General features: G+C 36.8%; 3 protein-coding genes and 1 pseudogene across 4 annotated transcripts; all 4 read left to right on the top strand.

Moving 5' to 3' along the window:
* Positions 1-26,255: 26,255 nt before the first annotated feature.
* Positions 26,256-39,776, top strand: LOC149253429 (putative LRR receptor-like serine/threonine-protein kinase At5g48740; annotated as a pseudogene). The gene is made up of 13 exons (XR_016265472.1): positions 26,256-26,346; positions 34,271-34,814; positions 35,011-35,480; positions 35,561-35,687; positions 35,782-35,854; positions 37,414-37,511; positions 37,997-38,065; positions 38,163-38,234; positions 38,390-38,595; positions 38,692-38,900; positions 39,009-39,135; positions 39,226-39,294; positions 39,427-39,776. The product of XR_016265472.1 is annotated as a putative LRR receptor-like serine/threonine-protein kinase At5g48740 (transcript).
* On the top strand, positions 39,668-40,442 carry LOC149253428 (protein CYTOSOLIC ABA RECEPTOR KINASE 9-like). Its single transcript, XM_089456837.1, has 2 exons — positions 39,668-39,872; positions 39,980-40,442. Exons 1-2 carry the CDS (start codon positions 39,756-39,758, stop codon positions 40,316-40,318), a joined length of 456 nt encoding a protein of 151 aa, XP_089312963.1. The 5' UTR covers positions 39,668-39,755; the 3' UTR covers positions 40,319-40,442.
* A 1,521-nt stretch (positions 40,443-41,963) lies between these two features.
* On the top strand, positions 41,964-43,289 carry LOC149253427 (uncharacterized). The gene is made up of 2 exons (XM_089456836.1): positions 41,964-42,794; positions 42,908-43,289. Exons 1-2 carry the CDS (start codon positions 42,572-42,574, stop codon positions 43,015-43,017), a joined length of 333 nt encoding a protein of 110 aa, XP_089312962.1. The 5' UTR covers positions 41,964-42,571; the 3' UTR covers positions 43,018-43,289.
* A 6,964-nt stretch (positions 43,290-50,253) lies between these two features.
* On the top strand, positions 50,254-69,820 carry LOC149253426 (putative LRR receptor-like serine/threonine-protein kinase At5g48740). The gene is made up of 9 exons (XM_089454473.1): positions 50,254-50,476; positions 50,590-50,686; positions 66,130-66,206; positions 68,201-68,409; positions 68,518-68,644; positions 68,735-68,803; positions 68,926-69,115; positions 69,242-69,374; positions 69,482-69,820. The coding sequence occupies exons 1-9, from the start codon at positions 50,254-50,256 to the stop codon at positions 69,818-69,820; spliced, it is 1,464 nt and encodes a 487-aa protein (XP_089310599.1).
* Positions 69,821-72,089: the final 2,269 nt, after the last annotated feature.

Here is a 72,089-nt window from a genome sequence, read left to right as displayed (position 1 = left end):
ATTGATTTTAATGCAGATGTGTATTTCTAATCCTATTTGATTGCTTGCACTAGATGCATGGATTTCAGTGTAGATGTGGATTTCTAATCCTATTTGATTGATTTTGTTGTAGATATTGTTTTCTAATCCTATTTAATTGTTTGCATTAGATGTTATTAATCTTGAAGCTGTAGATTATATATATATATAAAGGTATATATATATATATATATATATATATATATATATATATATATAAAGGTATATTTAGTAATATGTAGAGGGACACTATTAAGAAATAATTAGCTTTCAAAGGTTGCAATACCTAGAATTAAAATGAAAAAGTTGTGCAAAATGAATCCTCCTGCAAAGTGAAAATTAATCCTTGGCAAGATCGTTCTTCATCCCTAACTAATTACTAATAGCCAATTACATATATTCAAAATTACTAATAGAGTAATTTCTTACAACAACATATTCAAAATATTTATAAGAGGAAAATTTGTATTTATAAACATCAAAACATATCAAAATATTCTTGAAGGAGATGTGATAATTGTTTGGAGAAACAAATAATGTAAATATTCTACAAATCTGGCCACTCATTAAAAGAAATTCAAAAAAACATCAGTTCTTGACTTTGCAAAATAAACTATAGATAAAATAAATAAATAAATAAAATAAAAATAAAAAATATCAAAATATTCTTGAAGGAAATAAATTATTTCAAACATAAACAAAAAAACAAATTATTTCAAGCGCAATCTTAACACAGTAAATTATTAAAACTACTCTTCATGATATATTTTGTAATATTTTGAGGAACGTTATTTAGAATTAATTAATTGTCAAAAGTTGTGATACCTAAACTTAAATGAAATAGATGTGCAATATCAATCTTCCTGCAAACTATTGACAAAATTGTCTCCCTTCTTCATCACCAACTACTAATAAACAATTACATACACATATAAAAATATAACACAACAATTGTAACATTCACAAACATTACTATCGAAATCCAAACACATAAACACCCAAACCACTCAAAGCATCCAAACGCAGATGTATAAACCATTCAAGGAATGAAACATAAACCAAAATAAAGAAGAGAATGATATGATCATGCCAAGTAAAAAAACATAATGTGAAATTTGAATTTTTATCTCAAACATATACATAATAATGATAATATAAAAATGTGACATTGTTTCCCTCAACTGGAACCAGATTTGATCCATCTAACCCTGGATCTATCATGGGAAGAGAGGGATCAAATCCCTCAAGGTGCAAGCCTTTCCTCAAGTTCTTGTTGACGAAGATGGACCCACCAACATGCCAGGGGATCTCCCCAGTAAGAAGTCCCAACTAGACCTCAGACCGTTTGGTGTAGGAGTCCCAACAGTGGGTTGTATGATATCACCTTAACCGCAGTTGCACGCAGAGGTAAGTAGGATGTCCTTGTTTGTAGCAAGGGTGTTAGGAGACCAGCTCACAAAAAGATAGAAAAGATAGATCAATGCTTGAGAATTCAGCCTCTTCGAGGGGGCAATCTCCTTTACATTACACAAATGAAGAATTCTTGGATGATACAAATGACTAAACCTCCTTTCTATATATAGGAGTCTAAGGGGTCACAATATAATCAAGCCAACATAACATTAATAAAACAAGGCCACAAAAATAACAATATTGGGTTTCTATGGGGCATACTAATAATAATGTGGGGACAATAGGGGCACAATAATAACAATAAGGGATACAATGACAATAGTAATGGGGGAATCACTAGCATTATAGGGGCCTAACATGCCCCTCTCCTTCCGAAAAGCTTGTCCTCAACGCTTGAGTAGTTATGGATGCTTCTGTATAAAATTCTCATCCTTCCATGTGGAATCTTCAGTGGATATGTTCTTCCACTTGATGAGATACTCTAAAATTGATCAATTTCGTAGTTGTCGAGTTCTTGTTTCTGTGACTGCTTCGGGTTCCAATATGATTTTTCCTTCCTCGTCAAGTTATAGCAATATTGTTTGAATTGGGAGCTTGTCACCTATAACCTTCTTTAAACATGAAACATGGAAAACTAGGTGCACTCGGGAAGCTGCATGAAGCTCTAATTTGTATGCCATATTACCAATCTTTTGCAACACCTTGTATAGACCATAATACTTTGGTGATAATTTATTATCCTTATTAGCTTGCTTGAGGGACATTTGTTTATATGGTTGTAGCCGTAGGAATACCCAGTCACCTACATCAAAACTTCTTTTGCTATGATGTTGATCTGCCTATTGTTTCATTCTATTCTACGCCAATGTGAGGTTATCCTTTAAGAGTTGGAGAAATTGTTGTTGATGCTCGATGTGATGTTCCACTGCTTGAACCTTAGAATTTTCTCTTAAATATGATGTGATGGATGGTGGATGATATCCATAAAGTGTCATAAATGGGGTCATTTTTGCTGCAGTATGGAAGGAAGTGTTATACCACCATTCAACTAGGGGCAACCATTTGACCCATTGTGTCTGTTTATTAGATACAAAGCAACGAAGATATCCTTCCAAACATTTGTTTACTATCTCAGTTTTCCCATCAGATTGAGGATGATAAGATGAGCTATGAGCTAACTGAGTACCGAGACAAGAAAATAATTATGTCCAAAAATTTCTAGTGAAAATGGGATCTCTGTCGCTTACAATAATCTTTGGGTTTCCATGTAGCTTTTGAATTGTTTCCATAAATGCAGTAGAAACTGTACTGGCTTTAAATGGATGTGATAATCAACAAAAGTGTGCATACTTGGTAAGTCTGTCAACTACCACCATGATGACACTCTTTCCTTCGGACTTGGGTAAACCTGTGATAAAATCCATTGAAACCTCCTCCCAACATTGGCTTGGAATGGATAAAGGTTGTAATAGACCTGGGGTCTTAATTGTTTCAACTTTATTTTGTTGGCAAACCAAACATTCCGCCACAAACTTTTGAATATCCGATTTAAGGCCATCCCAAAAAAATTCCTTCTTAACCCTGTGGTAAGTTTTTAAAAATTCTGAGTGTGCTCCTAAGGGAGAAGTGTGCAATTCCATAAGAATCTTTTGTTTGAGTTGGGAATTCTTACATAGGTATAAGCGATCTTTGTACCATAACGAATCATTTTTCCAGCTAAATGTATTAGATGCACTGGGATCTTGTTGTAACTTTCGAATGAGTGTCCACACTTCTTCATCATTCTTCCATTCCTCCCTTGCTTCCTTTATCCAATCTGGTTGGATGATAGAAATGGCACACAACAATGCTTCCACATCCTCATCATTTCTTGAGAGTGCATCTGCCACAACATTTTTCTTCCCTTTTTTGTAGATGATTTCAAAGTCATAACCCAACATCTTTGTGACCCATTTTTTTTGCTCTTCAGAGGATAATCTTTGTTCTAAAAAGTATTTAAGACTATCATGATCCATTTTTACCTTGAAGTGTCTTCCCATTAGGTAGGGCCGCCATTTCTTAAGTGCATGTAGTATTGCCAACATTTCCTTCTCGTAAATAGCTATGTGTAAATACTTTCCCTTGATTGGACGACTTTCGAAAGAAATGGGTCTTTCATCTTGCATTAAAACAACGCCAATTCCATTTCCTGAAGCATCACATTCCACAATAAAGGTTTTTGTGAAGTTCGGCGTAGTTAAGACCGGTGCTTGGCACATTGCCTCTTAAGATGTTCAAAGGCCTTTGTTGCTTCTAAAGTCCATGAAAATGCATCTTTCTTCAATAATGTTGTTAGAGGTGCTGCTATTCTCCCATAATCCTTAACAAACTTGCAATAATACCCTGTCAATCCAAGAAATCCTCGCAGATGCTTTATGGATGTGGGGATTTTCCATTCCTAAATGGCTTTAATTTTGCTAGGGTCTACCTTAACACCTTCATGAGATACAATATGACCCAGAGATTCCACCTCTTGTACTCCAAAGAAACATTTGGAGCTTTTTGCATATAATTGTTTCTCCTTCAATAGTTTGAGCACCTTGTCAACATGTTCAACATGATCCTTCCAAGACCTGTTGTAGATTAGTATATCATCAAAAAATGCTAACACAAATTTTCTAAGGAAGGGTTTGAAAATGGAATTCATCAAACCTTGAAATGTAGAAGGTGCATTGGTAAGGCCAAAAGGCATAACCAAAAATTCATAATGACCCTCATGAGTTCTAAATGCTATTTGCGAAATGTCTTCAGTCTTCATTCTGATTTGATGATATCCTGAATGAAGATCCAACTTGGTGAAGTAAATCGATCCATGCAATTCATCCAATAATTCATCAATGACAGGAATGGGAAATTTATCTTTAACAGTGATCTTGTTGAGCTCCCTATAATTCGGACACATGTGCCATGATCCATCCTTCTTGTGCACCAATACTACTTAAGTAGAGAAAGAACTTTGACTAGGTTGAATTATACCAACCTCTAGCATTTTTGCAACCATATGTTCAATTTCATTTTTTTGGGCATAGGGATATTTGTATAGCCTTATGTTTGGAGGAACACTTCCTAGAATCAAATGAATAGCATGATCATGATCACGAATAGGTGGGAGACCTTTGGGAGTCTCTAATACCTTAAAATGATTGTCCAAGACTTTTTGGAGATCTTGAGAAATAGATGATTTCGATATGGGAACCTCTAGCAAACGTAATTGTACAATTACACCTCGTTGTTCCTTCTTTAGAAGCTTTTTCATACCATTAGATTTGATTATATTTCCTGGTTTCCTTGCAATACCCCTTAATTCAAATTCCTTTCCTTCCACACAAAATTTCATGAAAAGTTCTTGAAAATTAAAAGCTATTGTACCCAAGGGTTGTAGCCATTGGACTCCTAGTACAACATCAGCACCACCCATTGGAATGGAAAGCATTAAGCTATTCAATACATATTTTCCCATGGATAGCTTGATATTATGGCACTTTCTAGAGCAATTTTTGGTTCCTCCACTTGCAACCATCACTTGACACTCTGGTGTTGGATATAGGAAGCAATTCAATTCCTTTGCTATCTTACAATGAATAGAATTATGGGTACTTCTCGAATCAATCAACACTATTACCTTTTTCTTCTTGATATGTCCTTCTATCTTGATAGTTTGAGGAGTGGTAATTCCAGCCAATGCATTACAAGATATGGTCGGATTCAGTTCTTCTTTATATAAGGTTTGTTCCTGGAGTATATCCTCTTCTTTTGACATTTCTTGTTCCTTTTCTTCCTCCTCTTCACAATCTATGTAGAATAATTTCTTCTTAGCACACTTATGACCTTTAGTGTATTTGCTATCACAACTGTAACAAAGCCCTTTTGCTCTTTTTTTTTCCAATTGTTGTGGTGTCAACCTTGTAGGTTATGGAAGGCTAGGGGAAACAACACTTCCATCTTTATAGTTGTGAGTGGTAGGCTTCCTGGTTGCCATAATTTTGCTTTCCATTTTTCTTGCTAACTTGAATGCCTTCTCCAAAGAATCAGGTTCCCAAAGGCGAACCTCATGTTGGATATTATCATTTAAAGTTCCTATGAATACATCAATCCTATGCTCCTGTGGAATATCGTTTACCCTTATGTTCAATTTTTGGAAGTCCTTAATGTGCTCCATCATTGAACCCTTTTGTTTGAGATTTATCAGTTGGATAAAAAAGGTGTTGCTTTTTGTATCCTCATAATGCGCTATCATTTCTTCCATAAAAATTGCCCAAGTGACAATTTGTTTACGAGAGCAAAGCCATCAATACCATTCAAACTGATTTGGTTCCAAATATAAAGTTGCAATACATATCTTTTGTGTGTTTTGCACATTATGGAGATCAAAAAATTGCTCCATCTGTAGTATCCATGTTCCGGGATCCTTGCCATCAAACTTCCTCATATCGATTTTTGGAACATGGTGGGTCTTCAATCCAACATTAGAGTATATGAAATCATGAGTAACATTTCTTTTGTTCTCATCATGAGTTTGCTTTACTACCCTTTCACCATTAGTGACCATTTCTTGTAGCAACTTATTCAAATTTATCTTCAATTCTTTCATCTTATCATCCATGCCATTCATCTTAGCATCCATGCCATTCATCTTATCTTCCATGCTATCCATATTCGCTTCCACGCCATTCATCTTGGCTTCATTTACCTTTAGTGAGAGTGAAATTTGTTGTACTTGGTCTTGTAATTTTGATATATCATGTTGCATTTCTTCCTCTTCTTCACGAGTCATGCTAGACCTTTCAGGTTGCTTACTAGGTGTTTCCATTTTCTTTCTTCGGGGCATTAATTAATGTTAATAATTCTTCACTATTCCCTTTGAATTCCTTCAAAATAATTTTTCAAACCAATCTTATGCAAAATTTTAAAAAAACTACACACCTTTTTTTCACTTTGTAAAAGCTCAATATTGAATCTATTGTGTCTCTGTAACTGCGGATATCGAATATCTGAAATCTCATCTTGTGGTAGCCCTTTGAGTCTTATTTCTAACCCCACAATTCTGATCGAGATTGGATTCTCCAAGGAAGAGTTATGCCAAATATTCCACGGTGACCTGATTATAGACTAGTTCAGTAGAGTGAACTTGTACAACGTTCAGCGTGTCACTATTTCGATTTAGTACATGAAACTGATACACAGAAAACTACAGGCCGTCCTATTTCTGCAACTTTTTACGAAATTTCAATCTGATGCTCAAAACAAAAGTTATGACGATTTTCCCCAGGTCACCTGTTTGGAATGTAATTCGAGAGTCTGCAAAAACCCTAACTTCCTCATATCATATCTCCACAGATATAGTGAGACAAGCTCTAAAATTCGGATCCAAAGTTCAGAATGATTTCGGCTCAAATGGGTTTTTGTTGTATCTTCTAAAACGTTGCAGAAAAAAAATTATAGCGAAAATTCCACGATGACCTGTTTGGAGCAGCAAAACCTTAGAATCCAAAGCTTTGATACCAAATGTTAGGAAACCAGCTCACAAAAAGATAGAAAAGATAGATCAACGCCTTAGAATTCAGCCTCTTTGAGGGGGAAACCTCCTTTACATTACACAAATGAAAAATTGTTGGATGATAGAAATGACTAAACCTCCCTTCTATATATAGGAGCCTAAGCGGTCACAATATAATCAAGCTGACATAACAGTAATAACATAAGGGCACAAAAATAACAATAGTGGGTTTCTATGGGGCATACTAATAATAATATGTGGACAATAGGGGTACAATAATAACAATAAGGGATATAGTGACAATAGTAACAGGGGAATCATTAGTATTATAGGGGCCTACAAAAGGTATGACACATGTAGCAAGCCAAGGAAGGTGTATGAATGGTCCTAACACATGGAAGGTGGGGTGAGTGCGCCCCTTGGAAACTTGTGGAAACACGCCGCTTGGAAGGGAACACACGAGAACATATGCATCACAAATTGGAAGGCAGGTGAACCAAAAATCCAAAGTGATGGTTAAACCAACAACACATCTCAGTAAGATTCTTACATACATATACAGAAAGAGTCTATACATACATACGTAATCAAACAACTACATATATCATTAGAGTAACCAAGATAACTGAAATACAATAACAACATACGTATGAAACCTGTTGGCTCTGTTATATTAAGAAGTGAAAGTTCCAAACATACAGTACAACCATGACCAACCACTAGTCCCAATAACGAAACATTACAGTCATTGTTTCCCACTCCTCCAAAGATATGTACTAGCTCTGCGTTGTTGAGAAGTCGAGGCTCGTTACAATAGACTCGAATCTTTCTCTAAGATACTCCTATAGGAAGCTTGGCTGCCTAAAAGCCCGTACAATGAGTTATGAGGTTATATAAATAGCAAAAGGATGGGGTGACCCTTGATATTCCCCTTTGTGATTGTTCACCTACCCTCATGACTCTTCAACTACTCTATGACTATTACATTCAACTATCGACACTTGGACTTTCATTTTACAAGATGTTACATACAATCTACACATGTACCCATGTGAGACAAAATAGGCTTGATCAAGCCATGCAAGACATCACTAAGACTCAGACAACTGTGGGAAGACCAACTCTTTGACATCCTCGTGATGATCGACGATGGCGAATTGATGCCAAGCTTGGTAGTCCGTGATGGTGTCTATGTACTCTGTGGTGACATCTTCTTGGAAACGAACTCTTTCCTCAGTTGCATCCGGGTACACTAATTTGGCTCCTCTGTCCAACTCGTTTGTTAACATGCACATCATTGTCTTAAGTGCGATAGAACCAACGACATACTGATGCATGGGGTCTATGATGATCGCCAAGTCTGCGTTGGTGGCTATGCGCATCAACCCGTCAAAGTACATATCCAGCTCCAGTCAGAATTGATTATTTGTATTTGCCTCGGTGAGTGTCCTAATGGATGGGATCAAATACATGCACACAACAAAATCCATGGTTCTGAACACCCATGCATGTGAAGCCTGCAAACTGGTGATGAGCTGAGGGAGTTCGTCATAGTTGCAGATCTGAATTTGGATGCATTCCTTCAAATCTATCGCCTTGGGCTTCATCGACTTGGGCAAGTGTAACAGGGCTCCCTTGTATCTCATTGTCCATGTTTGCATGCGGTCGAAAATAGTGTGCAAATCTGACAAGATGTATGCTCTCTTAGCACAACGCTACTGCCAATTGCTGAGATGGACAACCGAATTATGCACAGTGACAAATTTGGAATAAAACATTCACATGACTATCTAGAGAGATGATACCTCATTCAATATTGCTCTCTTCAACTCTGCTCTGGCGGATGTTGTAACATTTTATGCTGTAACATGTTCTCCTCCCTGCTTGGTCGTCTGTAACTCCTTAGCCATTCACTCATTCTCTGCTATCAAGAAGCGGACACTCAAGTTGGTGGCTTCGACATATACTATGGTAGCATCGACCAATGTTGCAGGATGCTTGCGCACGTCAGATACAATCACTCATTCTTCAAACTGCGCAGGAGATGCATAGACATCTGAAGTAGTCATTTTGCGCGATTGCACAACTCTATGTCATGACTCGTCAAATGATATGTTGTTCATTTCTGCTTTTGGATTGTCTTCAAGGATCTTAGTATCTCCTGGATCGCTCAGGACTTGCTCTACTTCCCGATCTAGTGAACCCTGTGGGTTGACCTCTTGGTTGTAAGGCATGAGTTCAATATCATGTTCTGACTCTGGCTGCTTCATCTCTGTATCCATCTTCTCAAATATCTGTTCAATCTCTTGAGCAAAGTCCTTCTCTTACAATTTTCCACCTTGTCTGCTTTGTTCCATTTGCTCGAATGAGTATACAACCTGTATGGGTGAAGTTTCATCAATTTGTGCATGTTGCACCTCCCTCTTTTCCTGTCCCTACTGTGCTTCCTTCTCCTATCTATGCAACTCTTGTTCGTCTTGGACTTGTTGCTTCAACTCTTGCAACTCCTTCACTGTTTCCTCCATCCTATGTTTCTCTCTCTTCCTTTGAACATTCCTCTTGTCGCCTCTATCTCTAAAGCTGCTTTCTCCACAAGTGGGTCTGCTTTGAACTTGTGGCTTTTTTCTGCCTCTACACTGTCATCAACCTTCCTCTTGCCTTTGTCATGCGCAGGTATGTTGCCCTCTGCTGGTGTTGATGATGGTGCTCTATGAGATTCTTCTTTGCGCCGCTTTGCTAACCATTCCATAGCTATGTCAACCGATTCATTGAGCCTGGAGAAGCTGTGACAATATCTCCATGGGTCTTCCTCAGGCCAATGACATGCCCCGTGGATCCACGGAAATTTCACTCTCGCACAATGGTCCTTTACAAAGCAGTGCAGGTCATATGAATTAAAACTTATGGTGTCGAAAGTGAATCTTTTGAACTTCTTCATCTCAGTATCAACATGCTTGATATTTTGTATCTCGTATAACCTAATATATAAAGGAAGAGTGGGCCAAGGTGCCTTCTTCTTCCTGTGCAGTCTAGATGACAACCCTGTCAAGATGTGATACGACACTTCTTGCATGACAAGCTTGTCCATGGTGAACTTTGGTAAAAAATAAGGAGGCTTTTCTGGGTTGTACATCCGTATGAAGGTGCCAAGGGGTGAGGCATACCAATCTACAATGTCGATCAATGCCTCCATCGCTACCTGTGACATGCAAGGTGGATCCTCCTCAAATATCATTTTGTACACCAGGGTGACAAAGTGGTCTAACAACTGTGTGATGACTCTTCGGAAGCTACAATGGGAAAACAATCTGCAATAAGTACAAAGGTTTTCGCTGATGTCCATGCCCAAATCAATCCTAGGAACTGCTGACGACCACAAATTACATCCAGAATGTACGCGGACATGTATATCTCTGCTTTCCAGCCTTTAGGCGGCTGTGGGGATTTTGTTACCTGTTCCTTCAGCCTGTGAGCCAACATGTCAGACTAGTTGCATGGCTTGCTTTCACTCACCAATTGGTCCAACGTGATCACCCAACTCTACGGGAAGGTCTCTGTGTTTTCTTGGTCATACAAGCGGCATGCAAATATGACCAAATATTGATATGCATTCAACAATATCTTCGTCTTATAAACCTGGTTGGGTGTCATCCTGAACTTGGATGGATCCTTCACCCAGCTCTTCAAGATCTACCTGGAGTTTGCACTATTATTGGGTCTTTTGAAAGGTGTTTTCATTGTGATCACCAGCTGCAGAAAGTGGTACATCTACTGAAAGTCCTTCGCCCTAAAGGTAGAAATCTTCGTCCTGCTAACATTGCTTAACACCACCGTCTTGGGATCAATGTGCAAGATGATCCAATATATCATGTTTGCGCATGGAAATGCGGGATACCTGCATGCAATCCGGTACAAGCCAAGCATGTGAATATTCACATAGACCCTGCGATCTTCCAGATCTTCCCCAAATGTGCCTGACAATGTATCATTGATGTCTTGCCATTTCAACTTGATGTATTTGTTTATGAGCATCTTGGTGTTTTCGTAAATCGACAAACTCATAGACACTTGCTCAATTGCATCTCCAGTTGCGCTTCTGACAATGTCCTTTAACCTTGCTCTCTTGGAGGCCATTGAACCTGAAATGCTGAGAGACAGACGAACACCTGCTATACCTAGAGACATGGTGACATTCATGGCAAGAAATCTTCCAGTTTAAAACCAAAGCAACTTTGAGGACTGACATGCAACGTACGCAGGAGACTTACAGTGAATATTTCGCAATTTTCACTGGGAGGTCAAGAGACTGACTGTCGGATTTGCGCAAAGCACAATACGAAATGTCGGGAGGTTGGTTGGCTGTTGGAATTGTGCAGTGCATAATCCATTTTGACCTGCTTGGGACTGATATTGCACAATGCACAATTTCAGTCAGCAAGGCATGCAAGCCCAGGGACTGGATTACAAAATTTTCTAGGCTAGCAAAGCACTGCCTCTCAAAATTGTGCAGAGTAGGCCTGAAGGATAGTGTCTAGCCATATTTGCACATTTTATGGTAGGAAGGTAGAGCCTTCCCTCTTAGAAATGCACAATGGTGTCCGGGCAAGGTAAGGCCTGGGACAAGGTTGCCTAGACCCGTCGACGGGTGACTAAAAACATGTGAAGCTTTGAATGCATGGCGAAAATGAGTGTAAGAAAGATTGAATGATCATGCATGAAAACAACAACAAGTGTTCATTGAAATCAAGCACACAACACTCACATAAGCCAAAACACAAAAAGCGACAGAAAAGCCGCAAAACACATGTGAAGCGGACTTACCCGGAAAAAGTTGAGCTGGATGTGCCAACGACTCCTAGATGTGATGTGGGATGTCAGAGCTCCAAGATCGATGTGAAGAATGAGCTCTGCAGCATTGAATAAATAAGTTTGGATCTCATGATGTGCATGCCACAAATCTAGGAAAAAACGACACTTGGAGGACAGTTTCTAAAATGATCTTTGCATGTAACCTCCAGATGCTAAAAATAGATCCCTAAAATCTAGGGATTTTTTTTGCATGTTTCTTTTTGCTATTTCTAGAAAAGCAACCGATGCATGCAAATCAGATTTGCTGGGTCCTAGAGGGAACTGGTCAACCTGAAGGCACATGCATCGGTCCATGAGCTTAGGATAACCGTCCACCTATTCAGTTGGTTCACCATATTAGATTTGATTAGGAAGAGTTTTAAAAATTTATTAAAAATAAAATTCTTAAAATGTAAGGAACCCAAGGTACATGACGATATTATACAGAAAATTCATTTTTCCATTCATACTGGAGAGGGTTAATGAATATATAATAAAACTAAATGATATAGCGAATATAGTTAACATGTTTTAAAGTTCTGTTATTTCAGTTTCATTTCTAGGTAAAGGGACTTTATCAAAATAGTTAGTCAAATATGAATTAATAATTTTAGAATTATGTGCTTTATTTTATTGATTTACGGATTAGGGATTAGATTTGATCAGTATAAAAGTTTTTTGATGGGTTAGACGTAAATCACTATAGATCTAATTTAAGTACGGATTTAATAGGAGTCCAGAGGGATCAAATTTTTCAAGTGTGAACTTCTTTAAAGTGCAAAATACAATATGTTATTTTAGCAAATAAACATTTTAATCATAAAAACTTAATTATTTTATGATATATACATTATTTTTTTTAAATGATATATAATATATACTTAATTTACATTAAAGTATCAACCCACATTGAATTTTTTTAATACAACATTTAAAATGTTTTATTTTAATTTTTTTATTTATATATAGATATATATGAAGTTGATATCGAAGTTTTATTTAAATATTTTTTTGAACATTTTCAAAAAAATATATAAGTTTTGGTAAATATTTAAAAATAATAATAATAAATAAGATGAAAAATGTAGGTTTAAGTTAAAAAATTAGTTTTAGTTTTCCCTAGCAGTGTAGACATGACATGTAAATATATAATCTCATTTCTAGCACTGAAATATTCAATATACTACTTGCTTTGTCTCTTTGAAATAAGAGATCGTTGTACAAATAATAAAATTAAAAATATATATAAAAAATGGAGTTGTTTACCGAAATCTGGGCAGAACAATTTCAAAAAATCTTGTAAAGGGAGTGTTTGAATCATGTTTTTGATGGTGGAAATGGATTCATCACCATCAAAAACGTCTAGGACAACTAAAATTTTGAAGTTTAACAACTATAACTTGGATTTACAAAAATTCTTGGAAGATTTTCTCAAAATATGACTAAAATTTCTGTGACTTCCAAAACAAAACAACAAAATTATTAAACTAAGAATATCAAAATTTCACAAATTTCAATATTTCAACGATTACAATATTCCATCAAAACTTGAAATTGATACTTTATATAAAATTTTATAAATAGTAATAGATTAATATATTAAATATAAATTAAAAAAGCGAACTTATCTTCCTACAGCCTTGCAACCTAATGACAACCAATTAAAATTTTTCAATAATCATCTGAATGGACAACTAGGAGTGCCCATTGCATTCTCCAAAGTGAAGGCCTTACAATTGCATTAGGTATTCAAAATCTGCTCTTCAATGACAAAAAAAACACATAAAAATTGCAAAATAATTTAAACTAATATATATTGTTTTTAAAAAAAATTATATACCCAATTTATTTAATTTCATTTAAAGATTTTTAAAATGGAAATAATAAAAACAATTAAAAAATCATTCTCTAATCAAATGCTCTTTATTGTGTTTGAAGAGGAAAAGCCGAATAATTTTAATTAAATAAAACACTGGTTCGGTATCATCATTTTCAATTGAATAAAACGCTCGTGAAGTATCATCTTTTTGGTTTTACTTTTTTCGTAAACGACAAAAATATATATAATATAATAATAATAATATTTATTAATAATAAAGAATTTGAAAGTGCATCACTTGAGAAGGGCAAAAATATAAAGAACTTGACATTCGCTTTCAGAAAGAAAAGCTTTATATTATAGTAAACAAGTTGAAATCGGAGGCCTTCTCGTCGGTCATGCTTGCTACTACACCCACTGCCCACCATCCAATAACAAATTGTTCCGCCAGATCTTTCTGAGTCAACGCGTTTTCACTTCCATGAGGCTTTTACGTGGAGTAAAAGGTTTATGGGTTGACCGCCGTAGGAGGAATCAATGGTCTTTAATGTGTCTTCGTAGATATTAGGTGGAGGCTTTAATTTTGATTATGGGCATATGTCCCATATGGTATACGTTTCATGTTTTTTTTTACGGCACGTAAAGTTTTTTTTATGTGTGTTAGTTGTATGTTTTAATAGGCATGTTTTTATGTGTTAATTTTTTTTATGTATGACACACGGGAAGAAAAATGTGTGTGTGTTCGCAGCAGCGAAATAGAACAGAGAGTTGTATGCACAATCATAAGGAACAGATTGTAATGCTCTTGTCAGGTATGTAAGAAAACCATGTGTGGTTTTTGCACAAGCAGTGCATAAAGAAAATGGTGGTGCGTGTTCCTTTTTGTAACTCTGTAAGTTTTGTTTTTACAGCAGTATGTAAAAGTGTTTTACACCAGTAAATGTGAATGGAGGTTTTACAGCAGTAAAAGTTATTGGGAATTTTCCAGCAGTGTAAATTCTTATATGAAGACAGAGTGAATTTTTTTTTGTTTTAATGAATAGAAATCTTTTATGGTGAAATACTCTGTTCCTCAGTAAAAAAAAATTAAGCTGTCTGTGCACAAGAAGATCCTGTGGAGGAAAAACAGAGCATTGCCTCTGTGTGTTTGAATTTATTTGGTTTTTGGTATTTTCTCCAATTAAAAATACCCAACAGTGGTATCAGAGCAAGGCTTAGGCTCTTTGTAGGAGACAAAGAAGCTGAAGGGAGAAGGTTGTTGCTGCAGCAAAACCTCTCAGGCAGACAGAAGACTCAGACAGCGAAGGATTCAGGTATTCCCCAAAAGCATTTCTCTTGTTATTGCAGAAGACAGTCAGTTTTTTAAAAAAAAAACACAGTCAAGGATTTAAAACCATAGTTCAAGATGCAAGGAATGGCAAGCACAAGCATGGGTATGTTCAACACCCAGCTCCCACACTTTAATGGGAAGAACTATGACTACTGGTCTATAACCATGAGAGCTTTGTTCATCGCTCAGGATATATGGGAACTAGTAGAATATGGGTTTGAGGAACCAGCAGATGAAAATGAGTTCAATGCACTAACTCAGGGAGAGAAGGATCAGCTGAAGCTCAATAGGAAGAAGGATGCAAAGGCCATTGTTTTGTTGTATCAAGCAGTGGACCAGAGTATATTCCCAAGGATAGCAGCAGCTACAACATCACACAATGCATGGCAAACCCTAAAAACTGCCTATCAAGGCATGGAGAGAGTGAAGACAGCAAAATTGCAAATGCTGAGAAAGGATTTTGAAAACTTGAAGATGAAGGAGTCAGACAACATTGAATCATTCTTCACTCATGTGATTGGTGTAATCACACAAATGAGAACTCATGGAGAAACAATTGAAGATAGAAGAATAGTGGAGAAAATATTGAGGGTCTTACCCTCAAGGTTCGATGCCATAGTCACCACCATTGAAGAGACAAAGGATCTCTCAAAATATTCAGTTGATGAGCTACATGCATCACTGATAACTCATGAGCAGAGGTTGAGTAGGAATGAAAACTCATCCCTTGAGCAAGCCTTCAAGACCCAGATGTCCTTTGGAAGAGGAAGGGGTCAAGGAAGAGGAAACCGAAGAGGAAGAGGCAGAAGCCAGAACAGAGGTGGAAGGAACAGCCCAGCAAATGCACAAGGAAGAGGCAGCAATCCAAATCAGAACCAAGGTCAAGGCAGCAGCCAACAAAGAGATCAGTATCAGGCTCAAGGACAAAGGTATGATAAATCTAATGTTCAATGCTATTATTGCAAAAAGTATGGACATTATGCTAGTGATTGTAGAAAGAAACAACATGATATGAACAACAGACAAAGTGCAAATGTTACAAGAGAAAACAACAGTCAAGAAAATGTCCTGTTAGCTTGTAACATGGCTGAAACACATAGTGAGGACATATGGTTTTTAGACTCAGGTTGCAGCAACCATATGACAGGGAATGTAGCCCTCTTCTCAGCGTTAAATCAGAATTTGAAATCAGAGGTCACACTAGGAACTGATAGTAAAGTGTCTGTTATGGGAAAAGGGGAGGTAAAAATATTTTCAAAACAAGGAGAAAGGAAAACCATAGCAGATGTATACTATGTCCCCGGAATGAGATGTAACCTCTTGAGTGTTGGACAGCTTATCCAAAAGGGTTACAATGTTTATTTTGTAAATGATGTGTGCACCATCATGGACATACCACCCAGCAAAAGATGCATTGCTGAAGTGAAGATGACAAGGAACAGAATGTTCCCTCTTAGAATAAGAGCAGACTTGAAGAACAAGAAGGAAATGGCAGCAGTCACCCAAGAGGCCTTCCAAAGTGTGCCAAAGGATGAGAACTGGTTATGGCACTTGAGATTCGGGCATCTAAATTTTGGAGGTCTAAACTTATTGAGCAGAAAAGGAATGGTAAGAGGATTACCATTAATAGAGAAACCGGATAGCCTATGTGAAGGCTGCATTTTGGGAAAACAACAAAGAGAAAGTTTTCCATCAGGGAAAAGTATAAGGGCAAAGGCACCCTTAGAGATTATCCACTCAGATTTGTGTGGACCAATGCAAGCTCCATCATTAGCTGGCAGCCTATATTTCTTGACATTCATTGATGATTTTACAAGAAAGACTTGGATATATTTCCTCAAGAACAAAAGTGAAGTCTTTGAGAAATTCCAAAACTTCAAAGCACTTGTGGAGAACCAAAGCGGGCTGCACATAAAAGTATTGAGAACTGATAGAGGAGGTGAGTATATCTCAAATGAATTCCTAAAGTTTTGTAGAGAAAATGGAATACATAAACAGTTCACAACTCGGTACACCCCACAGCAAAATGGAGTTGCTGAAAGGAAGAACAGAACCATCATGGAGATGGCAAGGAGCATGCTGAAGGCAAAGCATTTGCCAAATGAGTATTGGGCTGAAGCTGTACATTGTGCAGTTTATATTTTGAACAGGTGTCCTACAAAGGCAGTCATGAACAAAGTGCCAGAAGAGGCATGGAGTGGGAGAAAGCAAGGAGTCACCCACATGAGAGTTTTTGGGTGTGTGGCCTATGCACACATTCCGGATCAGCTAAGGAGGAAGTTGGACAGCAAAGGGGAGAAATGCATCTTCATTGGATACAGTGATGAATCCAAAGCCTACAGGCTGTACATTCCATCTACCAAGAAGTTCTTTGTCAGCAGGGATGTTCAATTCATTGAAGAGGAAGCTTGGGATGGAAGCATAGAGAAAACAGTGAACATTAAAAGCTGTTTGCCTCATGATGAAGATGAAGAGGAGGTGGCTGAAATGAATCCCCAAACAGCAGCACCAACACAAGGACAGCAAGGGACACCATTGAGGATCAATGAGAGTGCTTCTCCAAGCACACCACAAGGAGGAAATTCAAGTGCATCTTCAAGCACTTGCACACCAAGTGAAAGAGGTAAGAAGTTTAGAAATCTAAGTGACATTTATGATGAAGGAATGAATTCCTTATTTGCCTTGTTTTGTCATGTTGATGATCCTATTCATTTTGAAGAAGCTATTAAAGATAGGAAATGGATAGAAGCTATGGATGAAGAGATGAATGCCATAGAGAGAAACAAAACATGGGATTTGGTTGAGCTACCGAAAGGCAAAGAAGTCATTGGTGTGAAATGGGTCTACAAGACCAAGAGCAATGCTGAAGGCAAGATTGAAAGGCATAAAGCAAGGCTGGTTGTCAAAGGCTACAAGCAGCAGTATGGGAGAGATTATGAGGAGACTTTCGCCCCGGTTGCAAGAATGGAAACCGTGAGAGCAGTGCTGTCCATAGCAGCTCAAAACAAATGGAAAGTCTACCAAATGGATGTGAAATCAGCATTCCTAAATGGAGTGTTAATGGAAGAGGTCTATGTGGAACAGCCTCTCGGATATGAGAAGAAAGGGGAAGAGCACAAAGTGTGCAAATTGAAGAAAGCTCTTTATGGGCTGAAGCAAGCGCCAAGAGCATGGTACAGCAGGATAGATTCATATCTATTGGAGAATGAATTTGACAAATGTGAAGGAGAACCCACAGTCTACATCAAGGAAAAGGATGGTAAAATTTTAATTGTTGTCTTGTATGTAGATGATGTTATTTTCACTGGAAATGATATTTATCTTATTGAGAATTTTAAATCAGTCATGAAGAATGAATTTGAAATGACTGACATGGGTTTGTTGAGATACTTCTTAGGCATAGAAGTAGATCAAAATGAAAAAGGAATTTTTATATCTCAAGCAAGATGTAAATCAAGTTTTGGGCAGATTTAAGATGGAAGAATGCAAGGCAGCAATCACTCCCACAGTGATGGGATTAAAGCTCAGCAGAGAGGACAGCAGCAAGGATTTTGATCCTAGCCTCTACAAAAGCATTGTGGGCAGCCTTATGTATTTAACAGCAACTAGGCCTGATTTAATGTATGCTGTTAGTTTGATTTCCAGATTTATGGAGAGGCCAAAGGAGGCACATTGGCAGGCAGCAAAGAGAATTTTGAGGTATGTCAAAGGCACTAAAATGTTTGGAATTTTATATCATACCTCAGAACATTCAGATTTGGTTGGGTACACAGATAGCGATTGGGCTGGAAGTGTAGATGATCGAAAGAGCACTTCCGGTTATGTTTTTAACATGGGTTCATGAGCCATTTCATGGGCTTCCAAGAAGCAGTCCATTGTAGCATTGTCTACAGCAGAGGCAGAATATGTGGCAGCGACAGCAGCAGCATGTCAGGCAGTATGGATGAGAAGGATGTTGAGAAGCTTAGGCCAAGAGCAGGCAAAAGCGACAGTGGTCTTTTGTGACAATAGCTCAGCTATTGCATTGTCAAAGAATTCAGTGTTTCATAAGAGAACGAAACACATTGATACAAGGTTTCACTACATCAGAGAATTGGTGAGCAATGGAGAAATTGTCTTAGAACATTGCAGGACTCAGGAACAGGTAGCAGACATTTTGACAAAGCCACTGGACCAGAAAAGCTTTGAATTTTTGAGGAAGTGTCTGGGTATGACAGAATGCCCAGCTGTTGAAATTAAAGGGGAGTGTTAAATGTGTAATTTCAACGCAGCCGAAAACCACCAAACAAAACCATCTATCTTGTTCGCACCGCCTTTTGGCAAAGGCTGTTTTTCCTTGGAGCCCTCCGAACACTCTCACCTGCCGCCACGCGTCTCTTGTACGAACCCCCCAAAACCATTTTCCCCGGACAGTAAAGTTCGTTTGTTTTGCCCGAGGTTGGTGTGCGAACCTCGTTGGATCAGCCAAGTGATCTGGGCACGAAATCTTCACCGTCGATCTCCGGAAGGTGCACAGGCCCACGTCAAATCGATTTTTACGTGGAGTAAAAGGTTTATGGGTTGACCGCCGTAGGAGGAATCAATGGTCTTTAATGTGTCTTCGTAGATATTAGGTGGAGGCTTTAATTTTGATTATGGGCATATGTCCCATATGGTATACGTTTCATGTTTTTTTTTACGGCACGTAAAGTTTTTTTTTATGTGTGTTAGTTGTATGTTTTAATAGGCATGTTTTTATGTGTTAATTTTTTTTATGTATGACACACGGGAAGAAAAATGTGTGTGTGTTCGCAGCAGCGAAATAGAACAGAGAGTTGTATGCACAATCATAAGGAACAGATTGTAATGCTCTTGTCAGGTATGTAAGAAAACCATGTGTGGTTTTTGCACAAGCAGTGCATAAAGAAAATGGTGGTGCGTGTTCCTTTTTGTAACTCTGTAAGTTTTGTTTTTACAGCAGTATGTAAAAGTGTTTTACACCAGTAAATGTGAATGGAGGTTTTACAGCAGTAAAAGTTATTGGGAATTTTCCAGCAGTGTAAATTCTTATATGAAGACAGAGTGAATTTTTTTTTTGTTTTATTGAATAGAAATCTTTTATGGTGAAATACTCTGTTCCTCAAAAAAATTAAGCTGTCTGTGCACAAGAAGATCCTGTGGAGGAAAAACAGAGCATTGCCTCTGTGTGTTTGAATTTATTTGGTTTTTGGTATTTTCTCCAATTAAAAATACCCAACAGAGGCAGAATAAGAGCACCGTCAACCGCCCCGAAGATTCTGTTGCCGTGTCGGCTCCATTACTCTAGTATTATAAAAAATTTGCAAGATTATGTGTTAATTTATAATATAAACTATAAATAGATAATATTTTGTAATCAACTTTTAATTTATATTTTATAAATAGATAATATTTTGTAACGAACTTTTATTCTATAGTATTTCTTTATTTAATTTAAAAATCATCTTCGTCGTATTAAAAATTATTCTTAACAACTATTTTATACTAAATATTTCTAAAATTGCTTAATCCAGAGATAAGATTAATTTTTAATGCATGTATGATATTTACACTTCAGTAAATAATATCACTAATAGTATATTCCCTGTGCACTCTAATTTCAATTGGATCTTTCTCTTAACTAACATGCATGATTTTCTCATGAGGGAATCTTCAGTTAACTGGAGTAGCACTAATGGATGCATTAGTGCACCAACTGACTGTTACTCCTCTATTAGTTCCAAAAACAATTTAGAAGTAATCTAACTAAACTTAACTCGGTAAACTAGGTGATCTAATTTCCAACTCATACTGGACCCCTAAAACTTAGAAAGGACATATACATGACTACACAAAGACTTTCAACTTAAAATTCCTAAACTAATTAAGTTAATTATTAAAATCATTATAAAGATTTTATTTTCTGAATTTTCTAACTAATAATTATTAAAATTAAAATATGCATTTATTTTAAATTTGATATAATTAAATAAAATTTTATATTTTCTTAACTTATGGTATGTATTTGGTCTACCATTAAATACCATTAGATAAACTAAACGCTTATCTAAAAATAATAATAAACAATATAACTTCTAAAAAAATTTAAACCATACGTATCAAAATTGAAACAAAACCAAAGCTTATAAGCTTCAAAGGCAATATTGTATTTAAAAAAAAAAAAAACCATACACTATCAAAACTGAAACAAAACCAAAGCTTATAAGCACCAATGGCTATCAACCTAAATCACCATAATAATTTATCATCTTGATTGACTATAATAAAAATTAAAGGCTTGTTTTTAGTGGGATTTTTTGAATCTCAGTGGAAAAATTTGAGATAAAATCTTAATTTGTGTTATTTAAACTGGTTTTTTTTGCTATATATATGGATTCAGTGCCCTAAAAAACTCTTTAAGACATTTCAATTGTGCACGGGTTACCCATCAAGCTTGTAATTTCAATAAATTTGTACAAAATTTTAGAAAAATTAACCAAAACACCCAGTGAAAAAACTTTAAAAAATAACACCAAAAACAACTAAAAACTAATCAAACTTTGATTATCTAAAAAAAAAAAACTTTACTTTATGAATTTGATTAAAATATTATGAATCTCATTATGTTCTGTATCTCTGGATGGAAAAGCAGTGCAGTTTGTTTGGTTGTGTTATATGGAAACGACAGAAAACAGAAACGAAGAGCATATTGTCAGTGGCTTAATATTAAATATATTGTGGAAACGAGAATATATTGCCACCTGACCTCGTGTACACACATGGTCTAATATTCATTACTAGCATGTGAGAGGGGATGAATACTCCAAGACAACACAATTACTGATGCATTTATCTTAATAGAAAGATTTTATTAATTATACGAAAAAATGTCAAACTTATTTTTAAAAATTAAAATATATTGAATTTTCAATTCAGCTAAATATATATTTTAATTTTAAATATATGAAAATCTTATGAAATAGAATGTAATGGCTTAACCTATTTCTAGTCTTGGCATGCTCCATGACTCCATATTATTGTTTGATATAAATATTGACATTTTGAATCTCCAAATGTTTTAGGAAAGTACTTCTTGACTTCTACACACCATGGAGAAATGAAAGATTGTCTTGAAATGCTTTAGAGGGCCACACTAATGATTTCCATATCTATGGAAGTATATGTCAATATCTTTGTCTTGACTTGATTTACCAATCTACATGTAAGGAGGAGGAGTCAAGATTCGCTGGCTAGCCCACAATATATAATGCATATTTTTTAATGTAGAAAAATCATATCATATCAAGCCTGCATACTTTATTAATATATAAAAGAATAAATTAAAAAACCGGTTTGAGAATGTAACCATTAAATTTAAATTTAAATTTGATAGTATTTTGTCCAAACTGAAATTTATGATTAAAATTCAATTAACCTTAATATATATCCAATCTGGACAAAATTTAATTTACTAATGCATATGGTTTCCAATCTTCATATTGGAAAAGATGTGGCCACTTCCAACCCGTGCCATCCACATCTTATCTCTTACTTTAATGTGGCGCAGTGGAGCATACGCGTTTAAGTGCCCAGTCAAATGCGTGTGCGTGTGGAGCCGACACTTAAAGAAAGTCTTTGGGGGCAGTTGATGGTGGGCTTGTGCTTACTCATAAAAGTGAAAACGTGTTGACTTGGGTAGTAAATTAAAGAAAACGGCCGTAGTTTTTAACGCGACTTTTTGAAAGCTTTTCTGCCGATTTTTTCCGGTGAAAATCCGGCAGTAATTTATTCAAATCCAAGTTTGATAACTAGTTTCTGCACAATGAAAGCGTACCAGGGGTTTTCCAGGGTGCTGAATCCGAATATGCAGTTAAAAAACCATTTTAACTGCAACAAATCATGATTTCATCTCAATTTCTTCCGCCGGATTCCGTCACCGGAATCTCAAAAAGTCGCATTATAGACAACTCCAAGAAAACGAGTCTGCGGATCGTGGGCACTGGGTGTACTGTCCGAGGAGAAGGCCTCCAATTTCAACTTGTTTAATAATTATAGCAAATTTCAAGTTGTTTATATTTTTTTGCTTTATTTTAAAAGTGATGCAATTTCAAATTTATTTTTATTACTTATTATTTAGGAAAAAATAAAACTAAAAAAATAGTAATTTACCAATGTTTTATTTAATTGAAAATGATGATAGCTAACTATTATTTAATTTAATTGAAATTGTTGATTTTTTTTTTCCAACATGGAGGTATACAATAAAGGGCTTTTGTCTATATAATTGGTTCTACATTAATAATTGGTTTGAGCATAATGTTTTTTTTATAGTTTTTTTTTTATTTTTATTTAAGTAAAATCAAATAGATTGTGTATATAAGATTTCATAAAAACAATGTATATTAGACTAAAATAATTTGTAGTTTTTATGGGAATTTTTTGTTATCGAAGAGGAGGTTTTAAATGCCTAATGTAATATGTAAGGTTTTTATTTTGGAGAATGAAATGAGCACTTTTAGTCGTCCATTGAGATGATCATTGATAGACTTTAATTAGTTGTTACTATGTTGCAAGGTTGGACTAGCATGTCTCCGATATTTTAACAAACTAACAAGGCATGCTTAAGTGCTAAAGAGTTGGCAAAGTAATTTGGCCAAGTATGCTTAAGTGCTAAAGAGTTGGCAAAGTAATTTGGCCAAGTATGGGAAACAAGATGATAGTTTCTAATTTGGAGTTTCTTAGAGAGACTACAACATAGCATGACAATGGATGTTTATTGGTTTATGGTCATGCTGGGCAGGAGTGCCTCGTCGATGTGAAGCTCAAGGAATGACAAGAAGTGCCTTGGGTGCCATTGGCAAGTGGTAATATGTGAAGCTCAAAGATTGAAGTGGTAAGATGTGAAGCTCAAGAAATGGCAAGAAGTGCCTTGGGTACCATTGGCAAGTGGTAAGATGTGAAGCTCAAAGATTTGGTAGACAGTTGGGTCTATTTTGGACATGGAGAGGATTGCAATAACAAAGCACCTCATGTACAAAAGGAGTCATTAATCAAATAAATGTAAGAGATTATGAGGTGCAAAGTCCATATTTTGGTACCCATGTCATTGTTGTAATAGAGAACTTAAGCAATACGGTACTCAATAACATCATACATTAGAGTGATATCAAAGCAATACAGTAATCACATTACAGGTTAGACTAGCTCTAAGCTTCATCATATTGATAGAATACAGATGGATATAAGCTATGAAGTAAGTAACATAGATAAGGTTTAAATAGAGTTGATAGTAATCTAACAGGTATGGATACAAACAATACTATAAAGGCCATACAATCGATGTCACACATGTAGTTAATTAGGGATAAGCTTAATCCCATAACATACTCATGTTAGGTTGTGAGATAAGTACAGTATGATAGCCATATAAGCACGAGGTATTACGATCTTAATCATGCCATTCAAATAGGTCAACTAAGTTCATTCAATAAAGGTCATGTCGCTACTATTGATTATGGTAATTACTATATATATGATATCGTATCAGAGCCATGACAACTTAGACATAGAGATCACTATTAGGGTAATACTGATGTCTCTTCTACACAAGTAAGGTGTTCGATTCATTGATATTGTGTATCTGTTGGTTATTTTCATATCTAATTACATGGGAATACACTACTATCTCTAAGATCATATGTAAGGGTGGAGCTTACTATTAGGTATGTATCATATTAATTAGGATAATTACAATACTATTATGATATGTAACGTAAATAAGATATGTGAATATGGTGTAGTCATAGCTATGTTACTGTATTGGACTAGTATCAACCTTAGATCAAGCTGATAGGTAGCATTACTCTTATATCCATATATGGCTAGTAGGGTGTTATGACTCTAATCTCACTTATATGGAATAGTGTGTCTTACTAAGCTTATCATATAGTAGGCAGCTTAGCTCTACATATCCTATATGGTTAATCATGTGTAATAAGCTTCTACATATGGTAATACTACTCTTATCTAAGTAGTGCGAATCCCATTACTGTTATCTCTATTGTATTGATTATCATTGAATGGGTTTTATTACTAGTAGCAATGTATCAGTACTTTGATAAGAAGAGTATGTTGTAACATATGGAGATACTAAGTTGGGTTACCACTGATTTATCCTTATTAGATAATGATACCATAATTACAGTATCTAGTTGATCGACTTTGAAGAAGTGAATACAATGTTTGCACAAATCCATTTTATTTTTTATATAGTCATAAAATATTTTCATGTGATAGAGTGCCATAACCATTTGCAACTTTCCCTAGGATCAATCATAATGACACACACAACTTATATATGTGATGCAAAATCACTTATAACGACCATTCCACATCAGAATATAACATAATCACATATTCATCTCCTTATTACACCAAGGGAGAGGGGACCACACTTACCATGTTTAGTGAAGATTTTATTTTCGAACTTTTTCTTCTTTGCTTTTAGGAGAAGAACTTGTAAAATATAGCAATGGTTTGTGTTTTTGTAGGTATGCGACTCAACAAATAGCTCGGCCTACTTATGCACTCATTAGGTTGAGTTAGGAGATTGTATAATGAACATTCAAAAAATAATTTATCGTCAATCTTAAGGAGTTAGAGGGAGTTCCATATAACATTAGAAAGGTCTCGAAATAAGCTTTCCAACCATATAATTTTTTTTCCCATTTGATCCATGTAATTGGATTAAAAATGCATTCAAAAATAGGGTATACAAGCAGGGCATCAATAATCCAAAAACAATATTTCCAAAAAACACACCCTATATCATTGGAAATGTATTGAAATATGTTATTTGACTATATAACCTTTCTTTTCATTTGGACAACCTTTTGACTTCAATAACAACCATTTTCAAAAATCTTCCCCTTTATTATTGATGGAAATACTTTGATATATGCTTCAACAACTACTACCTTTAGCTATATTCTCTTTATATTCTCTACTGTGGGGTGCAAAGTCCTTATTTTGGTACTATAAACACCTTGGATGCTAAATAAGCTTTAGAAGTAATTTGCATGTGGAATTTAATAATTTGGCAAATATCTAAGGCATGCCAATTTTAGATTGTGGTAAGTGATTTTTTTATTTTATTTTTAATTTTAAATATATTATCTATATTGCACTCTCGCCTTATAAAAGTATATGTAAATAACACTTTTACAGGTATTGCTCTAAATCCTTCTGCGTTCAATCTACTGGTTCGGGAGCATTTCATAAAAATTGGTGGAGCGATGGACAAAATTCGTAACGGAAAATGGAACAGTTGAATAGTCCCACTCGGCGTGTTTTTGCGTTTATTCTCTGTCATTACTTCTCAACCAGGCATGGTGTAAGGACCTGCAGTCCTTGGCATAACCGAAAGGCAAGTGCGACGAGTTGGTTCATCAACAGGGCGTGCGAGTTAACAAAACATGAAGTGCGAAGGTTGGCTAGAGACAAAGTGCGCACGAACTAGTGAAAATGGCAGAGCAAAATACTTGGAGGCATGCGTGCGAAAGTATGAAAGCAAACCATGAGTTTATACAGTGGATGAGCGTGAGCATTCACTTAGCAAGCCGACGGTGGAAAATTATGTTTGGGGCATTGGTCGATGGGCCGACCAACCACAAACATAAACAAAGGCATTGGTTGAAGTAAAACGAAGGTCGGCCGAGAGGTGGCACGACCACTCCATGGAGGCGTATAAGTAAGCAAGGCGTGGAGGCATTTGGATCATCATTAGAACTTCGCTCATCATCCAACAAAGGAGAAGTGCACAGAACAAGTGTAGCCGCAGCAATAGAAGGGAAGGCGCAGCAAGGTGATGTGCCCACTCTTGGGTAAGGCCGCACGAAGGAAAACACATTATCTTGGTTTTGGGTGAGGGTGCGGGTAGGAGTACCCGCTGGTTGGTGAAACTGTGCGAAGTTGTTGAATGGTGGAATGTTGGTGAAGCCGGGTGAACGGTGGAACGTTGGTGAAGCCGGGTGCAAAGGAAGAGGGTGTCTTGGTGACTTGGTGGAGTCACTCACCCATCGTGCACGAAACAAGGTTCGGTTGTGAAGTGCGGAAGGCAGCTCGTGTGAGGGTGCGCGCGCTCGACTTGGGCAAGGAATCTTGGTTATCACACAGATGTGTGAGAAGTTGTAATTTTGGCTAAGTATGAAACTTGGTGTTTCCCAAGTATACTTGTAAAGCTTTGTAACATTGAAGATTGTATAATATATTATTTGGGCAAACTCATTGTTCAAGGAGTTGCCCCTCCCTTTATACTGTGCAATTGTGTTCTTCATTTATAATTGCTGATGATAATGAATGTGTATGGGTGTTCATTGGTATAAAGGAAACATAATATTTACTTGGTTGACAAACACAAAATAAGTAGGACATATGGTTAGGCGTAGTCCATGAACATAAGTATTGGTGAAAAGAAAGTGTTCGGTGGTGCTGCACCTCGTCAAGCACGGTTGAAAGACTACCACCGGCCTGGGGGCGTGACAGGTGGTATCAGAGCTAGTCTGAAGACTTGGAGAAGTCTTGCAGGAAGCTGGGGAAGCAGGTGTGCATACACTTGGAAGTTGGTGACAGGTGAACAAGTACTTGCAGGTGAAAGAAGTTGGTTTCACATACAAGTGGAACAAGAGATGGTTCCTGTTTTGCAGGGAACTTGGTGAAGCTGGTGAATATGGAGAAGGCTGAAAAGGCAAAGATGGTGGATGAACATACGATAGGTGAATCTAGCCTTAATTCAGGTGAAGTCTTCCGGTACAAAGTGTTGGAACAGATGAGTAGATAGAGTTTTGACTGGGTTTCGATGAGGGCTGAGAATGTGAAGATTCGGGAAAGCTATTCAAAGCTAAGGAAGGAACTTAAAGAACTCAAGTTTCAATGCGGAAGTATGATAGATGGTGAACTCAAGGAACTTGATGAGGAGATCTGTGAAAAGACTTGATCTTCAAGAGCTCTTGGATGAAAGACCCTGATTGAGGAAGGAAAGTGCCATGGTGGAGACCAAAATCAAGCATCTTGAGGACGAGATGAAAAAGAAACTTCTTGACAAGAAGGTTGTTGTAATTGAGCAGGATGAGCTCGACTACATTGACAGGTTGGGGAATCACTACCGAGACAATCTAGAGGATGTTCGGAAGCTTAGTTCCATGAAGGTAGTCAATGGGCACTTGGTTGGTGCACTTAAGTAGGATGCGATGGAGGACAAGCTTGAAGGAAGTCAAGCTGAACCAGGATCGAATTACTTAGAGGAGCCAAGCAAGGAAGTGAAGTACCTTAGGAGGAATGTCAAATTGGAGCACAAACCAATGGACACTTCTGAGGCCGAGTTTTTGAAGAAGGTTGCTGATGTGAGACACAAGATAAAGCTGACAAAAGGAGGTGATGCCTTGAAGCTGAGTTTTGTGCAGGTAACTGTGAAGGGCAATAGATTTGCAGCTTTGGTGGATACGGGGACTACTCATAGCTTCTTGAGTAAGAAGGCAACAAAGTCTTTTGGGAAGAAAGTTGAAATGGAGAGGGAGTGGAGTGCTTTCAAAGCAGTCAACTCTACCATGAAAGCTATTACTGGTGTGATGGAGAACACTCAAGTGAGAGTGGCCTCGTGGTTTGGAAGGTTGGACTTGAGGATTGTGGACATGGATGATCATTCTATGGTGCTGGGGCAAGATTTCATGAAGCTTGCACAAGCCATACTAATGGTGGACCGGGACATTCTCTTGATCACAGCTGGAGGAAGAACTATGTTGGTTCCAATGAATATAAGGAGTTGCTTGGGGTATAGACCGAGGATGAATTCTATGACTTTGTATTCTAAATATTTGAATGTGAAGCATGAGGATGTGGAGCAAAGAGGACTTGGGAGTATGACTCAAACAACGAAGGAAGGGAAGGTGATTGACTTCATTACGAGAGTGAGGAAGAAGGAAGGAAGTGAGAGGACAATCTCACGAATCATGGAGCACTTGACAGAGACATCTTCTACTGATGATCTTCACAATGGAGTTGCAAATGAAGGGAGTCCGAGTACTACTTCAGAAGCAGTGGTTGGAGAAGATTATGCAGGTAGAGATCTGGCTGGCATAGTGGAATTTTGCAGGTATGCTATGGGCATATATGACTTTCAGTTGATGAAGGACAAGCTAGGTGAGATTGGGTGCACATGTGAGGAGGTTGAGGCTATGCATAGATATTTGAAGACACAGTATCAACCTGATACATGGGTGGATGAGAGTCAGGGAGCAAATTTCCTGGACCTCCTTTCTCTTTAGACAACCTTGGAGATGGGTTGGTGCAGGGACCTTGATAGGAAGGGGCTGCACCACCTTAGCAAGGGGCCTTGGGAGGAGGCTTCTTTATGACAGATTTGCAGACTTGGATGCGGATGACCAGATGTTGGGATGGAGTCTACATGGGTTGGACATCATGGACAACTAGAGTCATGGACATCAGGTTGGAGACATGGAGCATGACAGTTATGCAGGGACATTATGCAAGAGCATGTATAGAGATGTCAAGGACATTCTATGGGGAATGCCAAAGCAAAGGATGTTGTGCAAATGATGTTGTGACATGAAGATGTATGAGCCAGTGGAGAGGTTGTACACTCTTGTGCAACAAGACCATGGACTGAACATGTTGCAGATGGGATGGAGTTTCCATGGACCTGAGCATGGGATTGAGAGCAGACTTGATGAGTCCGAGATGTAGCAGAAGTCAGGGAAAGATTGATGATGGCATAAGGATGTGCATTCTTGTGGTTTGGACATATGGTTGGATTAGCTACCCAACTAGTTCAAGTCATGAGGGGTACCAATGTGCAGACAGATGTCCGTATCAGGTGGAGTATCTTGACAGGCAGCCTACGGCGGGACGACATGTGATGGAGATGGTGGTTCTACATATGTTGCAGGGATGTTTGCAGTATGTGGAGGAGTTGATATCATGGATAAGACTCTTCAGATATGAAAATCTTGATCTTGCTGGATGGCTACCAGGATGGTATTTGTCGAGGACAACAATGACTTCAGGTGGAGGAGGATGTAAGGACTTGCGGTCCTTGGCATAACCAAAAGGCAAGTGTGACGAGTTGGTTCAACAACCGGGCGCGTGAGTTAACAAAACATGAAGTGCAAAGGTTGGCTAGAGACAAAGTGCGCACGAACTAGTGAACATGGCGGAGCAAAATACTTGGAGGCATGCGTACGAAAGTATGAAGGCAAACCATGTGTTTATACGGTGGATGAGCGTGGGCATTCACTTAGCAAGCCGACGGTGGAAAATTATGTTTGGGGCATTGGTCGATGGGTCGACCAACCACAAACATAAGCAAAGGCGTTGGTTGAAGTAAAACGAAGGTTAGCCGAGAGGTGAGGCATATAAGTAAGCAAGGCGTGGAGGCATTTGGATCATCATTGGAACTTCGCTCATCATCCAACGAAGGAGAAGTGCGCAGAACAAGTGTAGCCACAACAATAGAAGGGAAGGTGCAGCAAGGTGATGCGCCCACTCTTGGGCAAGGCTGCATGAAGGAAAACACATTGTCTCGGTTTTACAATCGAAGTTTCTCCTTTAGTGCCAATTTCCTTTGGTCACTGTTATTCTAATACAAGTCCATCAATGTTTTCCACATAGCATACGGAGCTTCCTTTCCATGGAAACTCGAGACAACGTCGTCTCAAACTCCCTCAAGGATTATCTGCCTCACCTTCACCACACACTTCTTCCATTCGGCCAAATTCTATGCATCTAACACTGTTGAATTAGGAATTTCTTGATAACCGAATTGTTCAAGCCATTATCCTCTAGCACAACCTCCATTCTATCCCTCTAGGCTATAAAATTCGAGTTGCCTTCCAAGGCATACTCGAGCCGCAAACTGTAGAATGCCATCTGCCGATTTTGAAGTATGTATTGAAAATTTGAATTTCACTTGTAACTCAAAAATCAAAAATTCAAAATCTCCTCTAATATATTGTTCTCAACTCGGATACCATGTATAAAATCCTGTAGATTCACAAGCTCATGCAATGTACTAAAACAAAAGACAAAAATAAACTTTTACTTTCAACCACCAGAAGACAATAGATCGATGAAAACAATATGAACAAGAAGAAGATAAATCAATGGCACATAACACGAGATGTATCTAAGGAAAGCCACTGCTCAAAACCCTGTTATCTGTATTGCATATATCAGAAATATGATGAGAATACAATGCTTGTTCTCACAATAAAAATCCCTGCACAAGTATATTCAACTGTCAACTCACAAGCTAGCTCAAGCCAAACTCTTGGCCTATTCTGCACCTCTCCAAGCCCCTATTTCCTTGCATAATTCCTAGGATGAATAACCCATATTTAAAGGGAATTCATGCTTCCAAAACTGCGTAATCCAAACATAGGATCAATCTCTGATGCATGCATGATATTTACACTTCAGTAAATAATTTCACTAACAGTACACTGTCCCTGCACTCTAGTATCAACTGAGTCTTTCTTTGAACTGACATGCATGAGTTTCTCATGAGGGAATCTTTGGTTAACTGGAGTAGCACTAGTGGATGCATTAGTGCACCAACTAATTGTTATTCCTTTATTAGTTCCAAAAACAATTTAGAACTAATTTAACTGAACTTAACTTAGTAAACTAGGTGATCTAATTTCCAACTCAATTTAAACTCATACTAGACCCCTAAAACTTAGGGAGAACATATACATGACTATAGAAAGACTTCCAACTCAAAATTCCTAGGCTAATTAAGTTAATTAAACTTAATAAGTTATTTACAAGTTGCTATGAGAATAGAATTCGATTTTAATTCTCATTTTAATTCAAGGACAAATTGAACTGGAGTTTCTTATTGCCATTTATCAACATTCACCACCTCACAGACCAGAGCGACAAGGTCACATGTACAATAAACTTCCACCACCACATAATAACAATAGAGACAAGAACTCTAAACTTAGTCGAGGATAATAGGATTAGCTCTGCAAAATTTTTAGTGAAGATGGGCTCAGGCCACAAGAATGGATGTCAACCAATTATGCCATGGATGGCCTCAGGGCTATCAAACATCAACAACCCCTGACTTAATTTCGAGCCTAAATCCTAGATGAAAACTTGAGCTATTGTTGTTCTCAATGTTTCCCTTGCTTACCAACCTTTATCAATGTCATGACGCCTACTTGGCTCTCCAAAGGAGCCCTTCAGACGAACCGAGCAGGAACATCCATCTAAAACCCAATTTTCATTTCCAAACTGACGATTTCGTTCACCACCTCTAGCACTTGTGGCATTAAGACTACCACACCCTCCAGAACTTTCCTCAGCAAGTCGCTTGACTTCATGTACGCACCTTGTCTAATATTCATTACCAGCCTGTGAGAAGGGATGAATACCCCGGAACAACACAATTACTAATTCATTCACCCGATGAAAAGATTTTACTAATTATATGAAAAAATGTGAAACTTATTTTTAATTTTAAATGAAATATTTGATTTTAAAAATTTAATAAAAAATTAAAATATATTAAATTTTTAATTCACCGACATGTATATTTTTAATTTTAAATATATAAAAATCTTATGAAATAAAGTGTAATTACTTAATTATTTCTAGTCTTATCATGCTCCATGACTCCATATTATTGATTCATGTAAATATTGACATTTTGAATCTCTAAAGATTTTAGGAAAGTACTTCTTGACTTCTCCACACCATCGAGAAATGAAAGATTGTCTTTGACATGCTTTAGAGGGCCACACTAATGATTTCCATATCTATGGAAGTATATGTCGAGATCTTTGTCTTGACTTGATTTACCAATCTACATGTAAGGAGGAGTCAAGATTCGTTGGCTAGCCCAAAATATATAATATATATAATGCATATTTTTTAATGTAGGAAAATCAATGATATCAAGACTGCATACTTTATTCACTTTATTAATATATAAAAGGATAAATTAAAAAACTGGTTTGGTTAGGTAACCATTAAATTTAAATTTGAGAGTATTTTGTCAAAACTGAGATTTATGATTCAAATTCAATTAATCTTAATGTATATCCCATGATTCATGTGGCCACTTCCAACCCGTGCCGTGCACATCTTATCTCTTACTTTAATGTGTGGCTGTGGAGCATACGCGTTTAAGTGCCCAGTCAAATGCATGTGGAGCCGACAAGCAAAGGAAGTCTTTGGGGGCAGTTGATGGTGGGCTTATGCTGACTCATAAAAGTGAAAACGTGTTGACTTGTGTAGTCTGCGGATCGTGGGCACTGGGTGTACTGTGCGAGGAGAAGGCCTCCAATTTCAACTTGTTTATTAGAAGTATAGCAAATTTCTAAGTTGTTTAAATTTTTTGCTTGTCATTTCAGAAATTATGGAATTTCCAATTTTATTATTATTATTCAGGAAAGATGTAAAATTAAAAAATAATATTTTATAAGTGTTTTATTTAATTGAAAATGATGATAGTTAATTATTATTTTATTTAATTAAAACTGTTGGCTTTTTTAAACATGAAAGTACAGAATAAAAGGTTTTTGTCTATATAAATAGTTCTATATTACTGATTGATTTGGGAAAATGTTTCAAAAATTAGAAATAGAAATATGTAAGTACAGCTTTAGTTAATTGTATATGTGTAAAATAGTCATATATAAAAAGACACACTCCCTTGCTATATTTTTGTACCCTTCTTCTTATCAATAAAGTTTAGGAATTCACCTTAGGTACTAAATATAAATTTTTGATTACGGTGAGCATAAAGTAGCTTGATATTTCGGGGTCGTGCAAGTTCCACTAACTCCGTTCAACATTCATAGTTCTCAAATATGTATTCCGAAAAAGATGTGGAAAACTATTTAATAAGGATTGATCATGACAATCATTTCGAGTGGAAAACTATTTAATAAGGATTGATCATGACAATCATTTCGAGTGCCGCGTTTGGTCGCATGGTGAAAATTGAAATGTATCTATGGTAAAATAATATCTATGCTGCACTCTCGCCTTATAAAAGTATATGTAAATAACACTTGTATAGGTATTGCTCCCAACCCTTCAGCGTCCGCTGTGCTGGTTGGGGGAGCGATGGACAAAATTCGTAACGGAAAATGGAACAGTTGGATACTCCCACTCGGCGTGTTTTTGCGCTTATTCTCTGTGATGCGAAGAAAAAGCTCACGAGGGCTGTTACTTACAATGTTGGAGTGTTTCCGTTCAGTAATTATTTTCTTGTGATATGCAGGATTTCTGAGTATCAGTTGCGGAGGAAAGGAGAATTACACTGCGGAAAACAACATAACATGGGTAACTGATGCTGCTTACATAGACGTTGGTGAGGCAGCAGACATAGGGGACGCCAGTGCCTTGGGTTCTTACTTGCACAGTCTACGTTATTTCCCTAAACCCATTAACAAGTCTTGCTATCAGTTGCCTGTGGCCCCTAATGTGCCTCACCTCTTAAGATTATGGTTTGTCCTTGGAAATTTTAGTAGATACCAACAGGACGCATGCTTCTCTTTGTCCATGGGGACAGTGGATATGATGGTTACGCAATCCATTGAGATATCTACATATACATCTCGAGATCAATCTCATTACGAATATATAATTGTTACTTCTGGCAGAGCGCAGTACATTTGCTTGTTCAGAACGCAGTGGAATGCTGATCCCTTTATATCTGCTATCGAATTGAGGAGGCTTCAACCTGGCATGGATCACGGCGCTAAACCAGGAACACCTTTGTTTTTATACTCAAGATATGATGTTGGTGGAAATTCGGTTGTTAGGTCAGACCATTTGAACTTCTTCTATTTGCTTACAGAAATCTAACCAAAAGTGAAGATTTGTAATAAATCTAACCTCCCTAATGAATTATTGATATATCTCCCAAATGAATTATTGATACATCAGCCAAATTTGATGCAGTTGTGATCATTTTTGCTAGTTATTAACGTGTATATCTTTGAATGGTTAATTGGGCAGGTATCCTCAAGACAAATTCGACCGTATCTGGATACCGTTAGAATCTGCAAGTACTTCACGGACCGTCAGTGTGAAAGAGCCTATTTCAACAGCCAATACCAAAAACCTCCCTCCAACTGATGTTATGCAAACTGCGTGGGTTACATCCCCGCAAAGCGATCCATTCACTTTGGCTCTATCATATTCATCGAGGGAGACGTTACTGATGTTGTATTTTGCAGAGACCGAGACGATGAATATGTCTGAATCGAGATCATTCTATGTCCGCTTAGATGGTAAAAACGACTCGGAAACAATTACTTTGATGCACAAATATTCTGCTCTAGAGGTTACAATCGCACTCGATGCCATCTATACAGAACAAACGTTTGAACTGGTTGAGAGCAGTAACTCCACGCTGCCTCCGATAATCAACGCTTATGAGTATTACACGCCAGTTGTCAACGACCTGCCAACATATTCGCAAGATGGTAACGCTTTCACTCCAGAAATTTCTTTCAAGTAAATTACCGACATTATAAATCGATGTCTAACAAAGATATTACTGCAGTTGACGCTCTTAACGCTATCAAAGGGAGATTTCACCTAAAAGACTGGATTTCTGACCCTTGCGACATAACAACGTGGAATGGAATAGGGTGTGATAACACTATTTCGCCGAGTAGAATTTCTGAAATGTAAGTCTAATCTTTCGATTTGTTTGCAGCTGAAATCGCGAGATATATGGTTCAAATTTTAACATGTTAATAATATTATTAATCTGGTTGTCAGCGATTTATCGGGAAGGAAACTTACAGGGACGGTGCCCAACGATATTGCACAATTGACTGCGTTAGTTAATGTGGAAGAAAAATTCAATCCCTTTGGTTTTTGGGCTTGTATGCCCTTTCAATGAAATGCTTCAAATTAGAGATCGCTCGAAGAAAAATGAATAATAAATAATTGTAGATTGGTTGAAGAAAAATAAATAATTTTTTTTTTGGGAAATGGTAGCATTTCCATGAAATTGTTCAAATAGAATTTTTTTTAATAAGGTTGGTTAACAAATACTTAATTAGTTTTTGTAGTTTGGGAAATGATGAGTTTTAAAGAATATTTTCATGTTAGTTTGGGAAATAATTAAGTTTTTTAAGAATATTTTTATGTTAGTAAGTGTGTTTAATTTAATTTTGCTCATTAGGTTTTGGATTGATGGTGAATGGGTGCACTGTTAAGACACTTTTTGCATAGGTTACTGACAAAAAAAAAGTGTTTAATTTAGAATAAAATTTTATTTTAATTTTATGTATAATTATTATTATTTTGGATTTAGTATTAAATGATAGTAAAAAATAATTTTATTGAATACTCTAAAATATTTGTAGTAATATTAAAAATAAAAAATTTGGATTTATTTAAAAATAATTATGTTTTATTTTTTTTAATTAAATTGGTTAATTAAAAAAAATGTATTTAAAATTTATATGATTATATATATATATATGTGTGTGTGTGATGATGTTAAAATTTATTTATTTATTTTTAATTAAGTTGATTAATTAAAAAAATATTTAAAATATTTATGATTTTAAATATATATATATATATATATATATATTTTTTTATATATATATATATATAATGGTGATGATGTTGAATTTTTTTATTATATATCTATATATAATGGTGATGATGTTGAATTTTTTTATTATTATTTTTTTAATATTGGTAATATGACATGTATTATAAAGTAAGTGTTTTGATGATTTAATGGATTGATGCTTATCTACATTTACTAATCATTTACTTTATATAGGTACACTAGCGATTTATAATTATGAAGTGGATAGATTAATTAAAAAGGAAATGTCATATGAAATCAATTGTGGTTTATTAGATATGTGGTATTTAAACATAAAACTATAACACAACCTATTTATAAATTAAAAATCTCCATAATAAAATATAGATGAATTTTTATAACTAAAAATAAATATAAATGTAATTTTTTTTCTATAAATTATAATTTTTTAAAATACAAAATTAAAAATATAAAAAATATATTTTAATAAATTAATGTGTATTTATATTTGCAATACATTTCATTTATATGAGGTTGGATCATAAATCACTTTGCAAAGAAAAAAATACAGAATGTGCTAGTGAAATTTGATAAATCATATTTTGTATTTAAATATCATATCAAATAATAGTTATCTGTACAACATTTAATTTATCTCATTATGTGAAATTTGATTCTAGGTGAACTTGCTAAAAAAACTATCCCCATCGGATTGTACTAATAAAACTTGATAAAATCATACTTTATATTAAAATATCATATCAAGTAATAATTATCTATGCAGCATTTATTCCGTCTTAAAGATCAGGCGTTGACTTTTTATTCGTGTTGAAATTGACAGGTCACTTGCCAATAACTATCTAGCGGGACCACTGCCAAATTTCACCAATTTAACCAGTTGGAGCGCCTGTAAGTTTCTTTTGAACAGAAATTTCATTTTGTGAGTTTTTTAAAGTCGCGACGCATTTTAACGAAACAAAAATTTAATTGCGATGCGGATACGTTAAAAATAACTAGCTGAATAGTACTTTTGAGTGGATATCTGACGTGAAAATACTTAATGAGTTATACCTGTTTTATAATCTCTGTTTTCCAGTTTTTTTCCTCCGGTTTTCAAAATTTGTTATAAAACTGTTTTTAATAGTAATAAATAGTTGTGTATATTTACTTTATTTTTATAATAAAAAACACAAATTTAATAATTTAAATAATTTTTTAATTTATCAATTAAAATATACAGTTAATAATTAATATTAAAATTTAAAAATAAATACTATTTATTTTATCTTTTTATATTTATATATTTTTCTCAAATAAAAAATATTGTTACATAAATTTCCATAATTTAACATTTTCAAAAAATTATATAGTTAAATTCTAAATTCTTCATTTTTATATAATTAAATTAGTATGTTTGCTATGCAGGTACTTACAAAACAACAATTTAAGTGGTACTCTGGAATGGTTATCAAAATTAAAAAATCTTAAAGAATTGTGAGTATCTTTTTCTTACTTTTCCTTTTTCTATTTATTACTAATTTAATTTATTTTAATTTTTTTTGAAGCATGGTTTTTATACTTATTTTCGCAGGAATATAAAAAACAATAATTTCAAGGGTGTGATTCCTGCGAAACTTTTCCGCGATTGTTCGCTGAAACTCAAGTAATCCTATCCATTTTATATTCATCAATTATTCGTTAAAATTAGAGCAACCATTTCCAATTTTATACTCGTATACAAGTTAGACTTTATTTTCAAATTATAATTAATCCTTAGAAAGGGATGATGAAAAATATATTTCTTTTGGTGTGTTGTAGTTACTCAGGAAACCCCTACCTACGTATGAATGAGAGGCAGTGTGCTCCACATGATTCAAACAAGAATAAACTGAAGATTGTCCTTGGAACAACATTGACCGGAATTATAATGATTCCGTTAATAGTAGCCATTGTAACAAAATTCAGGAGGGTTGCCACCGAAAGAACTCGGGCGAAGACGGACCCAACAAAAATATCATACGAAGGTGAATATTAGAAATATTATAATGTGATAAGGAGTGTGGCTGTACCCTAAAAACGAATACGATCGTGTAACTGTACTTAACATGAACTATTTACAGATACTTCAGTCGTTATAGTGCCAACTCCAACAAAATCCCGTGCCTTCACTCTAGATGAGATGATAGCAGCCACACACAGCTTTAGTCGGGAGATCGGACGAGGGGGATTTGGATCGGTGTTTCTTGGTGAATTGCCACAAGGACAAGTTGTAGCTGTAAAAATGCTCTCATTGTTCTCACGACAAGGAATTAAGGAGTTCTTGAATGAGGTAATTTTTAGAGATTACCCTGGAATACGTTTCAATTTGTAATCAATCTAGGGATGTTTCTGCACCTTAACTATTTTACATATGTGTATATATTTTTCTCATGATCAGGTTGATCTTCTCTCTAAAATCAACCATAGGAATCTGGTATCTTTGTTGGGATACTGTAACGAAACCAAAGAAGTTATGCTGATCTACGACTACATGTCAGGGGGTTCCTTGAGAGACCACCTTCATGGTAAATATTGCTGTAAAATATGTTTTTATTGGCCGATAGATGAGGCCAACGTAACCAACACAGATTTGGTTCTTGTTTTCTTTTATGTAGGTCCCACTGCAGAAAATTCCGAACTGAATTGGAAAAGAAGGCTCAAAATAGCTTTAGATGCAGCGCAGGGTAACTCATTCTCTTCATTATTTCGATGTACAGTACATATATGTATGTTCTAGACTGTAACAGGATAGTAGATAAGACCAATGATGGGTAACCATATATCTCATGGGATCGACCTGCGATTTGTATGTGAAGGCTTGGAATACCTGCACGTGGGTTGCACCCCAAAGATAATTCACAGGGACATCAAGACCGCCAACATACTTTTAGACAGCAATTTGAATGGAAAATTGGCGGATTTCGGTCTTTCAAGGATGACAATTGATGGGGAGGCTACTCATGTTACCACTGTAGTGAAAGGAACGTTCGGATATCTGGATCCAGAGTATATAACTTACTCTCTTTGCAATACTTTTTTAGGTTAAAGAAATTTAATGCATTAAAAAAAAGTACAGGCAATTTTTTTTTCATAATACTCAGCTAATTCTTTTCTGGTAACCTGTCGCAGGTATTTCAACACTCAAATGTTGACAGAGAAGAGTGATGTGTATAGTTTTGGAGTGGTGTTGTTAGAGATCATATGTGGTAGAACACCCATAGATATAAAACTACCTGAAGAAAAAGTAAACATCATTCGATGGGTAATGAATCTTATCATCACTCAAACAAACTATAAGCTTTTGACAGAATATTCCGTACTGCATCTTCTGGTAGTTGCTAACAATAACAAGAATTCGCATATTTGCAGGTGACACCGTATCTGGCAGAGATGGGAGAAAATGGTGACGAAATAATAGAAATCATAGACAAGAGGTTGTGTGGAGGTTACGACATCAAATCCATGACTCGTGTTGTCAAAGTAGCCATGAGATGTGTTCAGGCTGTACCGTCTTGTAGGCCGAGTATGCCTGAGATAGTGGCAGAGCTCAAAGAGGCGATCAAAGATGAAGATAAGGATTCCATTTTCATTGCAGAGGATATTGTTATCGAAAATGGGGATTTGGTGGGAGGCAGGGCGAATTCGAATAAACGCGAAGGCATGGAGTGGGGTGACAACAGCTCCAACCTTTCAAACGTAGGAAGATGAGTTGGCTTGTTGGTGTTGATACGGATTACGTGAGACTCACGAGCAAAACACTTCAAAAGAACATAGTCACATCAATACAAGACTGTGTACTGTAGTGTGCTTCAAATTATGTTAAATTTTTGCATGTTTTATCTAAACTTTACTGACTTCAAATAAAAATAAAAACGAAAGTGGTATTAAAAATAGGTTTTTTTCCACTCTTCTTCTTATTATTATTTTTTTAATATTCTAAACGAAAGATTTCTATATAAAAACTATTTTTTCAAACCATTATATTAATTAAAAATATCTTCAAATTATTATATTAATAAAAAATACCTTATCTACGTTTTAGAATGTCTTTAAAATTAAAAATTAATACCTAATAACAAACAATATCAATAGACAAAGAGAGAAAAAGAAAAAAAAGATTATGGAAGGATTAGCTAATATTCACTCTCTGTTTTGATAAAATCCCTTCCAAATAATTTTAGATAATTTGGTGGAATATCAAGTTCGTTATAAATGCTTGTGAAGTGATAAGGTAAACTTTCCTTTAATACCATATACCCTTTCATAATTGGAACAAACAACACATTTTCAGTTTCACATTTGCCTCGTTAATAAGTATATCTTTTGTTCATTTTACTTTAGTTATTGTAATCATGATTCGACCCAACGCCCATGTGCCATTTACGTATTCAATAAGTATTTCAGAAGAACTAATAGTTTATCAATTAATTGATTTCTTGTACATTTGAAAAATAGCCACAGGTTATCCTTAAACCATCGCATACTTGAAAGACCTAAGAATTTTATCATATATAATAGGTCACTAGCACTACATATATCTTGAGTTTCTTAACAAGAGTCAACAAGAAAACCTAGGCTTTAGAATTTTCAATTTTTGGCTTTCTCCCGATTCTAAGAACTTTAACTTTTGAAACCTTTCCGTACTTTCTTTAAACAAATTTGATGTGATAAACTAAGTGAATAGATAAATTCACATTTCTTTGAAAATTCATGTTGCTGTTAACAAAACAAGGAAAATATTTGTGTAGTTTTAGATTTACGATTGAACCAATTTTGCATTAAATCATTTTTCACTTATTACTATTAACGGATAACTTTGGAGATTCAATATATTACTATTAACTGATAACTTTGGAGATTCAATCTAGACCTAGGTGAAGAATGGGCATTTCATGATAGGTAAAACGTAATTAATATAGTTCGTCACAAAAGATTGAATAAAATATTTAGTTCATTACAATAGATTTAATAAAATACTAAAGTATTTAATGTATATTAATTTTTTTTATATTTCAAATTTAAGTGTGGGTAAGAAAATGATGGCTTCAAAAGTGGAAATAGGTCCGTAGTGAAAGTGGTAAGAATTCAAGTGTACACATTTTTTGAAAATATTCATCTATTACTACTTAAAAATCTTATTTTAATTATGGACTTATCAAGCATTTAAAAGATCATATTTTTTTAACGTATGAGTTTTTTTTTAAATAAAAAATTTGAAAAAAAAATTACACTGAATCTCTCATAAAACTTAATAACCCAAAATTATATATATATATATATATAATTGCATTTTTGAATGCATAAATGGATACATTGCATTAAAATTTTCTTTCTGTGCATTTGGAAAATCTAATTGGATCATGGACCTTTGGAGGAATTGCGCTAATATATTAATTGTGATATCACTCAATGGGATTATTTATTCTATTTCATTTTATTTGTTGTTGGTTAATATAAACTCAAAGGATCATGTTGGTTGAATTTAAGTGGTTAAAGTTTTCCTTGTGTTGTTAAATATAAACTAAAGGATCATGTTAGTTACACTCAAGGTTCTTGACATGAGTCTCGAAATGTTTTTTTTTGTTTTATATATAATATATGCCATACCCACCTAACAACGATTCATCTCACGGTAATTTTCGAATTTATAAGGGTTGACATTCTAAGTACGCCCACATGTTTACAACCTCGAATTCTGTCTCATAGTTTAATTTCATTTGGCAGATGAGTAAAGACCGTATCGCCTCCCACACAGGGTTATCTGTCCGACCGGACCTACAGGAGATTATCATGAATCTCAATCGTCCATTTGTGTATATTTGACAGATGTCCTCAGATTATCGTTGCATAATTGATTAATCCGATTTGGATGGTTTGTTTGCATTTACTGTCTGTCCCGCCTGGCACATGGCGTGAGCAGGCAACAACTATCTCCTTGGGATTATCCTAGCATCTACGACTATGCGGCTTGGACGTCGATCCAACGGCTGTAGTGAGGATCCACTGGCTTACCCTACCCTCGCGCCAACAGACAGTCTCATTTTCGTGTGGAAAGCTCTGGAGAGTTGCTCCGACCCCCGTTTCATCTACAGGCTTGTTCTATTTGGTTCCAGAGTCTTGTTTGCTGAGGTGATGGTGCATGGAGGTTCTGAAGCTTCGCTTGGTCATCGAGCTGCAATACCAGGTACAGCAAGAGGGCTCCCTTATGCAATTTATTTTAATATCATTTCATTTAAGGGTGATAACTGGTTCATGCTCAACTAATCATAGCTTTAACTCTATGGGCATGATTCACAGGTATTTCCGGCCAATCCTGGTTGCGGTTGGCGCTGGATGGTGAAGCATTTTTCGATCGAAATGCCCACCCAGAAATCGCCGGTATGCAACAAAATATGTTTGCTTGTTGAAGTTGTTTGCTGTTAGAAACACATAGGCTGGCTAAGCCTAGGTATTTTCATTGATGCTCAGATTTCGTGGCTTGCATGGCCCACTGTGGTGACCCAGTTTGGGGCTCGGCGCCTATTCCTGCTAAGAATGTTTACTATGTGTATTTTGCTACTATGTAACAGAACCTTAGGAGAGAAGTGGCTATTGAATTCCTCATTTTGTTTTATTGAGCCATTCGGCCAAGTATGTAAATTTCTGCCGGTTCCGGTAGGCCCTTTTCCTAGAATTTTTGGGCGGCCTCTTAACATAATGTATATTTTTGTTTTCTTTACAACGGCTTACAGGATTTACTGTCTATCAGTTGTTGGGCTCATACTAGGCTATACTTGATAGTCTCATTTAGATGGAACTTGTCGTTATCGCCATACGTTTCTTTAATGGTTTATGTTCTGTTCCCATTAATTAGCTGTTAATGTTGTTACCGCATTCTTTTGTAATGTAGCAATGGAAATGAGTTAACTTCATTTTCCAGGAATGTTATGATTATGCTATTAGCAGGAAGTTCTGTCTGATATTGAGCTCTACAGTTTGTCGTGTTTTTCTGGCAATTTCCTAATTACCGTATGAATGCTATTTTACATTACAAATGTCGATTTATAGTATAAATATCAATTCACAGTTGAATGTCATTAGCTGTTATATATATATATATCTATATATATATATATATATATATATATATATATATATATATATATATACATATACATTGAGAAGAGGATTGTCTTCGGGTCAAGACCCGAGTTTCATCTCAGCACTACACGAGTGAGACGCTGTCTCCTGTCAGTCGTCAATTCCTCTTTTCGGGTTATATTTGTTTGTTTGGCGTTTTCGTGACCAATGTCTTGGGGCTTCTGTCACCCTTCTTGTAACTAAACCCTCCATGTGGTCTCTCCAGGCTAACCCTCACCTGTTCCTCACAAAGAATGTCTGCTTCCCAGAGTTATAGAATCTACTCCATGTCTGGGCTATCCGTTGAACAATAACAAGGGTCACTGTTGTTTCCACCATCGTCCCACAACATTGAGTTTTGGGATAACTTTTCTTACTTCTTCGTTCTCTAATTCCAGCACTAAATCTTGTCTATTTCCGAGCTGTGTATTTGGTAAATGCCAGGGGTGTCATTGTTATATCTGTAGGGTGAAACCTTCGTGTATAGCCGCTCATATGTGCGTCAGTCCAACTCTAACAGACCGCTATACTGTTTTACAATACCAAGGTGGTAATCACCCACCTATAGGGTTTCAGGTATCCCTCACTTCTATACTTCCTTATATTTCTCTCCAGAGGGAATTTCTTTGGATGTCTGACAGGTTATATTTTATTTAACCTCTTAGGAATTTACAGCTTCATATGATAGATTTACAACAAAGATAATTTAATACAGCTTCCGTAACATAGAATTTGCAGTGAAGATATTTTCAATACAGTTTCCATAACATAGAACTTACAGTGAAGATATTTTCAATACAGTTTCCATAACAGTGTACAGTGAAATAATTTTATATGTCTCTTTTACTACCCAAACTATATGCAGAATGATTAAGGGTATTTTTCCACTTACCTATAATGATGTAACCTACAAATGCTCCACAAGCTGGACCCCCACCGTTCCTCCGCTTCTGATTCACCTCCCAACCTTGAGATTCGTCTTTCGAGACTAGAATCTCCCCCCTAGCTCTTGCCGGACCACAACCCTCAGCAAGTTACTCAAAAAAGTGAGCAGACTATCTGGTCATCACCAGACTTAGCCACCAGAATACCTCTGTCTTTTTCCTTTTTCCCACTTTCTCTGCCTGTCCCTGTAGCGCAAACTAACCTCTTCCTCCCCTTTCCCCCCAGGAAACCTTCCCAGTTAGGGGAGGTGGTTAGGGTTGCAGTTCACGCAACTGTTTTCTCCAACTTCCCCCTCAGAACCATAGTAAATTTAAATATTTACATTTTTCCCGAGGCATTACATCTCCCCCTCCTGAAATTGGACATCGTCCTGATGTCCGTTGACTAAGAATAGCTCTGGGTAAGCCTTTCTCATGAGCTCTTCATCTTCCCAAGTGGCATCATTAGGCCCAAAGTGCTACCATTGCACTTTAATTTGGGTAATAGCTCGCTTCCGCAGCTGTACTTCTCTGCAGTCGAGAATGCTCAGCGGCTCGACCAAGATTTCGCCTTCCGGTTCGACCTGTATATCTTGCAATCAGATTACATGTTTAGGGTCATAAACGTTTTTTTTTAATACAAAGATGTGGAAGACATTGTGGACCTGGATGTGACATGGCAGGGTGAGTTGGTAAGCTACCGGCCCGATTCTTGCCAAGACCTAAAATGGCCCACAATATCGGGGTGCCAACTTGGCACATCCGCTCCACTGCAATGTACTCTTTCTGGCCTAGATCCTCACATAAACATGATCACCGACTTGGTATTCTTTGAACCTCCTCTTCCGGTCAGCAAAGCTCTTTTGCCGATCTTGAGCAGCCTTTAAATTAGCGCGTACCCTTTTTACCATATCCTCCATTTCCTTGAGCATTTCTGGCCCTAATCTTAATTTGTCTTCAGGTCCACCCCAGCTTGATGGTGTGCGGCATTTCCGTCTGTATAGGACCTCAAAGGGAGTCATTTGTGTCGAGGTATGATACCCGTTGTTGTATGCAAATTCAACCAGGTGAAAATACTCCTCCCACTGCGTTGGTTGCAGCATTACATAGGCTCTCAACATGTCCTCTACCACTTCGTTCACTTGCTCTATTTGTACGTCGGACTGGGGGTGATACGCTGTACTGAAGTTCAGCTGAGTCCCCAATTCCGCAAATAATGTCCTCCAAAAGGCCGACGTGAATTTCACGTCACAATCTGAAATTATCGTCTTCGGAAGTCCATGTAATTTGAACACATTCTGCATGAAAATATGAGCGATCTGTGCAGCCCTGTAGGTGGATTGCACAGGTATAAAATGTGCGGCTTTACTCAACTTGTCTACCACCACCATAATGGAATCATGATTCTTCTTTGTTCTAGGCAGTCCGGTGATAAAATCCATAGAAATGGTTTCCCATTTCCATTCCGGAATGGGTAATGGTTGCAGTAGCCCCGCTGGATGCTGATGTTCTGCCTTAATTTGTTGACACTCTAAGCACCGTGCCAAATACTCAGCCACATTCCTCTTCATTCCCGACCAATAGTAATCCTTCCGAATCGCAGTGATCATTTTCTGGTAACCTGGGTGTCCAGCATAATGACTGATGTGGAATTCATCCAAAATCAGATTTTTAATGCTGTTTTGATCAGGTACATATAGCCTTTTTTTGTAGTACAACATTCTAGCATCATCCATCTCATATCCTTGTTGATTCTTCTTGCTGGTAGACTGTTGTACTTGCTGTTTGATTTGCTGATATTCAACATCTTGTTCTGCTGCCGTTTTTACCATTTCCTCGAAGGGGCTTTTCCATTCGCTGAAAGAAATTTCGTACAAACATTGTACCTTTCGGCTTAAGGCGTCTGCCACCCGATTTTCTTTCCCCTTCAAATGTTTGATTTCAAAGTCAAAACTGCTTAGGAAGTCTACCCACCGCGCTTGCCTGGCATTTAAAGTGGGCTGGCTGAAATAATTGGTCAGACTGTGGTGGTCAGTCAATAACAGAAATTTCCTGCCCATAAGATAATGCCGCCACATCTTCAAAGCGTGTATGACGACAGCCAACTATAAGTCGTAAGCGGAATACTTCTGCTCATGCTCCTTGAGTTTCCTGGACTCATACGCAATCACTTTCCCCTCTTGCATCAACACACCTCCCACGCCCTCCTTGCTTGCGTCAGTACACACCACATAGTCCTTATTAGGATCCGCTATGCTTAAAATGGGTGCTGTGGTGAGCAGATGCTTTAACTGCTCAAAGCTTCTTTGACATTCTGGGGTCCATTTGAATACTCTTCCCTTTTTCTGTAAGGAGGTGATAGGATACGCTACTCTAGAGAAGCCTTCCACAAATCGTCTGTAATATCCGGCTAATCCCATAAAGGACCTGATATCTGCTACATCTTTCGGTACGGGCCACTCCATTATGGTTCGTATCTTTTCTGGGTCCACCGCAATCCCTTCCCTTGTGATTATATGACCCAGATACTGGATTTCTTCCTTGAAGAAGTCGCACTTACTGAACTTAGCATATAACTGGTGTTCTCGGAGGGTTTGTAGCACCAATCTGAGGTGTTCCTTGTGCTCTTCCATAGTGCGGGAATATATCAGTATATCATCGATAAATATCAGCACAAATCTGTCCAGATATCGATGGAATATGCTATTCATCAAGCACATGAAAGTTGCAGGGGCGTTAGTTAACCCAAAGGGTAACACTACAAATTCGTAATGACCATACCTTGTCCTAAAAGCTGCTTTAGCTATGTCTTCCTCCTTAATCCTGATCTGGTGGTAACCTAATTGCAAATCGATCTTAGAGAACACTGTTGCACCTTTCACTTGATTGAAAAGTTCATCAATCCGAGGTAGAGGATACTTGTTTTTGATTGTCAGCTTGTTCAGCTGACGATAATCTATACACATGCGAAGGGTTCCGTCTTTTTTCTTGACGAATAACACTGGGGCTCCCCACGGAGACACACTGGGGCGAATATAGTCTTTATCTAGCAGTTCCTGTAACTGCATTTTTAATTCTGTCAGCTCAAGTACACTCATTCTATAGGGTGCTCGTGATACAGGTGCTGCCCCTGGTACCAATTCGATGGTAAAGTCTATATCCCTCTTAGGCGGCAGTCCGGGAATCTCATCTGGAAACACATCTGCAAATTCTTGTATTACAGGGATGTTATCTAGCGTGGCTGTTTTATCCTTTGAATCAGCATAACCCACTTGGATGGCATAAATCTGACACCCCTTTCTGATGCATTTTGCTAGCTGGGATGTAGTTATTGGTCGAACCTGCACTGGCCGCTTAATTCCTTGCATCTCTTTCCTAGCTCCATGTTCATCCCGATAGTAAATAATCTTTGTCTTGTAGTCAACCAATGACCAGTGCTTTTCTTACCAGTCCATACCGATCAGAATGTCATATGAACCAAGGGGAAGCACATTTAGATCAGCCATTACTGGCTGTCCTGCTATTGTGAAAGAGAAGTCATTGAATTTTGCCAATACTCACCTCTTGGCCCCTGTAGCCAGCTGTACTAGCCATGGATTTTTGAATTTAACAGGTTGCAATTTACAATGTTCCACTATCTTTGGACTAATATAGCTTAATGTGGCCCCAGGGTCAATTAAAACAGCTACAGTAAGGTCTGAGATTTTACCTTCAAATTCGACCATGGTCGGTTGGTACTCCGCCTGGCGATCATCCAGGGCTGCATTAATCCTTGGTACGCTACGTCCTACATCGCCGACTGTCGATGCTTCATGGATTTGGGATAACTGTTCAGTTCCCTTACGCTGTGGACAATTTTTGACGTAATGAGGCCCTCCACAGCCCCAACACTGTACTGGGGGCCTCGCTGCCCCTTCACTGTCCAATCCTGCAGGCTGCTCGCTGACTCTGGACTCACTGGCTGTCTTGAATTTGGATGAACTTCTCGGTGCAGTTCTGCTGTTCTGTCCCTTGCCATTTCCCTTGCTTCCGCCACTGTGATTCCCTTTGCTGTTTCCGGTTGGCTTATGGCCTCTTTTTTCATTCCATCTTCTGCCAGAAGCTTCTCCTTTCTATTTGTTCTGCTGGTAGCAGATTCTGGCTTTACGAATAGCCTCATCCATCATCTTCGGATTGTCAAACTCAATCCTTTCCCGCATATACAGTGGCAAGCTGCTAACAAATCTTTGCACCTTAGCCTTTTCCTCTCTAATATACGGCACATAACGAAGCAAGGAAGTAAAACGGGTGATAAATTCGTCCATGGTCTGCTGCCCCAACTGCAAGTCATGGAACTCTCTTGCCTTTTCATCGTAGAAGCGCTCTGTCAGATATCTTTCTTTGAAGTACCTTTGGAAATTTTCCCAAGTTATGGTCTGCTCGGTCACTCCTTTCACAATCTTAACTTCTTCCCACCACAGGGTAGCTTTTCCCTGTAGTTGGAAAATGGCCAGCCGTGCCTTAAGGTTATGATTGTACTCGTATATCTGAAAATATTTGTTCATATTAATTAACCATGCTTCAGCTGCTTCTTCCTGTTCCCCGTCAAAGTGTGGTGGTTTAATCTTACGAAACTCTCCTTGCAACTCTATCCGTTGCCTTTTTGAAGTCTGTTGTTCAGATGCATTATCAGATCGTTCCTCCCTCTCTTCCGACCTTTCAGGTTCCATATGATGGTCTCGTTCTTCCGACATCCTCTGCTGCTCTGCACTGGGATTAGCTGGTGGCTGGTTCTGTTTGTCAGATAAACTTTTTAGAATTCTTTCTTGTTCCATCGTTAATTGTGCATTATCTTCATGTAACCGGGCCATTTCGTTTTTCAATTCCTGCACTGTCTCCAAAATAGCCATGTTTGTATTTCGAGCCTCCTCACCGAGCTGTACCCATAACTCGGGGTTGCTCTCAGGTCCAGGTACAGGTCCCTGGCCCATTGCATACCTGCGGGAAGCACTGTCCGCTCTTCTCATACTGTCAGTCTTCCGGTTCCTGGTTCTGTCCTTAACATCGGTAAAGTGAAAACAGGAAAAAAGTTAGCACACCAACTGTTTTCTTGAATTGCACAAAAAAATTGGAAAAAAAATTGTATGTATTATTTTTTTTTACTCACTTCCAATTCCCAGAGGCCTCAGTTTTGTAACTGGGCTCTGATACCACATGACATGAGTCCCGAAATGTTTTTTTTTGTTTTATATATAATATATGCCAGACCCACCTAACAACGATTCATCTCACAGTAATTTTCACATTTATAAGGGTTGACATTCTAAGTATGCCCACATGTTTACAACCTCGAATTTTGTCTCATAGTTTAATTTCATTTGGCAGATGAGTAAAGACCGTATCGCCTCCCACACAGGGTTATCTGTCCGACCGGACCTACAGGAGATTATCATGAATCTCAATCATCCATTTGTGTATATTTGACAGATGTCCTCAGATTATCATTGCATAATTGATTAATTCGGTTTGGATGGTTTGTGTGCATTTACTGTCTGTCCCGCCTGGGACATGGCATGGGTAGGCAACAACTATCTCCTCGGGATCATCCTAGCATCTACGACTATGCAGCTTGGACGTCGATCCAACGACTGTAGTGAGGATCCACCGGCTTACCCTACCCTCGCGCCAACAGATAGTCTCATTTTCGTGTGGAAAGCTCTAGAGAGTTGCTCCAACCCCCGTTTCGTCTATAGGCTTGTTCAGTTCAGTTCCAGAGTCTTGTTTGCTGAGGCGATGGTGCATGGAGGTTCTGAAGCTTCGCTTGGTCATCGAGCTGCAATACCAGGTACAGCAAGAGGGCTCCCTTATGCAACTTATTTTAATATCATTTCATTTAAGGGTGATAACTGGTTCATGCTCAACTAATCTCAGCTTTAACTCTATGGGCATGATTCACAGGTATTTCCGGCCAGTCCTGGTTGCAGTTGGCGTTGGATGATGAAGCATTCTTCGACCGAAATGCCCACCCAGAAATCGCCGATATGCAACAAAATATGTTTGCTTGTTGAAGCTGTTTGTTGTTAGAAACACATAGGCTGGCTAAGTCTGGGTCTTTTCATTGATGCTCAGATTTTGTGGCTTGCATGGCCCATTATGGTGACCCAGTTTGGGTCTCGGCGTCTATTCCTGCTAAGACTGTTTACTATGTGTATTTTGCTACTATGTAACAGAAGCTTAGGAGAGAAGTGGCTATTGAATTCCTCATTTTGTTTTATTGAGCCATTCGGCCAAGTATGTAAATTTCTGCCGGTTTCGGTAGGCCCTTTTCCTAGAATTTCTGGGCGGCCTCTTAACATATTGTATATTTTTGTTTTCTGTACAACGGCTTACAGGATTTACTGTCTATCAGTTGTTGGGCTCATACTAGGCTATACTTGATAGTCTCATTTAGATGGAACTTGTCGGTATCTCCATACGTTTCTTTAATGGTTTATGTTCTGTTCCCATTACTCAGCTGTTAATGTTGTTACCACATCCTTTTGTAATGTAGCAATGGAAATGAGTTAACTTCTTTTTCCAGGAATGTTATGATTATGCTATTAGCAGGAAGTTCTGTCTGATATTGAGCTCTACAGTTTGTCGTGTTTTTCTGGCAATTCCTAATTTACCGTATGAATGCTATTTTACATTACAAATGTCGATTTATAGTATAAATATCAATTCACAGTTGAATGTCATTAGCTGTTATATATATATATATACATTGAGAAGAGGATTGTCTTCGGGTCAAGACCCGAGTTTCATCTTAGCACTACACGAGTGAGACACTGTCTCCTGTCAGTCATCAATTCCTCTTTCCGGGTTATCTTTGTTTGTCTGGCGTTTTCATGACCAATGTCTTGGGGCTTCTGTCACCCTTCTTGTAACTAAACCCTCCATGTGGTCTCTCCAGGCTAACCCTCGCCTGTTCCTCACAAAGAATGTCCGCTTCCTGGAGTGATAGAATCTAATCCATGTCTGGGCTATCCGTTGAACAATAACAAGGGTTACTGTTGTTTCCACCATCATCCCACAGCATTGAGTTTTGGGGTAACTTTTCTTACTTATCTGTTCTCTAATTCCAACACTAAATCTTGTCTATTTCCGAGAAGTGTATTTGGTAAATGCCAGGGGTGTCATTATTATATCTGTAGGGTGAAACCCTCGTGTATAGCCGCTCATATGTGCGTCAGTCCAACTCTAACAGACCGCTATACTGTTTTACAATACCAAGGTGGTAATCACCCACCCATAGGGTTTCATGTATCCCTCACTGCTATACTTCCTTATATTTCTCTCCAGAGGGAATTTCTTTGGATGTCTGACAGGTTATATTTTATTTAACCTCTTAGGAATTTACAACTTCATATCATAGATTTACAGCAAAGATAATTTAATACAGCTTCCATAACATAGAATTTGCAGTGAAGATATTTTCAATACCGTTTCCATAACATAGAACTTACAGTGAAGATATTTTCAATACAGTTTCCATAACAGTGTACATTGAAATAATTTTATATGTCTCTTTTCCTACCCAAACTATATGAAGAATGATTAAGGGTATTTTTCCACTTACCTGTAATGATGTAACTTACCAATGCTCCAGAAGCTGGACCCCCACCATTCCTCCGCTTCTCATTCGCCTCCCAACCTTGAGATTCGTCTTTCGAGACCAGAATCTCCCCCCTAGCTCTTGTCGGACACAACCCTCATCAAGTTGCTCAAAATAGCGAGCAGGCTATCTGGTCATCACCAAACTTAGCCACCAGAATACCTCTATCTTTTTCCTTTTTCCAACTTTCTTTGCATGTCCCTACAGTGCAGACTAACCTCTTCCTCCCCTTTCCCCCAGGAAACCTTCCCGGTTAGGGGAGGTGGTTAGGGTTGCAGTTCACACAACTGTTTTCTCCAACTTCCCCCTCAGAAGTTGCCAGCATTTTTTAAGAGACCATTTTATCATAATAATAATAATAATAATAATGCTTTTAAATTCCAAAACACTTAATAATTTCATATTCAGTTTAACCACAATAAATTTAAATATTTACATTTTTCCTAGGGCATTACAGTTGTTAATGTTGAGGTTAAGTATAAACTTTAAGGAACCATGTGTGAGCATAATTATAGCAACAATTAAAAAAAAACAAGTGTGTCTCTTCTTGTTTCTTATTATTTTCTTTTAAGCCAAAGAAAATAATAATGATGATGATTTCGGAAAAAGAATCATAATTAAGAAAAAGAGGAAAAAAAACAAACCAAGGTCACTCCGGGAGAGTGGAGTCTCTGGGAGCCATGAAAGAAAAATGGTTAAATACAAGAACAATTATTCCTATGAAAGGAAAAATAACTGGAAAAAATTGGTTCGAGATAAATGTTAGGAAAATAAAAAGGTTGATTGTGGGATAGAAAGACTTTAAACAAAAAGAAAAGAAGGGAAAATAGTTGTTGTGGGAGAAAAAGATAGAAATGACCTGGTACCAAGGAAGATAAGATTGGTAAAGCCTTATATAGGCAGAGCATTTTCTGAGTTGGAAATTCTTGTCCAAGATATTCACAATGATAGCTGATTGGCTAATTAGGTATGGTAGGAATATAGGGAATTAGGTATGGTACCTATTGTTGTAACCTAAATTATAGGTTCTAGAAGACTCATGAGGACAAAGGAAAGGCATTGTATGTTTTGAAAAGAGATTAGTAAACTAAAATGTAATTTTCTTTCCTCCCTCCTTAGAAATTGGTGGTTTAACAATCTGGGTCTTTAACAAAAAAAAAACAAGGGAATTTTACATAAAAATCCTGAACAAATCTTTCTCAAGCTCTTTCCTTCTAAGGCTCAAAGCAAAGAAAAGAACAGGTGGAAAGAAAATTATTGTCTTGAACCGGATTAAATGGTTATGGGCAGATCAAAGGACGAGTCGACCTACACATTAAATTTCTCAAGAGAGAAACACTGCAAATGTGATTACCCTTCCGCGGGTTAAATCCGAGGAAAACAGGTTACAAAGTCCGTCCTACCTAGCCTAGTCCCTATGAGTTTGGCAACACTAAACTCTATAGTAAGGGATTTTCCCCAAACGATGGAAAATTTTAAGGATGGAAGTTTATCTTTAAGTTTTGAAACTTTGGCGAATCTTAGTCGTCCCTAATATGCAAATCGTAAAAAATTTGGTGATATTTTTGTAGAAATATTTAGATTTCTAATGATTTTATATTAGTCGATATAATATTTTGGCGATTTTTAAGGTAAAATAATGGTGTACTGTAAAATTTGGGTGAATCATTTTAGGAAAAAATGGAAATTGGTGAATCAATTTTTTTTGGAAAAATCGTGGAAAATTAGCCCACTTGTGAATATTAGCCCCTAAAATTTTCCATGTCTGAAACTTTAGAGAAGGTTACGAATATGGGGCTTTAAATATAATAAAAACATACATACATGATTATTGCAATAATAACCAAGAGGAACTAACCTTTGCAACCTCTCACAACAGTCATTGACCCAAAAGATACTAAATTAATAAGCTAGTAATAGTCAAAGAGAAACACTCGAAAGTTTTATAAATAATAATCAATGTTATCATCAACTAGGGAATATGAAGTGAACTCTGCATGTAGTAAAATTAAACTAAAAACTTGACAGAGAAAGCCATGACAATAAAAGAAAATATAATTTTTATATTGCGAAGGGCAAATAGTTCGTTCAAATTTCTCTTTTATGTAATGTAATTGTCTATAGAGCGGGCTCAGAAGCCCTAGAATTATAACCCAAATCTTAACCCTTAAACAAAATCCATGTAAAGAGGAAATATCCCTCTCCAGATTAAACATCTAAATGTTAGTAAGGACTAATGTTCATGGAGGATAAGAAATCCTTGGAATGAGTAACTGCCTAACCGCTGAACTCATTACTATTTGTTAAAATAAAAAATATAAATCCCTTCTAGCATTTTGGTTGGATGAATTAGTAAGAGAAACCTAGAACATAAAAAAGCACAGAATGTAAGAGACCTAACGATGCAGGGAATGGACTCTGTGAAAACTAACCAAGAACTGAGGCAGATTATGCGAACGAGTGGTTACCCCTCCAACCAAAGTGACACTTTGCAAAACCAAGCAAAGAAAGACAAAAATAATTAATAACTGGAAATTTTAGACACCCTAAGTAGATAATGAAAATGGAACCGGTTGAACATCATTAAGTGCTCATGGAAAGACTATTGACTCTTAGTAGGCGCCTTGACCCCATTCTTCTCCAACGTCCATAAGAACAGAGAACCTTGGAATGAGAATTTAGAAAAAAGTAAAAAACACCTATTAAAAAGACTACACACAAATTCATTAAGCTCTCCATCATTTTAAAAGGATTATGTCAAAAGGAAAACCCTCACCACTGAATATTCTCTCTTGGAGCACCAACTGCTGTAGGAAGACCCCTCACAAGTAATGACAAACAAGAATAAAACTGCAGCAATGCATAAGCAATCTTTGAAGTAAGACGATTCAAAAAAAAAACACTCAAGCAATGCCATCTCTCTTACCTGTTGGCTATTTGGAAATGTTTGTACCATTCCACTATAAGAGAAAAATAATCCAATACTTGGATTTGGTGCTCGTGCCGGGATGCTAAATTTTGCAACATGTCGGAGTTGAGACCATACTGTATTCAAAGACAAAATTACCATACTTGAGGAGTGCCTAAGAGGGGAAGTCGACTCAAAGTGGAGTTAGAGATGTGATAGTCATTGGATCCAACAGTGACTAAGCGTAGGGATTTGACAGAGAAATGGATGGCATAATAAACAATGCGCCAACTTCCATCCACTATCTCGGAGATCACATATCGAGAGGTTTGCAAACAAAACTTAACCTTGGGTAACAAGACATATAACCCAACAGTATAAACTTAGGAGAAAAAATGTAAGGTAGCGGATGAAATCTGCTTTAAAAATGATTGATGGGAAGAGTTAACGAAAGGGTGGTGGGGTTTGAACCCAAGACAAAAGAACCATAAGAAGTCTAGTCACCAAAAACAAAAGAGGGGTCACAAAGTGTTCTACTTCCGTAGAAAAGCATACACCATGACTTTAATAAAATGTATAAGAGCGGTGATGGATCGAACTTTGTAGGTGCAATAATACAATAACCACATACCAACGAATATAACATGCAATCACCATATGCCGAGTCGACCTAGGCATAGGTTGATTTGATTTCTAGTACACCAATGCATTCAAAATCTGGAAAGGAAAACTATGTTTGTGACATCCATGCTAATAATATTAAGGGGTCATCATTAGGAATATGCAATGATTTGTATTTTATCAAACGTAAAACAAAAAATAGCCTTATGATTGTCCTTCTCTATAGATTGTTTATATTTCTTTCTTCTAAGAAAAAAGAATGTCTTGTTGATAAAGAGACATGACAAGTGGTATCAGAGCCAAGTTCAAAAACTTAGGCACTTGGCCAACTACAAGTTCCACAGATACATGTAAACAAAAAAAATTATGTGGTGTTGCATAAAGAGAGAGAAGAAAAGAAGTCTATAGTGAGAGATTGCTAAAGGAGAAACAAAAATAATGACAGAACTCCGAGAAGGAAGTCTCATTGGGGATGAAAATTTTTATGTGCATATGGGGCAACAAACTAGAGTACCCACCAGACAATTGTTAAATATGTTGAGATAACTTCACAATGAGATAAGCGGTATGCATGTAGAACAAGAAAGGCTACGGAAAGCAAATGTCGAGCAAGAACAAGTTATATGAAATCTATCAAATAGGCTAAATGCTAATATGAAAGAGGGTACACAGGAAAGAGGAAGCAAGGAGGAGACTATAGGTCAAGAGAACATGGAGGAAGAAGCACATAATAAGAAATGTCCAATAAAGAGCAATGAGCATATCCCTTCCCAGGTGGATCAAAATATAGAGAAGAAACCAAAAGTGAAACTTCATGGAGAATTCAAAAATTAGACCCCCAACTTATGATAGGGAAACATAAGAGGTAGAAAAGGCGTGGTTATTGAATATCAACCACTATTTTCAAGTGTTTGATTATACTCCAGAGTTAAAGGCTAAGTTAGCCACGTATCAGTTACAAGGGAAAGCATCATTATGGTGGGAGGAGATCCACACAATTCATAACTTGGAAGGAAAAGAGGTAATTTGGGAGGAGTTTCAATGATTGTTTAAAGGAAAATACTTAACTAAAAATTTTAATATGAAATTCTAGAAAGTATATGCTTATATGTTGAACATAATAAAATATTTCAATCCTCAAAAGGACAAAATAAGTAAAAGTAAAATAAATAAGAGGAAGATGTATAATTTATTTAATTTTTAAAATAAAATTTTATGTGAAATATTCAATGTAGCTTATAAATGAAATATTTGACTATTCAATTTTAAGTAATAATGACATGTATTTAAAAATGGCAGTGCATAAATAAAATATTTCAATATCTATATTAAGTCATATATATATATATATAGAATTATTAAAAAATAATGATTCTTATGATTAAAACATTTCAATTAGTTTTACTATATTACGTTTTGGTTCTTTTTAAATATATATTTTTTAGTTAATCTTGTGTTGTGCAATTTATACAATCCAAGTACAATATTTTTTTTGAACTCTAAACAAAGTTTGCATATTTTAAGATACGATCTTTTATTACGTAGTAAATCTGTGATTAAAATAGATATATCTTAATATCTATAATAATATAAATTATTTATAAATAAATGGTTAGAATTTTATTTTACATGACTTTTTATAAAATTTCAAATAAAAATAAAGATCATTAAGATAAATATATCACTGGGTTAAGAAACATTATAAAGAAAAACATAGTGGTATGTATAAACGACATGATTTATAGAAGATGATGTTTCTAATCGATGATTAATTTTTATTTATTTGACATGAATTATTTTTAATTAATTAATATTAAATATTTTTGTTATAATATAATTTTATTAATTATATTTTTTTGTCAATCAAAAGAATTTCTATTATAATATCAGAAAATACAAAGTACATGGCGATGGTTTACGATTCTTCTTGCTTCATTCCGATCAGCTTTGTTAGGAAGGAGAGTCAGACAGTAATGTAAGAGAAGTATCCATTCATTTCTATTTTACATGGACAAAATAATCATACATTGCAAAAAACATGCGAAACTAGAAAACAACTAGTAATTCTCATAGCAAGGAGGATGAGAAAAATCTTGGCCACCGGGAGCTGCTAGAGGGTCATGGCCTTCATGGACATGGAAGTCTATGTGAGCCAAATGTGCCTCAATTTCATTCAGTCTTACATTTGTCTGACACTGTGTACATCTCGCAAAGGTCAAATGCTCCAAGATCCCATTCTAGTTATATTAGACGTCAATGATATAAGCCACAAGCTCATTTCGATCCTCATACCTATGCTCACTGAGGATGTCCCAATTGCCCTGGATATCCCTCAACTGATCAGCAATTGTTCCAAGTAAGGGACGTTGAATTGCGTGGCTCGGTGAGAGGGCATGGCCCTATTATATTTCTCCCTCCATTTCCATACCAAGCTGCTCTTTGTTGCTCAACGTCCCCACCCTCTCAACATGAGCTCCCTATTGCCTCCGATGGCCACCTCCTCTACGGGGTCGATCGCGCTAGACGATCATCCCTACCTAAAGCATTGAACACCAAGACTGCACACCAGGGCACTTGCCACACCCATTGTAGACTCTCTGAGGAAACACTCTTAAATTGCCAAGCCCCGAGCCTAGCACCAACCTAGACACAAAGTAGGGTTTCGAGTGAGCCCCGAAGGTCTAGAATAAGCAAGAGTAGTAGAATTGCACACTCTGAATATAAACACCACTAAAAAAGGGACACCGCAACCAAAGGCCGACGACACCTTGAGTCATCACAACCCACTTATTTCCTAGACGCCCACTGACCCAAAAAGAATCCAAGGCCCAGACGAGTCATCGAGGAGAGACCACTCTACGTCGAGGGCTGTAAAGCCCACCACACTGTCTATGCACAGAAAACCAAAGGCCACTTAAACATCTAGCTCATTGTAGAAACTCCTGTAGATTCACAAGCTCATGTAATGTACTAAACAAAAGGACAAGAATCTACTTCTACTTTCAACCAGTAGAAGCCAATAGATCGATGAAAACAATATGAACAAGAAGAATATAAATCAATGGCACATAACACAAGATGTATCTGAGGAAAGCCATTGCTCAAAACCTTGCTATCTGTATTGCATATATCAGAAATATGATGATAATACAATGCTTGTTCTCACAAGAACAATCCCTGCACAAGTATAATCAATTCTCAGCTCATAAGCTAGCTCAAGCCAAACTCTTGGCCTATTTTTCAGCTCTCCAAGCCCCTATTTCCTTGCACAATTCCTAGGATGAATAACCCATATTTAAAGGGAATTCATGCTTCCAAAATTGTGCAATCCAAACACATGATCAATATCTGATGCATGCATGATATTTACATTCCAATAAATAATACCATTGATAGCACACTGTCCCTGCACTCTAGTCTCAACTGGATCTTTCTCTGAACTGACATGCATGAGTTTCTCACGAGGGAATATTCAGTTAACTGGAGTAGCACTAGTGGATGCATTAGTGCACCAACTGACTGTTAGTCCTCTATTAGTTCCAAAAACAATTTATAACTAATTTAATTGAATTTAACTCAATAAAATGAGCGATCTAATTTCCAACTCAATTTAAATTCATACTGGACGCTTAAAACTTAGGGAGAACATATACATGACTAGATAAAACTTCCAACTCAAAATTCCTAAGTTAATTAAGTTAATTAAACTTATAACTAGGACTGCTATGAGAATAGAATTCGATTTTAATTCTTAGTTTAATTCAAGGAAAAATTAAGCTAGAATTTCTTGTTGCCATTTCTCAACACTCCCTCTCAATAAGAAATGGATTATCCGCTACCTTGATCCTGTCTCTGTGAAACTCGAATTTACATCTTGACAATGCATTTGTCAAAATGTCAGCATCTTGCTCCTCCGTGGGAATGTAATCTAACAACATAACCCACCTCAATACAAAATCTCTAAGATGATGATATCATATATCAATATGCTTGGACCAATCATGAAAAACTGGATTTTCAGAGAGTTTGATACAACTTTGATTATCGCAGTAAATCAAAGTTGGATCCATCTATAAACCAAACAAACCAACCATGATCATCCTCCTCTAGATGGCCTCACATGTTTCCTGACTCGCAACCATGTACTCTTCCTCTACTGAATTAAGCGCAATTGATCTCTATTTCGTGTTGTACTAAGAAACTGTCACTGGCCCAATAATCAAGATCCCTCCTAATGTGCTTTTCCAGTCAGATGACTCCCTACCTAATCTGCATTGGTGAAACCTTGAAGCTTTACTTCCTCTGTCCTTCCGTACGATAATCCATACTGAGAATTTCCCTTGAGGTATCTCAAGACATGCTTTGTTGCCTTCCAATACATCTTGGTAAGCCTAACCATCACTTGACTAAGCTGGTTAACTGCATAGCACGTATCTGGTCGTGTGTTCACCAAGTAAATGAGTAAACCCACAAGCTACCTGTAAACAATAGCTTCCACTACTTCCCTTTAAGTAGCATCTTCCTTCCTCCAGTTACATACTAGAGGAGTCTCCATGAGTTTGTTGCTCTCCATGTGTAATCTCTTGGGTATCTCGTTGCCATACTTGCCCTGAGACACAAACAACTCCCCATATCCCTGCCATACCTCTATGCTAAGAAAGTAATGCATGGGCTCCATGTCCTTCATCTCAAACTTGATCAGTTGATCATCACCTGTCAGTATGAGATCATCAACATAAAGTACAATGATCAATAGTTTACCTTCCGTACAAGTTCGCATCTGTTTCACTCTTCTTGAATCCCAACCCAGTGAAGTAGTTATATATCCTGGTGTACCAAGTATGAGGTGCTTGCTTCAACCCATACAATTCTCTCTTCAGCCGACACACATCTGACTCAAGGTTGAAGGTTTCAAAACCTTCAGGCTGCTCTATGTACACCTCTTCCTCAATCATGCCATTAAGGAAGGATTTCTTCATATCCATATGATGGATCTTCCAACCCATATGTGCTGATAGTGCAAATATAGATTAACAAGAACCTTGCAACAGGAGTAAAGGTCTCATCATAGTAAATCCCCTCTACCCGTGAAAAGCCACAGACCATAAATCTATCCTGACAGTTCTCCACACTACCATTTGTTGCTTTCTTTATCTTGTAATGCCAATGGTAGCTAACCATTTACTTTTCCTCTGGTCTATGGACCACATAACAAACACTGTTACGAACTATGGAGTCATACTCCTCCACCATGGCATCAACCCAAACTGACTACTGCACTGCTTCCTTAAAGGAATATGGCTTTGTCACAACACATTCGCCCATAAGAGCCATGTATCCGTTGTACCTCTCAGGTGACCTACTTTTCCTGTGTTGAGAAGTGGGGGCTCCCACATTCTCCTGTGCATCATCCAACAATCTGTCAACCTATTTGGTGTGCTTTCTTCCCTCTCTAGAAGACTCTTCCTGAGTGGATGTCTCCACTCCCGAATCCTCTACATATGGCTGCTCCACATAAATCTTAGGCTCCTCAACCTTAGGAGCTAAAATCTCCTCATCTGCATGTAGCTCAAGCTCCCTCTCAGGGGAAAATCGCATGGCCTTCTCCTCATTGAATTTGACATCCCTGCGAACCAATGTCATCTTGCTAGTCGACAAGTACACTTGATAGTTGTGAGGTGTATCTGTGTACCCCAAAAATATCCCCAACTCTATTATAGGCTCAAGCTTCTTTGATGCATCTTTGGTCACATAGAAATATATCGATGACCCAAAAATCATGAAGTGACCAACATCTGGAGTCTTACCAGAATAAACCTCCTCTGGTGTCTTCATCCCAATTATCCGATGTAGGCTACAGTTATGAACATTAACCACTGTGTTGCATGCTTCGACCCACAAGTGTAGTAGTAGGCCCTGATCATGAAACATTGCCCTTGCATCCCCTACTATGCTTTTGTTCTTCCTCTCGACCACCCCATTCTATTGATGGTTATGGGGTGTCGCCAACTCCCGTTTAATCCCTTCCAATGCACAAAAGTTCTTAAACTTATTTGAGACATCCTCACCACCGTTATGACTCCATAGAAATTTAACCTTCTTGCCTAACTCTTTCTCCACCAATGATTTAAACTCACAAAACTTTTTGAAAGTTTGATCCTTTTTCTGCATGAAAAATATCCATCATTTACGAGAATAGTCATCAACAAATATAACATAATACATGTGTTTGGTCATGGATGCTGTTGAGAATGGTCCACACACCTCTGAATGGACTCGCTTTATAATAGCCTCTGCTCAACTAGCATTGTCGTGAAAGGAAGACCTTGTGTATTTTCCCAAAGTACACCCCTTGAATGTATCAACTTGCTCAAGCGTACCTTTGGGAAGACTGGTAGAGATTTGCCGCAATATCTTCAAAGCCCCATGATGCAAGTGGCCCAATCGCCTGTGCCATAACTCACCAATGTCTTGACTCTGCAAACTTTCTTCTTTTGTGCTCAAAGCAACACACTCCTCTACCTCCAGCTTATAGAGATTCTTCATCCAAATCCCTATCTTCTTTACTTGACCTGTGGCTATGTGTCTAAGGAACACCTTTCCTTTCAAGAAAATCACATCATAGCCTCTATCCTCAAGCATGGCAATGGATACCAAGTTCTTCTTCATCCCGGGCACATACATAACATCCTTTAAGGTGAGTGGAGCCCCATGCTCCCTCTGAAAAGTAATCGTGCCCAATCCAGTAACAATATACTTCCCATCGTCACCCATATTAATATGCATATGGAGATCTTTCTCCTCCAGGTCACTGAATAACTCTTTGTTACCAATCATATGGAGTGAAGCTCCATTGTCTAAGTACCATACACTTCCCATCATTGATGACACCATGCATGTAATGAGGGAAAAGTCCAATTCGAATTGAGAGGCCAAAGCCTCACCCGCCACTCCTCTTGAGGACTTCTTCTTGGACTTCTTGAGTGGACAATTTGTAGCAAAATGGCCCAACTCATGACAATGAAAGCACTTAAATTTCATCATGTATTTCTTCTTACCTCCATGATAAGAATCTGATTTGGAATGGGAAGCTTTCCATTTACCCTTCTTCACCTTAATGATTAAGGCAGAGTTCTCTTCATCACTAGTCTTTGTTGTATAGTCATCCCTGGTGTTCCTCTTGATCACCTCCCGCATCAAATCCAACCACAATTGTTCCCAATCTGGCAGCTTCTCCTAACCATTGACAGAGTCCTGATAACTATGCCAACTCTTTGGGAGTCGTAGAAGATAAACACTCACCATATCATCCTCGGTAACTGTGATTCCAACACTTCCAAGTTCATCACGACATCGAGTGAACTTGGTCAAGTATTTTGGAATAGTCTCGCCTTTCTCCATTTTGATTTTTCAAAGTTTCTCCTTCAGTGACAATTTCCTTTGGTCACTGTGTTAGGCCCCTATACTACTAGTGTAACACCTTATTGTTATTAGTACAACCCCCTTATTATATTGTTATACCCATGTAGTCCCCATATTGTTATTATTGTGCCCCATAGAAGCCCATTATTGTTATTATTGTGCCATTACATTATTATTGTTATGTCGGCTCTGATTATATTATGACCCCTTAGACTCCTATATATAGAAAGGAGGTCTTGTCATTTGTATCATCCAAGAATTGTTCATTTGTGTAATGTAAAGGAGGTTCCCCCTCGAAGAGGCTGAATTCTAAGGCGTTGATCTCTCTTTTCTATCTTTTTGTGAGATGGTTGCATAACACACTATTATTTTAATACAAGTCTGTCAATGTTTCCCACATAGCATACGGAGCTTCCTTGCCATGGATACTCGAGACAATGTGGTCTCAGACTCCCTCAAGGATTATCTGCCTCACCTTCACCAAGCACTTTTTCCATTCGGCCAAATTCTATGCATCTAACACTGTTGACATAGGAATTTCTTTATCAACGAATTGCTTCAAGCCATTATCCTCTAGCACAACCTCCATTCTATCCCTCCAAGCTATAAAATTCGAGTTATCTTCCAAGGCATACTCGAGTCGCAAACTGTAGAATGCCATCTATCGATTTTGAAGTATGTATTGCAAATTTTAATTTCACTTGTAACTCAAAACTCAAAAATTCAAAATCTCCTCTAATATATTGTTCTCAACTCGGATACCATGTACAAAATCTTGTAGATTCACAAGCTCATGCAATGTACTAAAGCAAAAGACAAAAATCAACTTCTACTTTCAACTGCCAGAAGACAATAGATCGATGAAAACAATATGAACAAGAAGAAGATAAACCAATGGCACATAACATGAGATGTATCTAAGGAAAGCCATTGCTCAAAACCTTGGTATCTATATTGCATATATCAAAAATATGATGAGAATACAATGCTTGTTCTCACAAGAAAAACCCCTGCACAAGTATATTCAATTCTCAACTCACATGCTAGCTCAAGCCAAACTCCTGGCCTATTCTGCACCTCTCCAACCCCCTATTTCCTTGCATAATTCCTAGGATGAATAGCATGTATTTAAAGGGAATTCATGCTTCCAAAACTGCTCTAATGCATGCATGATATTTATACTTCAGTAAATAATACCACTAATAGTACACTACCCCTACACTCTAGTATCAAATGAGTCTTTCTCTGAACTGACATGCATGAGTTTTTCATGAGGGAATCTTCGGTTAACTGGAGTAGCACTAGTGGATGCATTAGTGCACCAATTGGCTGTTAGTCCTTTATTAGTTCCAAAAATAATTTAGAACTAATTTAACTTAACTTAACTCAGTAAACTTGGTGATCTAATTTCCAACTCAATTTAAACTCATACTAGACCCCTAAAACTTAGGGAGAACATATACATGACTACAGAAAGACTTCCAACTTGAAATTCCTAAGGTAACTAAGTTAATTAGACTTAATTAACTATTTACAAGCTGCCATGAGAATAGAATTCAGTTTTAATTCTCATTTTAACTCAAGGACAAATTAAACTAGAATTTCTTATTGCCATTTCTCAACATTCACCACCTCACATACCAGAGCGACAAGGTCACATGCACAATAAACTTCCACCAACACACAATAAAAATAGAGACAAGAACTCTAAACTGAGCCCAGGATAATAGGATTAGCTCTGCAAATTTTTTTGTGATGATGGGCTTAGACCTCAAGAATGGATGCCAACCAATTATGCCATGGATGGCCTCAAGGCTATCAAACATCAACAACCCCTAACTTAACAACGACCCTAGATCCCAGATGAACACTTGAGCTATTGTTGTTCTCAATGTTTCCCTTGCTTGCTAACCTTTATCAACGTCATGACACCTGCTTGGCTCTCCATAGGAGCCCTTCAGACAAATCGAGCAAGAACATCCATCTAAAACCCAATTTGCATTTCCAAACTGATGATTTTGTTCACCACCTCTAGCACCAGCGGTATTAAAACTACCACACCCTCCAGAACTTTCATCAGCAAACCACCTGACTTTGTGTACGCACCTTGTCTAATATTCATTACCAGCCTGTAAGAAGGGATGAATACCCCGAGACAACACAATTACTAATTCATTCACCCCGATGAGAAAATTTTACTAATTATATGAAAAAAATTTCAAACTTATTTTTAATTTTAAATGAAATATTTGATTTTTAAAATTTAATAAAAAATTAAAATATATTAAATTTTTAATTCAACGAGATGTATATTTTTAATTTTAAATATATAAAAAACTTATGAAATAAAGTGTCATTGCTTCATTATTTCTAGTCTTAACATGCTCCATGACTCCATATTATTAATTGATGTAAATATTAGCATTTTGAATCTCTAAAGATTCCTAAGTACTTCTTGACTTCTCCACACCGTGGAGAAATGAAAAATTGTCTTGACATGCTTTAGAGGGCCACACAAATGATTTCCATATCTATGGAAGTATGTGTCAAGATCTTTGTCTTGACTTGATTTACCAATCTACATGTAAGGAGCATGAGTCAAGATTCGTTGGCTAGCCCAAAATATATAATGCATATTTTTTAATGTAGGAAAATCATATGATATCAAGAATGCATACTTTATTCACGTTATTAATATATAAAAGGATAAATTAAAAAACTGGTTTGGTTAGGTAACCATTACATTTAAATTTGATAGTATTTTGTCAAAACTGAAATTTATGATTCAAATTCAATTAATCTTAATGCATATCCAATCTTCACATTGGGAAAAGATGTGGCCACTTCCAACCCGTGCCGTGCAGATCTTATCTCTTACTTTAATGTGTGGCAGTGGAGTATACGCGTTTAAGTGCCCAGTCAAATGCGTGTGGAGCCGAGAAGCAAAGACAGTCTTTGGGGCAGTTGATGGTGGGCTTATGCTGACCCATAAAAGTGAAAACGTGTTGACTTGTTTACTTCATTAAACAAAACGCGTCTGCGGATCGTGGGTACCTGGGTGTACTGTCCGAGGAGAAGGCCTCCAATTTCAACTTGTTTATTATAAGTATAGCAAATTTCAAGTTGTTGAAATTTTTTGCGCAATTTGAAATTTATTATTATTATTATTATGTATTATTTAGTATACAGGAAAGATGTAAAATTAAAAAGATAGTAATTTACAAGTGTTTTATTTAATTAAAAATGATGATAGTTAAATATTATTTTATTTAATTGAAATTGTTAGTTTTTTTTTTAAACATGAAAGCATATAATAAAAAGCTTTTGTTTTACATTACTGAACATTGTCTATATAAATTGTTGGGTTTTTATGCTTTTTATTATTTCTATTTAAAAATGTTAATTAAAATCAAACAAATTGTGTATATAAGATTCTAGAAAAACAATGTATGCTAGACTAAAATAAATAGTAGTTTTTAGGTGAGTTCCTTATCATAGAAGAGTAAGTTTTGAATACCTAATGCAATATGTAAAGTCCTTATATGTAAGACCTTTATTTTGGAGAATGCAATGGGTACGTCTAGTCGTCCACTCAGATGATTATTGTTAGACTTTAATTGGTTGTTACTATGTTGAAAGGTTGGACTAGCATGCCTTGGACAATTTGACACATTGACAAGGCATGCTTAAGTGCTAAAGAGTTGGCAAAGTAATTTGGCCAACTATGGAAACAAAATGATAGTTGCTAATTTGGAGTTTCTTAGATAGACTATAACATAACATGAAAATGGACGTTTATTGGTTTATGGTCATGTTGGGCAGGACTCTCAGATGTGAAGCTCAAGGAATGGCAAAAGTGCCTTGGGTGCCATTTGCAAGAAAGTGCTAAAGAGTTGGCAAAGTAATTTGGCCAAGTATGGAAACAAGATGATAGTAGCTAATTTGGAGACTACAACATAACATGACAATGGATGTTTATTGGTTTATGGTCATGTTGAAGCTGAAGGAATGGCAAGAAGTGCACGCTGAAGGAATGGCAAGAAGTGCCTTGGGTGCCATTTGCAAGAAAGTGCTAAAGAGTTGGCAAATTAATTTGGCCAAGTATGGAAACAAGATGATAGTAGCTAATTTGGAGTTTCTTAGAGAGACTACAACATAACATGACAATGGATGTTTATTGGTTTATGGTCATGTTGGGTAGGACTGGCAGATGTGAAGCTCAAGGAATGGCAAGAAGTGCAAGCTCAAGGAATGGCAAGAAGTGTCTTGGGTGCCATTGGCAAGAAGTGGTAAGATGTGAAGCTCAAGAAATGACAAAAAGTGCCTTGGGTGCCATTGGCAAGTGGTAAGATGTGAGGCTTAAAGATGGGTCTATTTTAGACATGGAGAGGATAGCAATGACAAAGCAATTCAGGTACAAAAAGAATCATTAATCAAGTAAATGTAAAATATTATGAGGTGCAAAGTCCATACTTTCGTACTATAAACACCTTAGATGCTAACTAAACTTTAGAAGTAGTTTGCATGTAAGACTTAATAATTTGGCAAATGTCTAAAGTGTGTCAATTTTAGATTAAAATTATGGTAAGTGAAGAAAGAAAATTGTAAAAAAAATATCTATAAATGCTTTAGAAATTAAATTGTGCCAACCTCTTGGGAAATATATAGGTACACCTTTAGTTAATTGTATATGTGTAAAATAGTCATATATAAAACGACACACTCGTTATATTTTTGTACCCTTCTTCTTATCAATGAAGTTTAGGAATTCACCTTAAGGTACCAAATATAAATTTTTGATTGTGGTGAGCATAAAGTAGCTTGATATTTCGGGGTCGTGCAAGTTCCACTCTAACTTCGTTCAACATTCAGAGTTCTCAAATATCTATTCCGAAAAAGATGTGGAAAGCGGTTTAAAAACGAAAAACGATCGTGTAACTGTACTTAACATGAATGATTTACAGATACTTCAGTCGTTATAGTGCCAACTCCAGCAAAATCCCGTGCCTTCACTCTAGATGAGATGATAGCGGCCACACACAGCTTTAGTCGGGAGATCGGACGAGGGGGATTTGGATCGGTGTTTCTTGGTGAATTGCCACAAGGACAAGTTGTAGCTGTAAAAGTGCTCTCTTTGTTCTCACGACAAGGACTTCAGGAGTTCTTGAATGAGGTAATTCTCAGAGATTACCCTGGAATACGCTTCTATTTGTAATCAATCTAGAGGTTTTTCTGCAGCTTAACTGTTTTACATATGTATATATATTTTTCTCATGATCAGGTTGATCTTCTCTCTAAAATCAACCTTAGGAATCTGGTATCTTTGTTGGGTTACTGTAACGAAACCAAAGAAGTTATGTTGATCTACGACTACATGTCAGGAGGTTCCTTGAGAGACCACCTTCATGGTAAATATTGCTGTAAAATATGTTTATATGGGCGGATAGATTAAGCCAACGTAACCAACACGCATTTGGTTCTTGTTTTCTTTTATGTAGGTCCCACTGCAGAAAATTCCGAACTGAATTGGAAAAGAAGGTTCAAAATAGCTTTAGATGCAGCCCAGGGTAACTCTATTTCTTCATTATTTGGATGTATAGTACATATGCATGTTCTAAACAATAGTAATCAGACGAATGGAAGGGTAACCATATCTCTCATTGGATCGACATGCGACTTGTATGTCAAGGCCTGGAATACCTGCACGTGGGTTGCAACCCAAAGATAATTCACAGGGACATCAAGACCGCCAACACACTTTTAGACAGCAATTTGAATGGAAAGTTGGTTGATTTCGGTCTTTCAAGGATGGCAATTAACGGGGAGGCTACTCATATTATCGCAGTAGTGAAAGGAACGTTCGGATATCTGGATGCAGAGTATATATAACTTACTCTCTTTGCAATACCTTTTATGTTAAAGAAATTTAATGCAGGAAGAAAAAGTACACGCAATTTTTTTTCATCATAATGGTTATCTAATTCTTTTACCGGAAGCTGTCGCAGGTATTTCAACACTCAAATGTTGACGGAGAAGAATGATGTGTATAGTTTTGGAGTAGTATTGTTAGAGATCATATGTGGTAGAATACCCATAGATATAAAACTGCCTGAAGAAAAAGTAAACATCATTCGATGGGTAATGAATCTTACCATCACTCATCCAAACTATAACCTTTTGACAGAATATTGCGTACTGCATCTTCTGATAATTGTTAACAATAATAAGAATTCGCATATTTACAGGTGAGACCGTATCTGGTAGAGATGGAAGAGAATGGTGGCGGAATAATAGAAATCATAGACAAGAGGTTGTGTGGAGGTTACGACATCAAATCCATGAATCGTGTTGTCAAAGTAGCCATGAGATGTGTTCAGGCTGTACCGTCTTGTAGGCCGAGTATGTGTGAGATAGTGGCAGAGCTCAAAGAGGCGATCAAAGATGAGGATAAGGATTCCATTTTCATTGCAGAGGATATTGTTATCGAAAATGGGGATTTGGTGGGAGGCAGGGGGAATTCGAATAAACGCGAACGCATGGAGTGGGGCGATAACAGCTCCAACCTTTCAAACGTAGGAAGATGAGTTGGCAGGTTGTTGTTGATACGGATTGCGTGAGACTCGCGAACAAAATACTTCAAAAGAACATATTAACCAGAATGTGTACATAATACAAGACTGTGTACTGTACTGTGCTTCAATTTATGTTTTATTTTTGCATGTTCTATCTAAACTTCCCTGACTTCAAATTAAAAAAAAAAAAAACCGAAGTGAGAATAAAAATAGGTTTTTTTTCCTTTCTTCTTACTCTTTTTTTATCTTATATTTTAAAAATATTCTAAACAAAAGATTTCTGTATAAAAAAAACTATTTTTCCAAATCATTATATTAATTAAAAATACCATCAAATTATTATATTAAGAAAAAATACCTTATAAATTTCTGTATAAAAAATTATTTTTTCAAATCATTATATTAATTAAAAATGGCTTCAAATTATTATATTAATAAAAATACCTTACCTATGTTTTAAAATGGCCTTAAAATGAAAAACTAGTACCTAATATCATAGAGAAATTGTTGGTAGGATTAAAATCCTACTGGATAGACGTCATGGATGGTCGCTGACCTTCTCTGGAGCTCGCCACACCTTCGCTAGACCTTCTACACACCTGCAACGAGAAGAAATAAGCCATTAGTCAACAAAAAACAACCAAAAAAATCAGCATAGAACACAAATTAAGCAATTACCTCTTAAAAAAAACCTTTGACCTCGAACTTGGTAAAACTGCAACCACCTCCTCCCCAAACAACAAAAACTACGAATAAGACCACCATCAAAGAAACCCTAAACAACCGGAGGTCTAGAACGACCAACAAATATAGGTGGAAAACCACAAGAAAGCTAGAAGCAATGTTCCAACCATAAACCCTAAACCTCGAACAAACATGGACATTGACACCTGCATACCAGACGAAGTACCCAGGTTCTAGGGCTGTCCTGCACCATCTTCGGCGGAGGGCGTCGCCCAACAACTGACCCTGAGCATAAAGACAAAGGGAAAATGGAACATCACACCAATGACCCCAAATGAACCCTGGAAACAACGCGGAAAGTAAACCTAAGTTCATGACACGATGCCCAACACATGAACCGACCCTGAGCAGAAAGACAAAGGGAAAATGGAACATCGCACCAATGACCCCAAATGAACCCTGGAAACAACGCGGAAAGTAAACCTAAGTTCATGACACGATGCCCAACACATGAACCGACCCTGAGCAGAAAGACAAAGGGAAAATGGAACATCGCACCAATGACCCCAAATGAACCCTGGAAACAACGCGGAAAGTAAACCTAAGTTCATGACACGATGCCCAACACATGAACCTCCAGAGTGAATAGGTATCGTACGACCTTCACAAACATTCACCTGATATTTGGCGACGTGGTGAGAAGGATGCACAAGTAATGGTATCCCTCCCTTACAAATGTTTTTGTCTCACATGGATACATTCCTTAAACAAAAATATGGACATATCAATTAGAGGTGAGATGCACACAAACACTGAATAGGTGCATAACATTTGACAGCGACGCGAAACAAAATTTTAATATTTGATGCATAGCAATTTAAGTATTGGACCGACACGCGTTAACTATACGCACAGTTTCTTTATATTTTAAAATTTGGTTTGTATTTGAATATAAATTTAGTAAGTATACTTTTGATGCGACTAGAAAATAATATTTTAAAGTTTCCCAAAGGTTATAATTTTACTCTATTTTAATTCTGTTACTGTTATATATTTTTCCTACATTTTAAAAGCAATTAAAATATTTCTAAATGTAAATCAAATTTTTGATATCTATAGGATGCGGATGGATTAGGATTTATTTTTAATTAGAAATAAATTTAAATTTGATAAAAAGATAAAAAGTAAAAATAAATTATAAATCAGTATAGTTATATAAATTAAATATTTGGTAAAAGTTGATGGATATTAATAAGTGTTAAACACTTATTTTATTATACATTTTAATTTACTGAAACTAAAAAAATCATAAAAATTAAATAAATTATGATTTTATTAAAAAACTTTTATTATTATTAATGATAAAAAGAATTGGTGTGCACTCCACTCACACTTGTTTTCTAGTAGTAATGACATTCTAGTGGGTAGTTAATACTGCACAGTTCGAGGTATGGACAATTTATAGCTTTAAATGCCCAAGCATGAAGATCGGTGTAAATGCTCAATGCGACAGGAGGTAAGGACTTCTCCTTGTCCTCCAATTTTAGTTTCTTCTTGGTAATATACTGCTTTATTCCTTGTCTGCAGTAGTGGTTTT

This window comes from Pinus tabuliformis, chromosome 7, assembly GCF_031772625.1.
Source record: "Pinus tabuliformis cultivar Carrire ecotype Pingquan chromosome 7, CPIR1, whole genome shotgun sequence".
Lineage (NCBI taxonomy): Eukaryota > Viridiplantae > Streptophyta > Pinopsida > Pinales > Pinaceae > Pinus > Pinus tabuliformis.
Note: the sequence above shows the minus strand (reverse complement) of the source record. Positions and strands in the feature narration are given on the sequence as shown.

Coding starts and splice junctions, on each gene's coding strand:
- LOC149253428 (XM_089456837.1), top strand. CDS start 39,756: ATGTTGACAGAGAAGAGTGATGTGTATAGTTTTGGAGTGGTGTTGTTA. Junction 39,873..39,979: donor AAGTAAACATCATTCGATGG/GTAATGAATCTT, acceptor GCATATTTGCAG/GTGACACCGTATCTGGCAGA.
- LOC149253427 (XM_089456836.1), top strand. CDS start 42,572: ATGCGGCTTGGACGTCGATCCAACGGCTGTAGTGAGGATCCACTGGCT. Junction 42,795..42,907: donor TCATCGAGCTGCAATACCAG/GTACAGCAAGAG, acceptor CATGATTCACAG/GTATTTCCGGCCAATCCTGG.
- LOC149253426 (XM_089454473.1), top strand. CDS start 50,254: ATGCAGCTTGGACGTCGATCCAACGACTGTAGTGAGGATCCACCGGCT. Junction 68,645..68,734: donor CTTGAGAGACCACCTTCATG/GTAAATATTGCT, acceptor TCTTTTATGTAG/GTCCCACTGCAGAAAATTCC. Junction 69,116..69,241: donor TTCGGATATCTGGATGCAGA/GTATATATAACT, acceptor AAGCTGTCGCAG/GTATTTCAACACTCAAATGT.